Here is a 70,756-nt window from a genome sequence, read left to right as displayed (position 1 = left end):
GTGTACAGCAAAGTGATTTAATTATACATACACATGTGTCTATTCTTTTTCAAATTAAAAGGATTTCTGAACTGGGTGGGGGATGATGTTATGAGAACGTGAGGGCCCCATGCATTCTATTTTCCAGGTGTTCTTGGGCAGTGGAGGAAATGAACATTCTCTTGATTCTGGATAAAAAAATCCAGATATTTTTCTCTTAGACACCTGGGCCTAGTGCAAACTGTCCACCCATCCCACTTCCTGAGGTTCCAGGACTCATTTCTTTTTTTCAGAACATTCTTCCTTGCAGTCCTCTCTGTCTGCATCAAGCTCACTGGATTTGAGAATTTAAAGAGGACGGTAGACATTAGATGAGGCTGGCAGAGGTCATTTCTCCATCCTCCCGTTTTACAGATGGGGAGGTTGAGACCTGCAAGGCCGTCCTCCTTCCCGAGTCACACAGCTGGTCGTCAGACAGGAGATTCAGGGCCTGAATGTGCGTTCTCAGCCCGGCGTTCTCTCTGTGTCCCATCTAACGCCACCTTCTCCTGCAGAGCGGGACCTGAGCTCAGAGGGTTCGTCTGACACGACCCAAGTCCCAGTGCTGCCTGGAGACGGGCCTGGCGGCGGAGCCCCAGTCCGTGGGTACAGCGAGGCGTGCTGGTGTATTTCAGCATCCTTCGTCATCCAGCATGTTACCTTCACTCAGAACTCTTCCTTGGTATGTTTGCTTTTTCTCCAGTAAAAGAACCTTCCATTAAGGAAGAATTCAAAGTATTTAGACTTTAGCCATATTTAGTGACTTACAGAGGAGTGTTTCACCCTGAGTGATACTATCTAAGAACGTGGAGGTATCTTCCGAATGCCTCAAAAGGTGATGGGGAAACAGGAGAGGCCTGAGGACTTAGGAGGAGAGTGGCACTTGCGCAGCCACGTGTCTGGGGAGGAAGGGGAAGAGGATACAGATGGAGGGCCTGGTGCCCTTGCATGGAAAAGCTTTTTAATTAGCATCGAAGCTTCGAAATATCGAAGGCTTTTTTCCCACGTCTTGTCGTGTGTGTGTGTGTGTGTGTGTGCACGCCCCACGCACCCGCTCATACCTATACCCCCCAGTGCACGCACGCGTGCGCGCACACACACACACACACACACACAATGACATTAAAGGAGCTTTTGCACTTGGGAAGGAACGGAGTTCAGTGCGTCTTGCAGGTCTGGAGCGGCGGGGGTGGCGGGCAGTGAAGCAGTTGCTGGGGCAGGTGCGAGGGGTGTATTTGTTACCTGCGCACTTGAGTTTTCTTCCAGAGGGCGATGCAAACTCATTAAAGACTTGGAAGCAAGGAAGTGACATGACTGCATCCATCTTTTAGAAGGATGACTCCAGCAATTATGTAGAACGAGCATTGCATTAAGGGAGAGATTGGAGTAACGGGGGCCTGTTATGACACGCTTTCCAGCGGTGGTGTGCGCCTGAGGGAAGGAAGGGGCGGCGGAGACGCACAGGAACGCCCTGGAGTCTTTGAGTTCATCTGGTGATGCTGCGGGGGGCCGAGGGGAGGGAGGAGGTGGGGCTGACGCACGGCGTGATGAGGTGGACAGAGGTGCCGTTGCCCCAGTTGCGGAAAACGGCACGAGGTGTATGTGTACGTGCAGGATGCTTTGGGAATGTGCGTGGGAGTGATACCTTTGGTTTCAGACCTGTTGAGCGCCCTCTGGGACGGCTGGTGGGGATGGATACACAGCCACGAGGCTCATGCAGGGGTGGGGCCGGGCGTGCGGATGTGGAGCTGGCTGCCAAGATGGGTAGTTGAAGCTGTGAGTGTGCTCTGCTCTACTAATGTGTGCGCAGTTAAGGATCCTCTTTGTTTCCTCCTAAGTTTCTACTCGTCTTCCCAGCATCTCCCCATTCCTTCACTCTCCTCTCTTTTCGCGCCTCTCAGGGTGCAGGTGAGGCCAGCCTGTCTAATCCCCGTTCTGGGGTCTTTCCCGAAGAGTCAGCACCCTTGGTTCTCCTTGATGAGATGCGGTGATTTTCACCCGCCTGGGCTCTGTGGTCTGCAGGTGTCTTCCAGTTGGTCTGTTGGCTGACTCGGATGTGAGGGTGGGCTGCCCTGGTGAAGGAGGAGATTCCTAGCTGGCTGGAGAGAGAAGGGGAGCAGGGAGAAGTCTTTACTTGGAGTGACTCATGTCTGGCGTCTCACCAACCACAGCTGGAAAGTACTGGACGGGTTGCTGGGCTGATCCTGCCAGGTTGGCTAAGGAGTGACATTACTGGATCCCATCACCTCTTGACTCTCGAGAGTGACCAGGGAGACCGCACAGTGGTGCTGGGAGGAGGAGGCGAGGGCGGGCAGAGCGCAAGAGCCTTGACCAAGGAGACGACATCCTGCCTCGCTACAGAGCTTTGGGGTGCCCCGGCTGGGAGCAAGCGGGGATCTGCCGGGCACCCAGGCTCTGCTCTGGGACCCCTGCTCAGGTGGGAGGGGGCCCGGGCCAGGAGAGCCAGAGCAGCTTTCCTTTTCCCGATGGACTGGTCAGGGGCTCGGTCTATGTTCTACTTTAGTTTTTGTTAAATAAATAATTTTATTTATTTACTTATTTTTTGGCTGCGTTGGGTGTTCGTTGTGGTGCACGGGCTTCTCATTATGCAACTTCTCTAGTTGTGGGAGCATGGGCTCTAGGCGCTCGGGCTTCAGTAGTTGTGGCTCGTGGGCTCTAGGCACACAGGCTCAGTGATTGTGGCACATGGGCTTAGTTGCTCCGCGGCATGTGGGATCTTCCCGGACCAGGGATCAAACCCGTGTCCCCTGCATCGGCAGGCGGATTCTTAACCACTGTGCCACCAGGGAAGTCCCGTTCTTTAGTTAAATACCAGGGTTTTCTGCCGTTTAATTTCTTTCTCTCTTTCTTCTTTTTTTTGCCACGCCACGCAGCATGTGGGATCTTAGTTCCCCGACCAGGGATCGAACCCATGCCCCTGCATTGGAAGTGTGGAGTCCTAACCACTGGACCACCAGGGAATTCCCGGTCTGCCCTTTAATTTCTGATGTCCTGTAAGCATGTCCGTGAATGTTGGGTCATGGAGGCTCAGGTGGGAATTGTCTCTGCTGCTCTGGCTCCTGCTCTGACCTTGGCCGTCCATGGCACCTGTTCCCTTTGCCCCCTCGCTTCTCTGCTTCCAGGGTGAAGCAGAGAGGCCTACGTGCATTGACCCCATCAGGGACAGACCAGGGGGAGGCAGTTCACGGAGCATTTCTAAATGAGACGCCAGAGAAAAAACGCAGGGACAGTAGCTTCCTCAGTGGACACCCTCCAGTCCTGGGAGGTTCGGTGAGAACACTTCAGCCTGTCGGGCCCAGGGAACAGAGTGATGGGTGAGAGCAGGGTGCGGACGCGAATCAGATGTGGCACAGGTGGTTTATTTCTCGTTATTTTTGAGACCCGCGCCTCCAGAGCTGGGCTGTGACCCTGCCTGGGAAGGTCTCTGTGCCACCCTCTCGCCCTCCTGCCCTCTCAAAGCACCTCACTTGGTGGCCACTCTCTGAGATCCTACTGTCAGAACTTTGTTTTGGAAAAGGCTTTGATCCTTTTAAGGTGTAAAGATACGTGAATGGGAAACATTTTAAAGCTGTTATCAGTTGCTTGCACCTTAGTGCAAATGAAGCCGGTGGCAGCAGCAGATTTTGAGAAAGCCGAGTGAGGATGCAGAAATTGGAGAGAGGACAGAAAGCCTGGGGGGTGGGGGTGGACGGGGAAGCAGAGGGTGGAGGGGGCAGGGTGGGGTGCGGAAGGGAAGAGTTGGCCCCCGGGGTTTCCACGGGCCACATGCCCCTCCCCCCCATTTTACCCACAGGGAGAGAGCCAGAGCCTGCAGCTCGCCCCAGGTTTTCTTGGCAAACTCCTGAAGCGAGGACGGTATCGTACTTTCTAATGACAAGAGTCCCAAATGATGCTGTTCATTCTGTGGGCTCCATGGGTCCTCACTAATGACAGTAAGAATAGTCCTCCTCTTTCGTAGACAGATAGGGAACTCAAAGCTGCAGGAGACGGGGCCATTTAGCTGACACCCCCAAACAACCCACCGCCAGAGCTGGGGCTGGGCGCTGGCTTGCAGATCTGCAGTTTGGGGCAGTGAGCTACCCTCAGTCACATCAGGGCTGCTTTTTTTCTGCCCAGGTCCTGCTGTGGCCTATCTGATGTTCAAGTATTTTAACAACAGGTGTGAGAGGAGATTTCTCCTCTTGTTTGGGCGCAGGCAGGACTCGCTAAGCCTCCAGGAGCAGAGGGATGGGCTTCTGAGGGTCTACAAATCTCCCAAAGTTACCGGCAAAGTTCTGAGTGTGTGTCTGCGCCTGGGTGATTCCAGGGATCAGGTTTCTCACTGTTTACGACATTCTCTGTGGTCCCTAAGAGGCTCGGGATCGCTACATTGGAGCAAACTGTGATCTATGCTGAGTTCCATTGAGTTGGGTTCCCTTAGTGCCCTAGCTTAGAAGGAAGGAAGTGAAAATGAATACAACAGAAAAAAATGCCCTTTGAATACAGATTAAATAATACTCCTCTGCTATGTTAGGGTGTTCTCTGTGACTTTTTGTAAAAACTCCAAACACAGTAGCTCAGTCACTTTAGGGCCATCAAGTTAATTGTTTTTCTTACCCATAGTGGAGATGTTACTCATTCCTGTCCCACCCCCCCCCCCCCCAGTGTTTTGTGAGGATAAAGTCAGATAATATATATAAATATGAACTCCTTTACAGATCACATGCTATTCTGTACATGTCAAGTATTTTTATTAAGAAGGAGAATGGGTTGATGGAGAAGAACATGGCGCTTGGGAGGCATGATGAAATTATCTTGGGGCCTTTTCTGACATCCTGATGTTTAGAGGCGGTGTTTCCTACTGACCACGCAGGGGGCCTGGGGCTCTGGTCCAAGCCCAATCTTGAAGCTACTATTCTGGATGCTGATGGTGGTGGGAAAGCATATACTGGAGGAGCAGAGCAGCAAGAAGCTTGCTTGGCAGAAAGAACGAGCTGCTTTCTAAATCCCCAGGCAGGAGTTGAGGATTTAGCCTCATTTCATCTCCATTCTAGGTGTTGCTCCTGCACCAGTTCGAAGGCCAGCGATATCCCGAACAGCCAAGAGCTCCACAGTGATTTACATTGGCGTGTGTGTGTGTGTGTGTGTGTGTGTGTAAATCTATGAAATAAGTTACTAAATTGGGGATCCTGAGATATGAGTGTGGTGGCTGTTATTTAAGACGGTTGAAGGGGGCACTCAGGTTGCAAGAAGGAGGAAGCCTGGAACTATTATCTGGTGAGCGTCCCCAGGCCAAGTCAGGACCCTGTGTTCTAACCGCCTAGCATCTAAGAGAAGAGATACAGGACTTAAGTACCAGAGGGATGTCTATTAAATACTGAGCCCCAGAGGAAAAACAGAGTGGGGAAAAATAGAGTTAAATATTTCCTGTGAGCAGAGAAGAATGGACCCAGGCCCAGGGCTATAATTCATGGGGCCTGAGGTGAATCTCCAGCTGCCCCAGCTGTCTCCACATCTGGGGGAAGACTGGCCAAGAGCTCCAGCACTGGTTGGGAGCCCGTGGATGATGCCTTTAACACTTCCTGAGCCTTCCAAAAAGCTTCCCTAATGCCTCTGTGGATGTTATCTGCTTTGCCCGTCTCCATGGCACAGTTTCCATGAAAAGCAGATTAAACACACCTGGGACTTTCAGGGATCTTTGCCGGAGAATGGTTGAGACATACAGCACACATGCAAAAATGGTACGTTCTTAAATCTATTTTCTGATCTAAATGCTAACATGGTAAACCAATGATTTAACAACACCTGATCTGAGGAGCTGAGAGACATCCCTCCCCACTGAAATCTTGCCTCGACTGTAGGGCTTCTTCCTCCTTTCCCTCCCACTCTCTTTTCTCCTTAATTCTTATCTCCTGTTTGGGGAGATACGCCAGGATGCTCGATTTTACAGGAGGCAGAAGTCATCCTTGGTCCTGATGTTGGTGAATAAGCAGAATCTGAAAGAAGTGAGTTCTAAGTCTCCTAACGGAATCCTGTGGCTGTATCCTCTGGCCTCAGTACATCGCCCTTCGGGGCTGATCTTCTACCTGGAAACTTCAGCACCCACCTGGCTCAGCCAAGCCACCCACAGCTGCTCTGGGGACTGTCATGGAGACTCACGTGAAAGAAAAGGAAGCCCCGGTTTTGCTGATTTCAGGTCCAGTGTGGCTGCAGCCCAGTCCCAGGAAAAGGGCTTAACATTTAATTAGCGAAAGGCAAGCAAGTTCGAATTGAATGTTCATTTGCTAGAAATGGAACACACATATGCTAAGGAACTAAGGAAAAAGGCATAATCAAAGCTGTGAGAGTTAAATGAAGTGGTTTCCTATAGGAGGTGGGAGTTATAGAGACAAGCAGAGGTGAGGTTGGGAGGGCATCCCATGTCGGGGAGATGGTGAGCTGAAGCAACAGCTTCGGAGCAGAAGAAGCCAAACTAACTAATTTCGCTAAAGCCAGGTTTTCATGGAAAGGGTAAAGAGCAATGAGTTTATAAGATGAGCAAAGCAGCTCGCTGGCAAGGAACTTTCCCTCTCTGGACCTCAGCGGCCTCAACTATGACATGAGGGTCCTGGGCTGGGTGACTAGGGCGCTGGGCTGAGGTTCCGTCACAGAGGTGTAGGGAATTAATAATTATGGGAGCAGTTGCGGGGCGCTCACAATTCTCCTGGGAGATAGACTCGCCCCCATTTGGGAGCTGAAGTTCCGCGTCCACTGCGAGTGGCCGAGCTGAGATTAGAATCGGGCGAATTCATTCATTCACTCAGTATTTATGGAGAGCTCCCTATTGGCCAAACGCTGGGCCAGGCCCTGGGGAGGTAACAGTGAATGAGACAGAGGAGGTCCCACTCTCATTCTATAGTTGGGGGCGTTCAATAAAGAAGTAAAGATCCAAGTGAACAAAACAGGTTTAGATAGAGGTAAATGCTGTGGAGAAAAATAAAATACGGACTCATAATCACGATTTGGGGCTTGTTAGGTTGGGTGGCCTAGGAAGGCCTCTCTGGGAGGGTGGCACTTGGGCTGAGGCCAGAAGGCCAGGAGGAGGTCAGCCTAGTAGGTGAAGGGCATGAAGGCCAAGCTGAGGTATTCAGATCTGACAGCAGGGCCAGGCCCCGATCTTTCTTTGGGGGAAGCGCTGTTTTTTAACTCCCAAAGATCTTAACATCCTGGAGGACAGGGAGAAGTGAGAGGGTGGCACTTGCAGTGTCCTAGTATGGAAGCAGGGCCACCAGAGCGACACTGGGAGGCCCAGCAGAGCTGGGAGAAGGTGGTCCCACTAGCTTTCCTCCTTTCCCACTAGAAATACCAGAAACTTCAGAAGGTGATGACGCAATCATCTCGGAAGGTCAAGTAAAGCTTGGTGGTAATAATAATTCATAATAATAGCTAATAAGTATATTCACAGCACTACTAGATAACTTTGAGAAAGCTTTTTTATGCACCAGCACTTCCGAGCACTTTTTAAGCATTCACTTATTTAATCCTCATAATAAGTATAGGACATGGGTAGTATTATTGCGCTAATTTTAATAGTGAAGAAGCTGAGGCTTAAGGAGGTACAGTAACTCATCCAAGATGACACAACTAAGATGGGGTGGAGCCAGGATGCACACTGGGTCCTCCGAGCCTGGGCTCCCAATCATTACGCTCTGCCGCCTTCCACAGGCCTGGAACAGTCAGGTGGTATTTGACCTCGAAGTGATCACCTCGAAGACATCACCTAGACCAGAGGTTTCCAATGCAGTCTTCCGACCGAAGACCTCTGATGGAGGAGAATCCCTCTTCCTCTGACACATGAGAAAGTGTAGGGTCAGAGAATCAGATCAGTGATAGCGCTGGAGTGTCCGTGCAGAGTTCTCCTACCTTCTCCTCAAGTGTTCTATGTGGTTTACCTCGGCATCTCCCTAGAGCCTCAATTCCTGCTTAGGAGCCCCTGGTAAAAGTGCCTGGGCAGAATTGCAGCTTCCTAAGCGGGGAGAGACCAGCATTAAATAAGAACGCATCTAAAACTCTTGGTGCAGTGCTTAGCGGTGAGTAAGGGCTCAGTGCATGCTCCTGCCTTTGAGGACGTCCATGTGGCCTGTTGCTGTGCTCAGGGGGTGAGAGCAGCTGGGGTGAGACTGGGGAAGGGGAAGCGAGGCCCACAGCTGGGGAAAGGCTTCCTCTCTTGGGCCTGCCATCGTGAGTGACATGCCACCGCCCCCTACCAAACCCCATGGATCACAGTGAAAGTAACCTTGTAACTCACCATTGAAACTGCTGGGCGTAGGAAAACAATTGCTTGCCCTAAATAAGTGACTTACGATTGCCCTTGGTTGTCTGAGTTTCTCTTTAATTACAGGCCCTCTTTAAACACTCAAACACAGAAGGCCTTTGCAAACGTGAACTCTCTCTCTCACCGGCCTCCATATGCACACCCTCTCTCTCTCATTTACAGAGCATAGACACCGTCTCTTCCTCATTCGCAGAATGAATCTCAGCCCCGTGCATCTCGGTTGAAGAGGGGCCCCAGGGGACTCGCGGGCATCGCAGCACTCTTCCTGTTCCAAGGCCCCAGGGGGCTCTTGCAGACGGGATCCTTTATGGGGAGAAGATAATGGGCAGAAAGCCCTCTCCGCCATGGACCCGTCCCAGCTTTCTCTTCCCTTCAACAACAGGGCTGTTTACTCGCCAGCAGCCACTTTCCTGAGAAAATTCCAAACTTCTTCCGAACACCCCCTTCTCATGCTTCGCGGCGACACATACTGTCCTGCCCCCTCCTCTTGCGAACTCAACCCAGAGCCCTTTGGTTCTGGGAAGATGTTCTCGGTATCAGGAGAGACTAGGAAAGGCTTCCTTCCTCTACTTGACCTCCTTCCTGGTCAGAAGAAAAGACGTGGATTTTCCGGCGGCCTAGGGAGGACCTGGGGCCCAGAGCCTGAAACCGGGCTCCTAGCCTCCCTGCACAGTAAGCGCGAGCTCGCGGCCTGACGGCCATCCCACCCACACACCCTCAGCGTCGCACTCCGGGGTCCTGCGTCTACTTGGTCAAGGATCAAATGAGAGGAAGTCAGGGCGGAAACACTTTTTCTTCATGATTCTCCCACCGTCCACCAGTGCCTCAGCGCCTCCCGGGCGGGAAGAGCACCTCTGACTCTGCCTCCCCCCCTGCACTGGTGCGCTGGTCAGTGCTAAACACGGAGGCTCCCCTCCCTCCCTCAAGCCCTGAGTGGCAGCGTCTGCCCATTTGGGTGGTGTGAACATCCCACAGGACCTGGTCCGAGCCCCCGTCCCCGTCATGACACCCCAGTCTGGGGCCATGCGGAATGGCGCACCACTCAATCCTGCCACCGTACTCCCACCCCTCTGCTCTCCTGCCCCGGGGGCTGGGGGCTGTCCTGGAGGCTCAAGAGCCCAGATAACCCTGCACAAATAATTAGGAAGCGATGGGGCTTGTTATTAAACGTAATTTGTAAGTTCACATAATTAAAATGTTAGGAATGACTGTGTAACAGCCGACTGGCAAAGTTCTTGAAAATTAACCGTCAGTATCATCCCAGCCAGCACACCACCGCCCCCATGGCAGACTGCGGACCTGGGCGGCCCTGGCTTCCAGAAGGTCCCTCCATGTGCCCGGGAGTGTGCACATTTACAGGGGGCAATTCTTGGTCCCGGGACTTTCAGGGGACACTAGGATGAGGAAACACGGATGCTGCAGCGGTAGGGGTGAGGGGGTCAGCGGCGGGTCTTCATGTCCGACTCCTGACCCCAACTGCCTTGAGATAAAGGCTAAGACCCAGAGAGCGGCCGGATGGTGGGTCCGGACCGATGTGTCGGGCACTGGGACTTAGCGCGAGGGCAGGACACGAATCCAGACTCCGGCGCTGGTTTCTCTGGCCAGCCCACGCCTCCCGCCTCAGCTCAACGTCACTCCCTCCCCGCCAAGTGGCTCTCCGCTCGGGAGGCGGGACCGAGTTCTTCGGTGGCCCCAGGAGGCTGCAAGCTTTGGGAGGCTGGGAGGGGAGGGAGGGGAGGGAGGGAGGGCGCTGACTGGGCAGTCCAAAGAGGAGGGGGCCTTTAATAGGCTCGCCCAGCGCCTGGTTTGCGGCGCTGCGAGCGGAGCGGCTGCGGTTCGGAGGAGCGGCCGACACCTCCCTCTAGTTCTCGGCTGCAAATCTTCGTCCTTGCACTTGACAGCGATTGTACTTAAGCTCCCAGGGCGCGCTTTGCTTGGAAAGGCCAGGTAGGAGGCGCGAACTGCCCGGTGCACGCTCGCTACTGGCGGGGAGTCTCCCTCCCCGGGCTCTCCTTTCTGGGAGCTGCGGGCGGTCCCAGGCGTCGGTGGTTCCGGTGTACGGGCTGCGAGGAGACGGTGCCGGCGGCCGGGGAGCCGGCCGAGCCCTTCCCGGAGCGCTGCTGCGCGCCGCCCGGCGCCATGCTTCTGCTGGGCATCTTAACGCTGGCTCTCGCCGGGGCACCCGCTGGCGGCTCAGAGCCAGAGCGAGAGGTGGTGGTCCCCATCCGACTGGACCCGGACATCAACGGCCGCCACTACTACTGGCGGGGTCCCCAGGACTCCGGGGACCAGGGACTCATTTTTCAGATCTCAGCATTTCAGGAGGACTTTTACCTACACCTGACGCCGGATGCTCAGTTCCTGGCGCCCGCCTTCGCCACTGAACATCTGGGCGTCCCCCTCCAGGGACTCATCGGGAGCTCTCCGGACTTGCGACGTTGCTTCTACTCTGGGGACGTGAATGCCGAGCCGGACTCGTTCGCCGCCCTGAGCCTGTGCGGGGGGCTACGCGGAGCCTTTGGCTACCGAGGCGCCGAGTACGTCATTAGCCCGCTGCCCAACGCCAGGGCGCCGGCGGCGCAGCGCAACGGCCAGCGCGCACACCTCCTGCAGCGCCGGGGCACCCCCGGCGGGCCTCCCGCAGGTCCCACGTCTCGCTGCGGGGTGGCCTCAAGCTGGAACCCCTCCATCCTGCGGGCGCTGGACCCTTACAAGCCTCCGCGGATCGGCTTAGGGGAGGGTCGCAGCCCGCGCAGGTCCGGGCGCGCCAAGCGCTTCGTGTCTATCCCGCGGTACGTGGAGACGCTGGTGGTGGCCGACGAGTCGATGGTCAAGTTCCACGGCGCGGACTTGGAGCATTACCTGCTGACGCTGCTGGCCACGGCGGCGCGGCTCTACCGCCATCCCAGTATCCTCAACCCCATCAACATCGTCGTGGTCAAGGTGCTGCTTCTCGGAGACCGCGACACGGGGCCCAAGGTCACGGGCAACGCGGCCTTGACGCTGCGCAACTTCTGCGCGTGGCAGAAGAAGTTGAACAAAGTGAGTGACAAGCACCCTGAGTACTGGGACACCGCCATCCTCTTCACCCGGCAGGTGAGTTGACTTGTCACCTCTTTGGACCCAGATAGCCCCCATTTTTGGGGGGGAGGTCACTGCCCTTAGCTCTCCAAATGCCCTCTGTGGCGCGCAATCACCTCCAATCCCCCACCCCCGAGTTGAAATCTCGTTGATCTCTTCCGACTGCCACTCGGGATCTTCCGGGGAGAGCCGGCTCCTGGGCTCGGTGGAGCTCCGGCTCTAGTGCATCAGGATGCACGTGGGCGGTCAGAGGAACGCCTGCTCCTTCGGAAGGTGTAGGCCCGGCGCGGCCAATGAGCGCCTCCTGGATCCGGCGCCGAGGGGCCGGAACCCAGGAAGTTGCCGCCCCGGAGCCGCAGTTTGTCTCCAAGGCAGACAGGAGGCGCTCTGAGGATGGTGTTGGCGAGGTCCGCCCCTACTGTAAGGGGGCGTCTAAGTCCTTTCGGACATATCCTTCCCAGGCTTCTTTTTTTCTGCTTGTGGAACTGGAAGTTGAGCGCCTGCTGCTTTTCTCGTGGGTAGCATGTCGTTACCCTCTATCTGTCCTGGGCCTGGGAAAGCTGGATTGGGATAGAGGGGCTCGTTTGGGATTTTTCCTGGGTTGCAGTGAAAGGACAGACTCAAGTACGGGCAACATTTCCGTCTTCCTTGCTGCTTCTCCTACACCCGTCTGTGCTGGGCCTGTCTCCTCTTTGAGGAGCTTCTGGTCCATTCAGGGCAGGCAAACGGTTCGAGGCTTGGAGTTTCAAGTGGAGCTTCACTTAGAGCCGAGTTGAGGACATCTCTTTCACTTTTCCCGTGTCCCTGCTGGTGGAGTGTGACCCTGGGCCCTGATGTAGGCTCTGGGCAGAGCGGGCAGGGCTGCTCATGACCCAGACTCACTGACACTTCCTATGACGGTGCTCGACTACGGGGCTCCAGCTTCTGGCCCTGGCAGTGCGGAAGTGGAGTGAGCTCAGGGCAGAGCATCTGGAGATCCCAGCTGCAGGGTTGGAAAGATACTGAGCCTTGGGATTAGAAAGACAGATCAAAAAAGCAGGTCAGAAAAGCAGCTCTGCCTTTTGCTATGGATCTACTGAACATTTAGATTCGTAGATGTTGCAGTGACTGGGTGCTGTGTTTTTGGATTCTTGAAATTTCTCAGATACAGGAGACTGGGAGGAAGGCGAGCATCCATGTGACCTGCTGCTTCCTCTGATCTGGGGGGGCTGTGGTTTGAATCTGTGCCAGGCTCTTGTTTTGTTGACATCATAACCACGGGCTTCTGGGGGTGGCAAGGAATCCTTGGGTACCTACGGGGCCCTGACTCTCCACCGTATCCAGAGGGACTGGCGCGCATGGGGCTGGAACAGGAGCTGAAGACGTCCACACTAACCCATTTGGCACAGCTGGGCCCTTCCTGGAGCTAAGCTTCCTCCTTTCCCAGCCTTCTCCTCCCACCACCTGGTTCCTCTAGGGAGGCCTTTGGCCCGAGGCCGTTTCCTTGCGCTCATTCTTCCAACTGAGGTCTGTGGAGCCGTCACTGCCCAGCCCCTACAAGCACTGCCTGAGTCACGGGGAAGCCGCAAAGGAGGAGGCTTCAGCCTCTGCACACAGCCCAACTCGGCAGTCAGATGGCTGGGGAAAAAGCAAAGGCCAAGAACAGGATCTCTTAATGGGCAAAGCAGCTGTTGCCCCATCTGCTACCTGGGATGCCCCTGTGGAGGCCATTCACTGGTCTAAAGTAACAGACCTCCGTCTCTACTGCCTGGCGGTGAGGCTGACTTTTGGAACCAGCCCTGGGAAGAGCACTCCTGCTGGGGATATGGGCCATGCCGTCAGAAGGATCCGCCTTTTGAAGAAGAAGCAATCAAACAGCGTGACAGCTTCTGTTTGTCAGCGGTGTGTGCCAGACCTCCCCTAGGGGGCTACGTTGACCATGCATAATGGGTACAAGATGTGTGGCCACTTGGGTCGGAAGCAGGGATGTGCATGGTGTGACTCTTAGAAGCTGTCTTTCCCTTAGGCGTGGAGAGGGCAAAGCCAGAGAGTGGGGAGGCTGTGTCGGCAGGCCCATTATGCCGGTATGTGCTTCATGCTTCAGAGCAAACGTCTCTCCTCCACCTCCCTGCCAGTACAGACCTCAGGGCCTGCTGCATTCTCAGAGCCTTAGGAACGGCTCATTCCTGAGCTCCCTGGGGAAGGTACAGTATGAGATGAGAACACCAGCGCGCAGCTGCTCTTACTAGACGGAGGCCGACGTGGTCTCCAGGAACCTGGAGCCTCCTCTGCTCCAACGCAAGAGGGACTTTTGTCTTACTCTGTAAGGGTGGGGAGGAATCCTTTAAATCAGACGTGTGAGCTTCTCTGCTTAAACCCTATTTATTGGAATAGTGGTGTAATCAATGCCTTTTCAAACTAAAATTTGAAAAGAATATATATAATTTGTTTGGATAAGACGTTTTTTAGAAAGGTGCTTATTTTGTAAATTACCTTTTGTCTCTAAAGGACCTTGAGCTGACGGACACCGTTTTTTGTGTTGTTGTTGTTGTTGTTTTTAACATTTATTTATTTATTTGGCTGCGCTGGGTCTTAGTTGCGGCACATGGAATCTTCGTGGCCATGTCCGGGATCTTTACTTGCGGCATGTGGACTCTTAGTTGTGGCATGCAGGATCTAGTTCCCTGACCAGGGATCGAACCCGGGCTGCCTGCATTGGGAGTGTGGAGTCTGGACCACACTCCAGTCTTAACCACTGGTCCAGTCTTAACCACTGGACCTCCAGGGGAGTCCCTTTAGAGTCACCTATTTCTTGGTTGCCCCAGAGAAATTGGAAAAATGGCGATTGCCTCTTTCTGATTGCACTCCGGTTGTGTTTCTCACGGGGAGGAAGAAGTTAGGAAGGGGTCGGGCTTGGCCGGATGGTACCTCCTCCTGTGAGGAAGAGGTGAGAGCAGCTCCAGGGAGCTCCCGGTGCCGGGGTGCCCAGCAGAGAGCAGGAGGAGGGTAGGCCTGGCAGGCGTGGAGTTCCCCTCCGACGTCTCAGAGCTGCAGCGGTGGAAACAAGCCCGGGCCAGGCTGTGGGGAGCCTACTGTCCCCTTGGCAGGAGGATGGAGGGATGTGAGGTATTGAAATCAAAACACTGGGAAGATGAGACCCAGGGAGGATCCTTTACTGTCCACAAAGGGGAAACAATGGATCCTACAGCAAGGATTTTGACAATTGGAGGAGTTTCCTTAAAGATTCGGAGTAAGTCCATTCCCATAGGAAGAGTGCACGCTGGATTCTGCAAAGCGATCAGCCTCCAGCTCATAACAGCAGGGTGAGGTCACATAGGGCTGGAACCAGGATCTGTGGAGAATGAGAGCCAGCCGTTCTGTGTGGACATTTATTTCTGAGAGGAGGAGTTTCTATGGCTTCTGCTGTGCTGGGCAGTGGTCCAGTGGGACCGCACTTCTCCGGGTCTTCTCTCTCTTTAGGTCTAGCGCCTCTGCTGTTTGGGCAACTTTGTGGTCCGCTGGCTTCCATTCATTTATCCATACATTCTCGTAACACTTATTGAGCATCTATTATTTCTGGTACTATCCCGGGCTGTGGAGCAACAGATACTCCTAAGATGTGGCCTCTGGCCTCCAGGAATTCACTGTGTGTCAGGGACCCCTGACAAGAAAGCAACCCATTACAATGCGGTGTATGTGCCCTGGCGAAGGCTCGGACCCTGTCTTCTGGAAGCCCAGAGGGGGGTCATTCTCTTTAACACCGGAGTCTGGAAGCTGAGGACAAGGGACAGACAGATGCTGGACCGAAGGAAAGGCAAGAAGGAAGGAGGTGGTGGTGATGGGACAGGAAGCTTGTTTTCTATCTTGCAGGAGGCCCTTCCTTCAGGCCACCTTCTGGTTTGCTATTTGTGACATTTCCTCCATGGGACTGGCTGTTTTTTAGGATTCATAGTTTGTGGGTTTTTGTTTGCCTGCTTATTCCTTCATTTACTTGTTTTTCCTGTCACGCTGAGTACCGTGCTTGCTGCTGCCTCATCCCCTTCTCGCCCCGATTTCTTCCGCGCTGTCTTCTTCCTCTTGTGGGGTCATCGAGGCAGGCTCTCTGTCATCGTTCTCTTCTCTTCCTCTCCTCACTCATGCTCTCACCTTTCCTCCTCTCACGTCCCAAGGCTGGCGCTTGTCTTCCCGCTCTGGCCTTGGGTTTTGTGGGGATGTATATGTATTCTACACTGTGCAGAAAGGATCAGCATCCTGGACCCTCATTTGAAACAGAGGCCAGTTCTTTCCATAATCAACTAGTTGCAGCATGGCAGTGAAATTTAGTGTTCTGACAAAAGAAATGCTAATGGTAAAATAATAATATGGATTTTACACACATCTCCCAACACAATAAAAAGAATCATAATTTTGTCAGGATCTTTTAATTTTTTAAAAAAATATTTATGTATTTGGTGGCATTGAGTCTTAGTTGTGGCAGGCAACCTACTTAGTTGCAGCTCGTGGGCTCCTTAGTTGTGGCATGTGAACTCTTAGTTGCACCATACATGTGGGATCTAGTTCCCTGACCAGAGATCAAACCCGGGCCCCCTGCATTGGGAGCATGGAATCTTAACCACTGCGCCACCAGGGAAGTTGCCAGGATCTTTTAATTTTTTTGATTTACCATGTTGTTTTAGTTTCAGGTGTACAGCAAAGTGATTCATGTATATATATATGTGTATGTGTGTGTGTATATATATATATATATATATATATATATATATATATATTCTTGTTCAGATAATTTTCCCTTATAGGTTATTACAAAATATTGAGTATCGTTCCCTATGCTATATAGTAGGACCTTGTTGTTTATTTTATATATGTACATATGTGTTATATGTTTATATATATATAAAAAACATATGTAAGTGTATATATATTAATTCCAAACTCCTAATTTATCCCTCCCCCAACCCCTTCCCCCTTTGGTAACTGTAAGTTTGTTTTCTATGTCTGTGAGGTCTATTTCTGTTTTCGTAAATAAGTTCATTTGTATCATTCTGTTACACTCCACATATAAGTGATATCATATGATATTTGTCTTTCTCTGTCTGGCTTACTTCACTTAGTATGATAATCTCTAGATCCATTCATGTTGCTGCAAATGGTATGATTTCATTCTTTTTTATGGCTGAGTAATATACCATTGTATAAATATACCACATCTTCTTTATCCATTCATCTGTCGATAGACATTTAGGTTGCTTCCAGGTCTTGGCTATTGTAAATAGTGTTGCTATAACATTGGGGCGCATGTATCTTTTCGAATTAGAGTTTTTGTCTTTTGTGAGAAGCTTTTTTGAAGTCAGGTCTTGGAGGAAGATGTTAGCAGAGAGAGAGAGACAGCAGTAGATTTGGCATTTCATAGTTTGTAAATCTTTATCACTAAATGGAAACTCAACCCCACTCCTTCTGGGAGGGAGGAGGAGGAGAGGTGATTCTCCCTGGCCTGTAGGGTGATAGTTCTTCTGCCTCGTTTCTTACTTGCAGCAAATAAGCAAGCCGGGAGTGATGGGGGAGGGTGGGGAGGAAATTTGGAGGGAGGAGTGTGCCCTGTAATCTTTTCTTTCTTTTTTTGAACGCTGGTTAGTCAGGAGGGCCAGCGAGGTCGGTTCCTCGGTAGGTCCTGCCCTTCCCCTGCCTTTCAACATCTCTGTAGCTGTTGGCATCACATGGGGCCCTCACGCTCACCTTGCTGTGACACCTTGCCCGGGTCGCAGGGCGCAGTGGAAAGAACACAGGCGTGGAGTCGGGCAGAGCTGAGTTGGGATCCTGGCACTTGCACTTTTAGCAACGACAGTGAGCGAATCAGCTGTTTGAACTACTCTCCCCTCATCTGTGAAACAAGGATAATGAAGATGACGAGGGTACCTGACTGGCAGGGCTCGTGAGGGGACGAGCTACCGAGTGTTCCAGAACTGGTGCCGCTGATACCATCGCTGCCTTAGTCTCGCTCAGTGTGTTTGCTGCTGTCCAGTCATCACCGATGGGTCCCTGGCCAGAGCTTAGGTTTGAGACGGCCCTGCTTCAAAGCATTCTGCCCCATCCCCCTGCAGGTATGCCCACCACTTCCTATTTGTGTGGAAACTCTGGGCTCCACAGTTACCAGTCCCACTGATCTTCCGGGCAGGACCTCTCTACATCTTTGTAGTCCCTCCGATGGGCCCATGTGTGTCGCCGTTGTTCAGTGTGTTCGCAGGAGGGAGGTGCTGATGCAGTGAAAGGACCACAGAGCTCTGAGTACTCAGGTAGTTTCACCTCCCTTCCTGGGGACTGTTCATCCAACTTTTGAGGCTGCAGGGTTGGGAGAGGGAGCCTCGGGTTCTTTGGCATTTCATCTTGGCTCTTTACCATCAGGCTTTGCCCAGGAGGAGCCGGCAGACGGTGCACGGCAGGGCTGGGGTCAGAGTGTCTGTGCAGGTGTGGGGCTGGGAGTCTGGCGCAGACCCCGTTCCCAGAGCACTCGTGGCCTTTAATCCTGCCTTCCCCTCCCCCCGGGCCTCTCCAGCCTCTCCCCACCCATGACCAGCCTGCGCTCTGGGGGCAGGGGGTCCGGAATGGACGACCTTGCCCTCTTGAGACCCCCCAGCCCCTTCGTTCTTTGGGAGCACGTGCCCTGGAAGTAGCATGCAAGGGTAGGGAGGGCCCAGCTCTGCTGATGCACTGCCTGGGTTCAGCCCTCCCTCGGCCCCTCCCTCCTAGTCTAACCTGGGCTTGCTGTTTGACCCTGGGCTGGTTACGCATCTTCTCCGGGTCTCATCTGTAGAACGGGGCCTGGTAATGGCATCTCCTTCATAAAGCTGCTGTGAGGATTCTGTAAGCGAGGAGGTGAAGTGCTCAGAATAGCGTCTGTGCATGAAGGCCAGCTACTGTTGGACGTGGTACACACCCTTCCTTGAAGTGACGGCTTCTGGAGAAAGTTGTTTGGTCTTCCTGCAGTGAGGTTGCTCTGCTTCCTCAGTGATGTAATTCTTGTTTGGTTTCATCCATCTCTTGCTGGGATACCACTTTGTATATCTTGAGGTGTTTATATCCCAGTGGAACAGAATCTGCTGATAGAAGCTGCCTGCGTGAACTAACCTCTTCTTCCAGGCGTCCTGAGTCACACTGCCCAGGCACTGATCTGCTAGATTTTTTTTCTTCTAGCAAAGCCACGCCCTCCCATCCTTGGAGATTACAAACAGAAGTGGATTCTGAGTTGGATGAAGAAATCCAGTGACGCCTGAGAGATTCAGCTGGGTAACAGGCTGTGGGGCAGTGTTAATACAAGTGCAGGGTGGTTTCACCAGTGATTAGGATACCCTAACTCGTGTGGTGCCATCCAGACCAAAGGCCACTGCTGGCCTGGTGTCAAAAGGCACGGATGCGGACCCCATTCTTTACGTCATAGCGGCATGGCCTTGGGGGAGTGATCTTAGCTCACGGAGCCTCAGTTTCCTCACCTGCAGAATGAGAGGGCGGCTCTGAAGTTCTGTGAGTAGAATTCTTGGAAGCTGTGGCGTGGCCGTGAACATGAGTGCTGGCTCGCACGCGTAGGAGTTCAGTGTGAGCAGGAAGTTGGCTCCATCAGAACATGTATCTTCTGCCACATTAAAAAAACGAATGTGCTTGATTTTTGTGAGTCTCCCTCTCTTCCTACTGTTGAACACGCGAGCATCTCAGCAGATGGCGGGGGAAGTGAGAGGAGGTGGAAGGAAGGCCGTAAGGAAGGCAGCTGCCGGGGAGGTTTGGTGCGTGTGTAGCGCACAATCTTGGTAAACATGGGATAGGCCACTGCGAGGTGTTATCCTTATTTATTGATTTGTTTCCAAAATGCTGCTCTAGTCCTAAATTATTTTTATAAAAAGAGACAATTAGAAAAGAATAATCCAGGAGGATTAAGTTCTTGGCCAAGATGATTCTTGGGTCATTTGGAAAGGCAGTTGCAGCTACAAGAAGAAATGGCAAATCACCAGAAATAGTGAGGGGCTGGGCTGGGCGGTGCCTACGTCCTCCAGGTGGAAGGAACCAGAACCATTTCAGTTTCTGGAGACAAGTGCCTGAGCTGAAGAGGTTAAGGCAGCTTGAGTGCATCTGAGTTTGTTCCAGAAGGGTGGAGACACACAGGGCCACAAACGAGGCACCATGGGACCCTGCACAGCCACCTGTGGGAGTTCAAAGCGTGGAGGCCCAGCGAGGCTCCACCTGAGTCCTGACTCGGGGCAAAGGGCCAGGCAGAGGGCCAGGCAGCACCTCTGACCCCACGCAGCTGGTCTTCCCACAGCGATGGGCTGGGTACTGCGGGACGGCTGCTCTCAGCTGCATCCGACCCGCGGGAAGTTTGCCGGCTCTTGCCTTGTTCCTCTTGTTTGATCCAGGGAAACTGGGATTTCTTGATGGAAAGAACAGGTTGCTCCTGGCCAGGAAGGGCCTGCAGCTGCATGTCTGCTTCAGAGAGAATCCACACTCCCCGAGAGGAAGGTGGCTTTTGGCTTTAAGGACCTCCTGACCACAGAGGCAGGCTGCCCCGCGGCCGCGGGACTCCGGCCTGAGCTCTCACTCTGCTCTAGCCTTTTCCGCTGAGCAGGGCAGGGGGTGGGCCTCTGAATCTCCATGTGGGTGACTTCATGTTTCTGTGACTCAGTTTTATCAACTACATAGCATGGGTCAGCAGACCAGATCAGCTTTAGGGTTCTTTCCATTCTACAAGCAGACCGTTCTGGGTGTTCCTTTTATAACCCAGAGGCCGGGGGTGGGGGGCTGAGCACCCTGGGGTCGGGAAGAAGCAGAGGCTTCAGGTGCTGGGACCGTCTGGGTTTTAGCTGGTAACTGGCCCTTCCGCAGAGGAGGAGAACGAGGGGACAGGAGTGACTTGCCCGAAGGGACACACCTGCAGCGTGATGGGCCAGGACCAGACTCTGGGCTTCTTGGTGCTTGTTGCCGTGCCCTCTTGTACACAAGGCCAGTGCTGGGTGCACATGGTGGCCCGGGGACAGTGTGACATGCTCGTCCTGCAGGCTCTCCCTACGGCTGTGACCGCCAGGCTAGAACTTTCAGGGCGACCACCTTTGTGGGCTCCTGTGCTCTCGTGCCCCCCTCCCTCTGCCCCTGCACGAGCCTCCCTGCCTCCCTTCCGTCCTCCGCTCCCGGGCCGCTCCACCGACCCAGCCTGCTCCTCGGCGGCCACGCTCCCTCAACCACTGGTCAGGTGAGCCTCCCCCGCGCCAGCCCCCATGCGTCCTGACAGCAGGTGTTTTCTGGGTTTCAGAACTCTGGCGTAGGGAGAACTTTCTGGGGAGTGAGCCTTTGGAGAGGGAAGGGGACTTGGAAGAGGCCGGAATTCGAGGTCCCCCCGGGGCCTCCCAGAAGGGACAGAGGAGCCGTGAGCAAGTGCGGGACAGCCTTTTACCCGCCAGAGACTCGGGTGCCCTTGGGTTCAGTCTGATCGCCCTGGAAGCTCTCTGGCCAGAATCCCCGTGAACTCCTGCGGAGGTGTGACTATCACCTGACCGTGAGAAGCCAAGTCTGACTGCTCAGGCGGTAAACCTCTGAGCGCTTGGGATTACATTCTGCTGGTTTTCTGTGCTGTGACCACGTTTCCTCCTGTGTGCCCTGGCTCCCCTTACACGCCCTGGCTGCCCACCTTTTCCCCATGTCAGCACACGTGCACACACACATGCACACACAGGCACACACACACCCCTAGGGAGACACACAGCTGAGGACAGCTCTCCGTGCCTGTTGTGTGAGCCCCTGGGCTCCCGGGGGAATCACCCACAGTGCGTGGACTCAGGAGACGCTGGGTAAACAGCTGCGATGAAGTGGACCGAGGGTGAGTGTCCAGCCCTCAGACCCTGACTGGGACTTGAGCTTCTCTGAGCTTCAGGGGACTCTGAAGAGGTGTCTGTGGAGGGTGACGGTGGCAGTCATGACTCTAGGGGATGCTGGAGGATTAACTAGCACTATGTGTGTCAGGTGCAGGCCCGGTGTCAGCATTTACTCAGTCACCACCGTGATTAGCTGTGATCATGAGTCACGGTCTCCACCGTCGCCAGGTGGGTGTAATACTACCTCCGCCTCCTCAGCCTGTGGTGGGGATTACACGAGATGCTGCACGTCAACTTCGTGTAAACTGTCAAATGCCCTCCACGTTAAAGGCAGGGATGTGATGTAGAGAGTACCAGTGTCACCCGTTCAAAGTGTCTTCTCAGGAGGAGCAGAATGTGTACAGGTGTCTCATCCTATTTCCAACTCCGGGCTCCGAAGGCACCTGGGTGTGTTGCTGGCCCATAATGCTCCTGAGTCCTGCGAGATGTGCCCCCAGGAGACCCTTCCACATCCGTGAAGTGTATTCCGTCCGGGCTGCCGGAGGCTCTGGCCCCGCTGCAGGCTGTTTCAGTACAGAAAGAGGGACCTTCCTGCTTAGGTCACGACTCATGTAATGCATCTTCTTCGGAGCGGCCGTGGAGCCCGTGGTCCCCCAAGCCTCTGTGGCCAGTGGAGCTGGGTCTGTATCCGGGCTCATCTCTGCCTCGTTGTGCCTACTCCCAGCCTGCGGAAGCCAGGCCTTGGGCAGGGCGGGCCCTTGGCCAGTGACCCTTTGGCTGAGAAGCTGAGCTTAATTCATGGTGGTCCAAAGGCAGTCCCTCATCAAGGATCGAGGCTCCCAGAGTCGACCCTGGCTGGGGTGGTGCCGGCCTTCCACCCCCTCCTGCCCAGTGAGCCATGACCGGAACCTCAACCGGCTGGGGAGTTGCCGTTTTCAGGGCTGGAAGGCTGTGTCTATAGAAAGCAACGGTCCTTTCAGTGTAATCCTGTACCTCCTAATTTCCTCCCAGGGCCTCCCCGGGTAGGATTTGGATCGCATCTTCTCAGCGAGCCGCCGAGCTTCCCTCCTGAGGCTTTTTCCCTGCGTGCATTCCATGAATGACAGCCCTGCAGCCCCCTGGGCAAAGGGCCTGGCTGGGAAGTGCCGGGCCTGCTGGGGCCCGGAGCGGGGCGAGTGCCCCTCCTTCCCATCTGGTCCTTCTGTCACGTCTCTAACTTCTGGCCGGCTTCTGCTTCTCCCCGACCTGGGCAGGACCTGTGCGGGGCCACCACCTGTGACACGCTGGGCATGGCCGACGTGGGCACCATGTGCGACCCCAAGAGAAGCTGTTCCGTGATCGAGGACGACGGGCTTCCCTCGGCCTTCACCACCGCCCACGAGCTGGGTGAGGCGGGGGGCTCGTGGGGGAGGGAGGAGGGAGTGCCCTTCTGGGTTTGCACGGGGTGTTCTGGGCAGGGGTAGACGTCTATCTGTGCTCCCTTGGGCTCCTTCCTTAGGGTCAGAGTCAGCCTTGATGATGGCTCACTTTCCCGATCGCCCCAGCCCAGGTGGCCGGTGACACTGTGTCGGTCAGCAGTCAGAGTGTCTCATCAACTAGGGGCCAAGGGGAGAGTAGGTTCCCTACCCTGCTGTCTTCACTGAGCCCACAGCCGACGGGCAGGGCAGGACCTGTGAGATCATGCTCTCTCTCTCTCTGTTTTTTTAATATAACAGCAATAAAACCCCAACATGATTTTTAAAAAAAAATATTTATTTATTTATTTGGTTGCGCCGGGCCTTCATTGTGGCAGATGGCTTCCTTAGTCGTGGCTCGTGGGCTCCTTAGTTGTAGCACGCAGGCTCCTTAGGTGCGGCACGCACGTGGGATCTTAGTTCCCTGACCAGGGATTGAACCTGCGCCCCCTGCATTGGGAGCGTGGAGTCTTATCCACTGTGCCGACAGGGAAGTCCCCAGGAACATGATCTTGAGGGCACTTGCAAAGCAATCTACCATTAGGCAGAAGTGACCCTCCTGAAAGCCGTAGACCCAGGTCCTCTAGCTCCCGACCCCCACCCGCCCCTCGGGCTGCTCCACGCTCGCCCGCGTGCCGCCCTCTGAGGCCTCTCGCCTCCCCCGCAGGCCACGTGTTCAACATGCCCCACGACAACGTGAAGGTGTGCGAGGAGGTGTCCGGGAAGCTCCGGGGCAACCACATGATGTCCCCGACGCTCATCCAGATCGACCGCGCCAACCCCTGGTCAGCCTGCAGCGCCGCCATCGTCACCGACTTCCTGGACAGCGGGCACGGTGAGCGGGGCCCCGGGGAGGCGGGCTCGGCCCGTCCTGTCTGTGCCCCGTGGCCCACGGCGTCTGACGGGGCCCATTCCGTTCCCCTGCCTTCATCCCTGCTCCCGTCGAGACCCTGCGCTGGCCACGGCCACCTTTCTGGCTCACCCCTGATGAGCGCCCTCGGCCTCCTGCAGGCGACTGCCTTCTGGACGAGCCCAGCAAGCCCGTGTCCCTGCCCGAGGACCTGCCGGGTGCCAGCTACCCCCTGAGCCAGCAGTGCGAGCTGGCCTTCGGCCTGGGCTCCAAGCCCTGCCCCTACATGCAGCGCTGCAGCAAGCTGTGGTGCACGGGCAAGGCCAAGGGCCAGACGCTGTGCCAGACCCGCCACTTCCCCTGGGCCGACGGCACCAGCTGCGGGGACGGCAGCTTCTGCCTCAAGGGGGCCTGTGTGGAGAGACGCAGCCTCAGCAAGCACAGGGTGAGTGGGCTGGGGGGCGGGGGGTGGACTCCGGGGCCCTGTCCTGGGGACCAGCCCCGGCACACACTGCTGTGTGGCCGTAACTATATCTCACTGCTGCTCTGTGCCTCGATTGCCCTGGCTGCGGTCCTGGCCCCTTCTTGACTGCAAAACCGGAGAGAAAAGATGAGGCCGGTCAGAGAAACTGGTGAGGCCGTAGGCAGGTGGGGTGCTTTCCCAGGGGCAGCGGGCCCGGCCCTGAGCTGCACCCTGGGAGGAGCTCTGGAGCCCAACACCTGGAGCCCAACACCTGGAGCTCGGACTGGCTCACTGCCTGCTCCTTCCTTTCTGCCCTCAGTGGGTGTTTCATGGCCGGGGAGCCATGGGCTCAAGATGAGCCGGGCTCAGAACGAGCCAGGCTCAGAACCCTATTTGTTACATCCCAAACCAAGCTTCAGTTTCTGTTGTGACTGGTCGTTTTTGAAGTTGAAACATAAAAGAACAAAAGTTATTTTTTCCTGATAAATAGGAATAGCACCCAAACCGGAACAAATTCGGAATCCACATATTCTCTGAATATAATAAAAACTTTATTTTCTCCAGATCTTGGGTTGAGATAGCAAAGGGATTTGCGCTTTTCCACCAAAAGGAATGAGAAAGAGGCCCATCTTCTCCCTTGATCCTGGCGGGGATTGTCAAGCCCTCTCCTGCCCCTGCCTTGGCCACGGGAGGGCTTGCCTTGGGGTTTTATGTACTCAGAGGCCATGGATCAATAATAAAAAAGCATTCACCAAGCACTTTATCCATTGCCCTGAGATGGGCATGGTACAGAATCATGTAGAATCTTCTGTGTTCTGGGAATATACGTTTAATTAAAGCTTCATTCATTCATTAGGCAACAACCCACTCTATTCAGGGATCTGGGTAATGTACTGTGGTGGTCAGAAAAACGAATGAAACATGGGCCATGTCAGAGAGGGCTCACAGTCTAGTGGGGAAGCTAGAAATGTAACTGTAATCCAAGACGCAGAGGGGTGTGTGCTGTGTGTTGAGACAGAGTGCGAGAACGTGTCGTGGAGAACAGGGATGAGAGATTAACGATGATTAGAAGGGCCTGAAAAAGCCTTGATGAGGAGGTTGGATTTGAAGAGAGCCTCGAGGGATGAGTAGGGTCTCAACAGGCAGAGCTGGAGCAGAGTCTGGGAGGTGGGCTGAGCTGGAGGCTTGCGTGGATGAGCACTCCACTGGAGGCATCTTTGGGAGGGTGGTTTGCTACTAGCCCCTAGTTGCCTTGACCACCAGCCTGATGCCTTGAGGCTGGAAGGTCCTGAGGACAGGCCAGTCACTGCCAGTTCCTTCTCTTGGGAAGATGAGTCGGAGGATAAAGAGATAGGTCAGGGGGATACTGGATACAGGAAATGTGATGGGAGAAGCTCTCTGGACCTCTCAATCCATCAGGGCCAAATCCACTCTATCCTCAACCTTCTTTCTGAGCGAACTGTCCCTCCTCCACCCTGGCCCTTTAGGGAGGACACTGCCTTCATCAGCCAAGGTCAAAGCACAAAGCTTGTCCTATTAATCCCCCCAGAGATCTCATTTCAGGGGTCCCACTCTGTCCACTGAAGCCCTATTTTCCCAGCTCACTCCCTCCAGTTTTGGGACTCCAGCAATTCTTCAATCCCATCTGACCTACCGTCCCTTGATCCGATATCTTTCCATCGTCCCTGAGGCTTCTCAGGCCCTCACCAGCCTCTTATTGAGCTGAGACACGGTGGTCCATTGTTGGAAGCACTGCTTCACATACACTCCTCTGCCCCCGTCCCCACTCATCGTACTCACTGGGCTAAGCCACCACGCTGGTGGCATCTGACCCCCTCACCTTCTCAGTCGTGCCAGCGTAGGTGAACACGGCTGGAGAAGCACACGCAGCCCTGCTCGCTGGCCTCAGCTTAAATCAATGACCTGGACGCTGCGGTGGGCCTGTCCTGCTGCTCAGGGGTCACGTCACGTTTTATTTCCTGAGTTCTCACTCTCCCAACCACCTAAGCTGTTACTTCACACCTTCACTTCTCTCTTCCATGACCAGCTCTTTCCTCCTCATCTTTCACTTTTGCCAGTGACCTTTCTTCCTCTTTCCCTAAGAAAAACGAAGCATTTAAGTTATCAGACGTGAACTGCCACCAGCTCCCAGCACCGCATCCACTGCCGGACCTGCCTCTGCGCCCATGGCGCTGCCTTTCCTCCTGCACAGCGGACGAGCTGCCCACACGCTCACCTGAGGCCAGGCTTTGTGCTTTGCGCTCCGATGCTCTCCTCTCCTGTCTCTTCAAGGAAAGCACCCTGTCAATCTCCGCTCTCTCTCCTGCAGCATCGGATTGTCCCCTGTTGAGTCGGATCGTTCCTAACAGGATGCACGCTGTAGTTTCTTCCACCTCAAACTAAACTTCTCACGATCCCTCCTGTTCTCATGTATCACAGTGTCTCTCCTTGGCTCCCTTTTACAGCAAAGTTCCTTGAAAGAGTTGTATGAACCGGCTCTCACCAATGCCTGTCTTGCCACTTTTCTCTGGAGTCCTCCTGTTTCTCTGAAATAACTCTTCTTAAGGTCACCAACGACCTGCACGTTGCTGGTCGGTGATTCTTGCCTGACCTGTGAGCAGCATTTGACCCGGCCATGGCTCTCTGCCCTGAGGACACAGCCTCACCCGCCTCGGTTTCCCTCCTCCCCCCCGGCTGCCCCTTCCCCACACTCCTGTTTCCCAGCGTTGGGGTGGGTGCTGCAGAGCTCGGTCCTCGCCCCCATCAAGATCCACGCCACCCTCTGAGGTGGTTCATCTAGATCGCTGGCTGTAGACACCATTTACATTTACATGTTGAAGACTCCCAAGTTTGCTGCCCAGACCTCTCTCCTGGACACTGCCTGTCTCCCTGGATCTCCATCTCCCCGTCTGGATAACTGATGACTGTCCTAAATACGACATCTGTAAAATGCAGCTCCTCGTCACCACCCCGAACCTGCTCTGGCGTCTTCCAGGTGCTCAGGCCAACGCCTCTTTGCCCCAGACTCGTGTCCAGCAATCGCTGTGGACTGTCTTCGAAATCGATGCAGAGCCTAACCATTTCTCACCATCTCCTCTGCTGTCACCCCCTCCCCGCCACCGCCCCCTGCCCCGTGGATTATCACCCCTGCTCCCTAACCGGTCCCCCTACTTCTGACCTTACTCCTTACACACGGTTCCCTCCAGAGCAGCCAGAGGGATCCTTTGAAATGCAAGCCAGGTCCTGCCACTTCTCTGCACGGACCTTTCAGGGCTTTCACTCCTCGCTCAGACCCAGTGAGCCCCGTCTCTGTGTTCAGCCCCTGCCCTTCCCGCTCCCTCCTCGGGGTCTTTGCGCTGGGTCGCTCTTTCCCTAATATCGACATGCTTCACTCCCATACTTCCTTCAGGCCTCTGTACAAATGTCGCCTCAGCGGTGAGGCCTCCATGCCCCCCTGTAACACAGGGCAGCCCACCTCGCCAGGGCCCTCCCCATCTCCCGCTCCCAGCACCTGCTTTAACCCCACCTGACACTATGTGCACAGGCTTATTTTTATGGTCTGTCTTCCCCGCTGGGATGCAGTTGCTTCAAAGGCAGGGGTTTGCTGCACATGGTGCCAGGCTTGTGGTAGGAATTCAACAAATGTTTGGCAAATGAGTGACTGAATGGCACATGGCAGGAGTGTTTCCCGTAGGAATGGGTAGGAAGAAGTGATGCCAGGTAAAAAAAAAACATAGCATCGTCTCAGGAGCCACAGGAGCAAAGTTAAATATTGAAGATTGGGGACCACGGGCCTGGGCACGGACTCTTTCATTCTCTAGGGGGGGGGGGTCACTGCTGACCTTTGAGAGGGGACACTGCTGACCTTCGAGAGGGGTCACTGCTGACCTTTGAGAGAGCAGCTCCCGTGGTGCGATGGGGACAGAGCCCGTACTGCAAGGCACGGAGGAGGGAGCAGGTAGAGCAGGTGCGGCTGCCTCTGGGGAAGGGAAGGCATGAATGAGGTGGGCTATGGTTTGAGGAGAAAGCAGGGTTCAGGGAAAGTGTCCTTCCTCAGGATGAAACTCTGAGCATCTACCTAAGTTAAGGTATCTGTCTTACCTGCAGCCGGTTCCTGACTGGCTCCGTGCAGGTTTGCGGCTTTCGGTGACCTGTGACAGCCTCTCCACCAGCCTCGTACACCTGGGCCCTGTTGCACAACTCGTGTGTATTCAGGGCTGAGAACTAGCTAAGAAAAACATAATGAAGACTATAAATTTTCTCTCCCTTCTCCACCCTCTTGAAAAGTAAAACAACACTGCATAATTCACCCCAAAGCCAAACAGAGTTTCAGGATTGCTCAACAGTCTCCTATCTTTATCTCCTCTTAGCACAAACATTACATCTGCTTGTAGTGAAACTTTCTCAAATTTAACCCCGGATTGAGGTGAAGACCAGTCTGGCTTGGTGAAAAGTCTGAATTATGGAAATCTTACAAATAAAAATATTCAGATATCTATGGCGACACGGTTTACTGGCCACCCTTTAGACTCAGAGACTTTTGTAAGGACAGTAACGGCACAGAAAGAGAAACCCTGAGCTCCCTCACGGTGGTAAGCGCGGAGCTAGGAAATTTCACACACGCTGCATCATTTAAATCTTCCATCTGACCTCACACCCGAGGTCGATGTGCTGGCCCCATTTTTGCACACGAAGCACCTGAAACTTAAGGAAGTTTCTCTGCTTGCTCAAGACCACCCACGTGGCGAGGGCAGAGGCCCGGGTGGAACTTGCCTGCCTGACTCCGCAGCCAGGCCCCTGTCCTGCGCGCGGCCTCGTGTGTAACTGGGAGCAGTGGGCACTCGCTAATCAACGGGCTGAAGTGTTGTGTGCGTCCCAGGTACAGGATCATTTGCTGCTCATTCTCTCCCTCGTGGCACAAAGTGGGTTTCGTTCCGGTGGGATGGCACGGTGGAGGCTGTCCCCAAGGGGCTCCCGTGCAGGCTCAGCGTGTGGGTGCGGTGCCCCGACCCCGCAGGGACATAACAGACCCTTCCTCACAGGTGGACGGCTCCTGGGCCAAGTGGGAGCCCTACGGGCCCTGCTCGCGCACCTGCGGCGGGGGCGTGCAGCTGGCGCGGAGGCAGTGCAGCAGCCCCGCCCCCGCCAACGGCGGCAAGTACTGCGAGGGAGTGAGGGTGAAATACCGCTCCTGCAAACTGGAGTCCTGCCCCAGCTCAGGTGAGCGGGGGCGGCCGCGGCCGGGCTGGGAGGTGGGCCGGAGGCCACAGAGCTCCTGCAGTTGAGATTCTCACTCCCAGGGCACAGTCCGGACGTGCAGATGTGCAGAATCCTTGGGATCATTTCTTGGCCTCGCCACCTTTGCCAGGGCTGTTTTCCTCTGATGCTGAGGCTGGGAGTCTAGATGACCCAAGGGGTCAGGACACTAAAACCCTCTTAGTTAAGCACAGACAAGCCCATCTTCATAAGCAGAAGTTCTTTTTTTTTTTTTTTTTTTAAAATAGGTTAGCTTTTAATTTGTTTTCTGAGAATAATCCTTTGCAATAACAATAGCAGAATGGAAGTAATATAGTTTAGAAAAAAAAGGAACTGTTACATATCCCTTGTTTGACTTTCCTATAGACCACGATCAGCTGTCTGTAATTTGCTGGGATAAAAGTAAATTACATCTTTTCCACATTCTCAGTTTCTTGCTATTTTTAATGAGATTGGAATAGGTACAGCCCAGTTTCAAACTCAGACACCATTCTTACTTGTATACAAGCAGGAATTCTTTCTTTCCTCCCTCCCTCCCTCCCTCTTTTTTTCTTTCTGGCTGCGTTGGGTCTTCATTGCTGTGCCCGGGCTTTCTCTAGTTGCATCGAATGGGGGCTGCTCTTTGTTCCAGTGTGCGGGCTTCTCACTGCAGTGGCTTCTCTTGCTGCAGACTCTAGGCCCACGGGCTTCAGTAGTTGTGGCACGCAGGCTCAGTAGTTGTGGCTCGCGGGCTCTTCAGTGCAGGCTCAGTAGTTGTGGCGCACGGGCTTAGCTGCTCCGCGGCATGTGGGATCTTCCCGGACCAGGGCTTGAACCTGTGTCCCCTGCATTGGCAGGTGGATTCTTAACCACTGAGCCACCAGGGAAGTCCAAGCAGGAATTCTTTATCCAAGCCTCATGAACTTGGGTGGGAGGAAAATGACATCTCTATATTTACTAACCTTTTAATCTAAAATTTAGTATTTCCTTCAGTTAGAAATTTAGTAGTTTGTACTAACCTTTCCACCCAAAATTTAGTATTTCTCTTAATTAGGCAACAAACTACAATGCTAGTCACAGTACGTGTGGCTCTGCCACTAGAAATCACAGGCATTTTCATATGTTGCATATTTTCAGTTGTTGCAGATTTTCCTTCAAATGGCCTTTGTGCTCATCACTACCTCACGATTACAGTGGGTTTTAGACTCATTATTGGATCTTGCTATTTAATAGGTTAACAAGGAAGCACATAGATCACAAATACGTTTCAAAATATATTGATAGTTGTATATAAATGTAATTGGTATTCTTTGTAATCTATCTATGTATTTTATGCATTTAAGAACGTTCTGAAAGCAGTTTCAATAGACTGCTGGGGGGTTCTATTTAGGATTCCGGTTAGAGGGAATTTAAGGGCAGACCACTGGGAGAGGTGGCACATTGCCTGCGGGATGCGTTACCATCTGTATCCTGCATCCTTTTGTCCCCGCCTGCCTTGGGCCTTTGAGGTGGGGTGGCTTCAGTGATGAGGACCACTCGGCGGCGGGTGAGGAGAAGCTGTTTAGAGCCGGGGGAGGCTGAGCGCCCCTGAGGGGCGTCTCTCCTTCGCCCCTCCCTTTAGCTTCCTGCATGTGCTTCCCCCTCCCCAGCCTCTGGCAAGAGCTTCCGGGAGGAGCAGTGCCAGGCCTTCAACGGCTACAACCACAGCACCAACCGACTCACCCTGGCCGTGGCCTGGGTGCCCAAGTACTCGGGCGTCTCCCCACGGGACAAGTGCAAGCTCATCTGCCGAGCCAACGGCACCGGTTACTTCTACGTGCTGGCACCGAAGGTGGGTGAGCCTGGGCAGGGGACCAGGGCAGGGGCAGGGTCTGGGGGAGCATCAGGCAGAGTTGCCCCCGCTCCTCTTCTCCCCTTCCTGGGCCACTGCAGGTGGTGGACGGCACACTGTGTACCCCTGACTCCACCTCGGTCTGCGTCCAAGGCAAGTGCATCAAGGCTGGCTGCGACGGGAACCTGGGCTCCAAGAAGAAGTTCGACAAATGTGGGGTGTGCGGGGGAGACAATAAGAGCTGTAAGAAGGTGTCAGGACTCTTCACCAAGCCCATGTGAGTCCTGGGCCCTGGGGGAGGGGGGGAGGGAAGGAGGGCAATTCCCGTGCAATTGCCCCCAGGCGTCGGAAGCTTGGGTTAGATGGAGTAAGTGTCAAATCCCGGCCAGTACCCTTGCTGCAGAGACCACTCATGCTCGGCTACAAGTATGATGTTCATTCATTCATTCATCCAACAAAGATGAAGGCTTGACTAGGATGCCACTTAGTTGGAGATGATATTCAGGCATTTGGCAGAGTTGTTAGGGTCTGTCTAGAATTCTAGAGTGAGACTGACCTGTGTTCAAGTCCCAGTTCCCCATTTTCTGGATGACGCTGGGCAAGTGACACAATCTCTAGAATTCTAGATTTCCCCACTTGTAAAGTGAGTACGATGCTAATATATTTCATGTCCTGCTATTGTGAGGATTAGGGAGTTAATTCAAGTAACACGCTTAGCATAGTACCTGCTGCATAATAAATGCTCACTAAATGTTCATGATTATGATAACAAAACACAGCTGGGGACAGATGTGACAGCCTCCCCCTTTTCTGAGCCTGAGGCCCTGGCCTTGGGGACAGGATTAAGCCGAGAATGGCACTAAACTGCAGGGAGACGGCGGAGTGAACGGCTGGGACTGAGGGAGCCCGCTCCTGGGAGATGGGTGCCCAGATCAGCTGAGGAAATGTCTCTGCTGAGCCTGGGCTCCTGCCTTTCCGAGGTCCAGCACGTTCCCTTTATTTTCAGGGGGCTGTGCTCCTTGCAAAGTCCCGACCCAAGCTCTGGAAGAAGCAGGGGCAAGCAGAGTCCCTGCTGTCTCCGTTGAGGGGTGTGCTTGGCTCTGAGGACTTGGGGGTCCAGGCGCCGGTGGCAGTAAGGCCTCGACGGCTGTCCAGGAGCCTCGCCCGCCCCCTGGCCACAGTGCCCTCTGCCGAGCCCGGGGTGCAACCCCTCTGGGCACTCGGGTGCTGCAGGCGGATGGTGTTGCAGGCTGGCCCTCAGGGGCCCGCAGGGGAGACCGGGCTGGGAATTAAAGGTAGATCCCCGGACTCTCTTCACAGGCTAAATGGCAGGTGTCCCTTTCATAGACTAGTGGAGTGGGAAGGAGCTGAGGCATCATGTCTTTTAACCTGCTCATTGCGTAGATGAGGCCCCTGGAGCCCAGAGAGGCTGATTTGCTTGAAGTCATCAGGGAGCTGGCGCCCGAGCCAAGGCTTGGTGTAGGTCCCTGCCTCCAGGGTGTGTACCTCCCTGCATCAGCCCCAGCCCTGGCCCCTCCTGTCCTCCTCGCCCTTCCTCTCCGCTCCCTCTGGAGGCGACAGGTGCAGCCAGCGTATCCGGGGTGGGGGTGCTGGCCGATGTGCCGACAGCCTCCCCACCTCTCGGTTTGTGAGACCCGTGGACTGGGCCAGGCCCTGTACTCTGCCACCTGCGTGACCTGCCCGGGGTGTGGGAAGGGGAACCCGTCTCGGCGTCGGAGGGCAGCGAGGTCCTCCTGCAGGCATCGGTCTAACGCCCTCTCTTCTGCCGCCGCAGGCACGGCTACAATTTCGTGGTCGCCATCCCGGCGGGCGCCTCCAGCATCGACATCCGCCAGCGCGGCTACAAAGGGCTGATCGGAGACGACAACTACCTGGCCCTGAAGAACAGCCAAGGCAAGTACCTGCTCAACGGGCACTTCGTGGTGTCGGCCGTGGAGCGGGACCTGGTGGTGAAGGGCAGCCTGCTGCGCTACAGCGGCACGGGCACCGCAGTGGAGAGCCTGCAGGCCTCGCGGCCCATCCTGGAGCCCCTGACCGTGGAGGTGCTCTCCGTGGGGAAGATGACGCCGCCCCGGGTCCGCTACTCCTTCTACCTGCCCAAGGAGCCCCGGGAGGACCGGGCCCCGCCGCCCCCGGGCCCCCGGGCCCCCTCCGTGCTCCACAACAGCGTCCTCAGCCTCTCCAATCAGGTGGAGCAACCGGACGCCCGGCCCCCCGCGCGCTGGGTGGCGGGCAGCTGGGGGCCGTGCTCGGCCAGCTGCGGGGGCGGCCTGCAGCGGCGGCCCGTGGACTGTCGCGGGCCCCCCGGGCAGCGCGGGGCATCCGCCTGCGACGCCGCCCACCGGCCGGCGGATGCGCGCGCCTGTGGGGAGCCCTGCCCGGCCTGGGAGCTGGGCGCCTGGTCCCCCTGCTCCAAGAGCTGCGGCCGGGGCTTCAAGAGGCGTCCGCTCAAGTGCGTGGGCCACGGAGGGCGGCTGCTGGCCCGGGACCGGTGCAACCTGCGCCGGAAGCCCCAGGAGCTGGACTTCTGCGTCCTGAGGCCGTGCTGAGCGGAGCGCTCCGCCTCCTCACTCTCCAGCCCCTCGCGCTGCTGCCTCCGGGGCGGCCACGGGCAGAGGGCAGTGGCCGGGGCCCAAGCCACGAGGTCACCCACATCCAGGGACAAGGACCTGGGCGGGGAAGCTAAGTCACTAAGGCACAGTCTACCTCACGCCCGGCTCCTCCGGGGCCAGCCTCGGGGTGAGGCTGAGAGGTGCTTGGAGCTGGGCAGGAGGCACCGGGCCCCGTCTCCCAGGGACCTGGAGGATGGGCGCCTCCCCGCAGAACTTCAGGGACCTTGGCCCCCGTCAGGGAGGCCGCAGGCTGCTGGAAGAGCCAAGGCCCGGCAGCTTGGCAACTTCAGGGGGCCCCAGGGCTCTGAGCCGTCTCTGAACGAGGCAGGTTTTTATGGTGCTTTCAGCCACTTTCTTTTCTGACCGATGTGGACTGAACAGTGAAAACTGGCTGGGGGTGGGCAGAGCTGAGGGGCAGGGGGCAGGTATAACTGGAGCCTGGGCCGCTCCATTTGGGATGAGGCATGTGGGGGACAGTCCCAAGTTCCTCATCTTCCTTCCACCCTCGGCCGTCCCTTAAAGGGTCACCTCCTCTCCCTGTGTCGTCCAGTCTTCAGACTAGTGGGAGGGCTTCCGCATAGGTGTCCTCTGAGGCTTTGCAGGTGGAGGTAGGCGGTCAGTAGGGAGACTGTTGTCTTCTTCAAGAGGGATCCGACCATCAGAAAAAAAGATGCTGGGGTGATGGATTCTGTGCCCGAAGCAGGGAGTTTGAGGAGAGATCTAGAGGGTTCTGCTGTCACTTGGGCTGGGGCTGAGCTTTGCAGGAATGTCGCCCTAGGATGGGGAGGAGGGGGCCCCAGTTCTGATGGCTTCTTCCTCCAGGGAGCCAGATATAAATAAGGCTGTTACCTTAACCCAGCATTGCCACAGTCCTGACCCCACGAGGGGGACGTGGGACATGCCCAGAAGGGCCAGGTGCTGAACAAACAAGCGGCCATCATCCAGACAGCTACGTGCGGTCTTGCCCAGGGTCTGTCACGTTGCATCGCAGGCTGTAGTTCCTGCAGTTGGACAACGGGGTTCACTGTTTGCTACCTCAGGCTCTGCTCTCTGGGAACCCACCCTTGTCCCTCCCTGGGGCAGTGGGGACCCTGGTGCTTCCAGCAACCCCGGCTGTCATCCCCTGTAGACTGAGCTGCCCACACACAGAGATGAGCTTGGGTGCATGCTTCCTGCTCCCCACAGCCCGGCCACCCCCCGGGCCTCCAAATGCGATGACAGGGTCTCTCTCTTCAGGTGCCATGGGGACAGGTTTCAGGAGACACCAGGAATCACTTAGCTGACCCAGGGGCCCTTGGCAGCCACCAGTAGGAACTGCCGGAGACTTGTCTGTCTCGGAGACACGGTAGCGGAGCGGAAACCGGATGTTTCCTACAGCTCCAAGGGGGATGATGTTTTGGAGTTAGGGATTCTTTGGCCACGCAGGGTATTTCTTGAGGGTGCAGCTGCCCTAGCACGAAGACGGGAGAGTCTGCCTCTGAGAGCAGGTAGTGAGTCCTGGACCTCGGTGAGGTGACAGCACAGCACTGCCTTCCCTGGGAAAGGCAGTCAGCCCTTTTACTTGGTTTCCCCTGATAGAATCCACAAACCAGCCGACCAGCCAGGTGAGCCTGGGATGGTGTTCTAATCCCAGTCTGACCCTGGCTGAGCCCTGAACAAGTTCCCGCGGGGGGCGAAGGGCAGGAGGGTCTCGGAGGCTGGGCTGCAGCCACCCTTGAAGAAGGGAGCGAGGAGGAACCCCCCTCCCTGCGCGAGCGAACAGTGGGGCTGCAGGGCACAGGTGGACCCCCGCTGGCTGACGACAGCACCGCACCCTGTGCTGGGTGCAGCCCTCCTCGTTGGGGAGAGGGTGGCGCGGGGGCGTGCGGAAGGGGCGGGGACCGGGTGGGTGGGAAGGGGGGTGCCGTCACTGGGGGCGCCTGGCCCCCAGGAGAGCGGCCCGACGGATCGTTTCCAGGAGGGACAGCTAACCTTGTTCCTGACGTAAGCTGGGTCTCAGCGCTCTTTTCTGTCGTGATGTTTTCCTTTTACCTTTTTTTTTTCCTTTTTAAAAGAAGTACGAGCAAGACAACTTGGGAGGTGTGTCTTGTCTGTGACCATTTCACTAATCCAACCATACTCTCCAAGGCTGAGCAGAGACAAGCCTCAAGGCACAGGTTTCTGGTGATGGAGAAAAAGTTAAGGTGGTCTCTCATGTCTGTGGAAGAAGAGGAACATTCTGGGGCTGCAGCAACCTCTTCCGAGGGGTGTGGACCAGTAAGGGTCTGGGCTCAGGAGCCCCTGCCTCCTCTGCCCGTTGTGTGCACTGATTGGAGGATCTCAACCTCGTGGGCCTCGCCATGCTGGAGCAGGGGCAGGGGAGCCGAGGACGGGAGGAGGGACCCGAGTGCCCCCAGCCTGGGCACTGGCTCCCGAAGGCACTAGACACTGTCGTTTACCGAGACCCCCTTGTGTTTGGTTCTTTTGCATTCCGCGTGTGTACTGCAGAAGGATGGAAGGACCTGGGTACTGGCTGGGCTCTGTATACTGTGTATACGTGGGAGCTGGCCGCTGCGGGGACAACGGCCTGCTCCCAATAAAGTTGTATTTAAGACCCATGTCCTGCCTCTGTGACTTCATCTCATCCACGCACACCTTCCCCAGATCTACTGAGCACCCACCATCCGCCAGCCTGTGGGTCCCTGTCTCGCGCAGCACCCAGGCTAGCAAAGACGCAGATGGTGACAGGTGTGGTGAGTGTGAAGAGGGGTCGGACTGGGGCTGAGAAGGAGCACTTGGGTCTGGGGGTGTGGGGAGAGGGACCAGGGGATGGCTCAGGGGAGGGGCACACCCTGCTGAGTGGCAGAGGGGATCCAGAGGAGCCGGTGTGCAGGTGGCCTGAGGGGCGGCCTCTGGGGCTGGACCGAGGTCAGGGGGCCCAGCACGCTCCTGGGCACCTGCCTCAGGAGAGAGCCCAAGTTTTCAGAGGGAAGTTTCATTCTGTTTGGAGAATATTCCTTTCTTCCTTGTTTTGTTTTGGTCGGACCACGTTAGCAGACGTACGGCAGGGGTGTGACACATTTTAAAGAACATCCAACGAAGAGTCCAGAAGCTTGCCTTGGTCTCAGATCTGAGATTGTCTCTGGAATCCCATTTCCTAATCTGCAGAGTGAGGAAGGTAGATTTCCTGTTCCCTTAGGGCGTTTCCAACATTCACAGTCTGGGTTTCTAGGCACAGTTATGCTTTACACTTTGGTGGATGATTATTTTGTTTCAATTTGGGATTCAGAGATGAGTGAGGGGTCTAAAGGAGGGGCTGGGACAAAGCTTTGGCACTTGATAGAAAGTCGTCGTGGAAGGAGCGGGGAGCCAGAAGAGCCTGCATGACTCTCCGAGCTAGTTGGAGGCCTGGACGGGATCTGGAGGGGCTTAGGGTTGATGTCTAAGCTGGCAGTCAGCAACTGTAAGATCTCTGTAAAATTACCCAAAACATTGTCACATTTCTGGGGTTGTTATTTTTGGTATCCCTTCTGTTTTCCATTGTGGCAATTGCCAGCAAAAGCTTTGTGAGGAAAAGTTCCCATGGGTTGGTTTGGGGGTAAAGGAAAAACTGTTTCTCTGCCTACAACACTTTTGATACCAAATTCATGTGGTTTTTTTTTTTTTTTTTTCCTCTCGCCAACCAATTTTCCAACTCTCCGGGCACCAACTGGGTGTCGTATAGTTTCATTCATTTCTGGAATTAGCACCAGCCTCCGCAGGTTAAGAGCTCAGTCCCACAAGACTGCCTGCACTTCAGACACATCGCAAGTAATGGGTCCCCAGGGTCCGCACACTTCTGACCTACTTGGCTACAAAGTTGAGGGTTCCCACAGTTCCCTCTCAGGCTTGATAATTTGCTGGAATGGCTCACAGAACTCAGGGCAACACTTGCTTGTGTTTACTCGTTTATCATAAGGGACATGATCAAGGACACAGATAAGAGTCAGACGAGGAGGTACATAGGGCGAGGTCCAGGAGGGTCCCGACGCAGGAGCTTCTGTCCCTGTGGACTTGGGGTGCGTCACCCTCAGCATGTGGATGTGTTGACCAACCCAGAAGCTTCCCAGCCACATAGTGTAGGGATTTGTATGGAGGTTGCCTCGCACTGGAAACTGCAAGGGATTGAAAAGGAGCTCTGTACCAGGAACCAGCATCAAAGACCAAATATCAAAACAAAAAGATACTTCTAGCACTTCTGTCACTAAGGAAGTTACAAGTGCTTTAGGAGTTGTGTGTCAGGAACCAGGGGACAAAGACCAATATACATTTCTTATTGTGTTGCAGCAAATAACAGAGGAAGGGGAGAAGGCTGGGTCCCACCCCGCAGCGAGTCTGGGGGCTCAGGAGCGCCCCAGGCAAAGTAATAGGGGCAGCGACTTAACACTGAAACGTCGAAAGCAGACAAACCTGCCTGTGTTTTCAAGCTTTCTGGAGAAGGAAGGAGCAGTTTCCTAACCTCACTGGCCTTTAAAGAGAGGCAGGAACAATTTGCTTTGTAATGCCTCCTCGGGAGAGGAATGTCTTCTTGCCCCAGTAGAGAAAAAGCCTCTATGATTGCATAAAGGTCTTGATTCCCTGGGCCATGCTCCCTGTGCCCAGCGAGCCCTGGCTGGTCCCCAGCAGGCTGAGCTGGCACAGCCCACGGCCGCGTGTGTAACCCCACAGTCTTTCCATGGCCCTTGGCTTGTGCCCAGCCCTACTGGGTGAGTCAGGCCTGAAGCTGGCAGTCCTAGCAGCAAGTCCCAGAAGAGCCCAACGTCTCCTTCAAGCTCCCCAGACGCCACCCTCACTTGCCAGCCCACGTGGCCCGGAGGGGATTGCGGTGGCACCCTCACTGCACCCACTGTGAGGCCCAAGTGGGAGGAGACCCCTTACCGCCTCCATCCTGGGGCCCTGGAAGGGGAGGCTCCTCCCTGCCTGCATCACGGGGGCTCCGGCGGGAGGAGACCCCAAGCTGCGTGGGAAGCTCAGCTCCCCGTCACCTCCCACCCGGCAGCACCGCTCAGCCCGTGCGTGCAGCTGGGAGGGCCTCGCATTGTTTTATTCTGCGCTTGTGGTCAGTAATGTAAATCACATTCCAAGCACTGGCCGGAATGTTGTTGAGGGAGATAACAGTCCCCTGGCTTCCAGCGGCACTCCAAGGACGAAGCAGAGCTATTGGTTTCCAAAGGAGAGCGATCTTGGCAGAAAGGGCAAAGATAGAGGGAGAGGGTGAGAGAAGGGAATCTCCTCCTGAAAAGTGGGATTTGGGAAAATGGTGAAAGTACTGTGATGGCAAATGCTCGGAGGTTGATGAGGTTTCAGCCGCATCCCTGAGCTGTCACGAACAGTCCCCTTCTACCCACCCCTCTCCCCTGTCCCCACGCGGGCCACAGTCCCAGACAGTATATGCAGGGGTTTAGGCCACCGCTCCCTGGGACTTCTGACCCCGCGGGACTGGGATTCTAGACTCATCAGAGAGGACCTGTCACCACCACAGGTCATCAAGCAGAGACTCCTGATGTGGGGCTGCTGGTGGTGAGGATTTTGAGGAAAGAGTCTTTGGGAGGCCTAAGGACATGTATCTGGGGGATGCCATGACCCCGTCAAGGACCCTCCTGGGCCTGGGTCTGCAGAGCGTGGGGATCTGGCCCAGGCAGCAGGTACACACACACAGAGAGCAGGGCCCGGGGCCGGTCAAACACCAGGGAGCGATTCCCAGATGGAGGCTTCCCTGGGAACATGCGTCAGACCAGGAGGGATGGTGGAGCTTGTCTTCTCCGGAACTATGAGGACCCTGCTCTGTGCAGGCAGCGTGTAACCTACAAACACGCTCCCACTTGCTCTTCACAGCCACCCTCTGTGGGTTGATCCATCCAGCCTTCTAGATGCTGAAACTGGTCTTTCAGAATATGACGTGACTTGTACAGTTACCCTGGCGAGTGGCGGAGCCAGGATTCAAGCCCAAGTTTGCTTCTTTCCAGAACTAGGCTCTTCTCTACTCCGCTGTGCTTTAGGAGGCCTTGTCAGCCTCTTGGTACGGCAGGGAGACAATGACTTTTCTTCAGTGACCAGTGTTCCGTTCTTCCGCCCTGAAAGATTTCTTGGGATGAGTGAGAGCATGTTCTTGAGGCAATGTTTTGTGGTTTCTAAAGGACTTCTTAACACAACCCAAACATGCCCTGATTCCTGTACAGGCAGACCTGGGAGATATTGCAGGTTCTGTTCCGGATCACCGCAATAAGGCAAATATCGCAATAAATCGAGTTGCATGAATTTTTTGGTGTCCTGGTGCATATAAAAGTTATATTTACACTATTCTGTAGTCTATTAAGGGTGCAATAGTATTATGACCAAAAAATGTACATACTTAGATTAAAAAATACTTTATTGCTAAAAAATGCAAACCATTGGGACTTCCCTGGTGGTCTAGTGGGTAAGACTCTGCGCTCCCAGTGGGGGGCAGTGGGGCCTGGGTTCGATCCCTGGTCGGGGAACTAGATCCCACATGCCACAACTAAGGAGTCCATATGCCGCAACAAAGAGTCTGCATGCTGCAACTGAAAAGATCCCGCGTGCTGCAATGAAGATCCCGCGTGCCACAACTATGACCCGGCACAGCAAAAGAAAAAGAGAGAGAGAGAGAGAGAGAGAGAGAGAAAGAAAGAAAGGAAGAAAGAAAAAAACTAAAAAACATTTACTAAAAAAAAAAAGCTAACCATTATCTGTGCGAGTCGTAATCTTTGCAATACTAACATCAAAGATTACTGTCACAGATCACCATACCAAATATCAAAATAGTTATGAAAAAACTCGATATACTGTGAGAATTACTGAAATGTGACACAGAGACATGAAGTGAGCAAATGCTGTCGGAAAAATTGTGCTGATAGACTTGCTCGACACAGGGTTACCACAAACCTTCAATTTACAAAAATGCAATATCCGCGAAGCATAATAGAGAGAGGTGCAATGAAAAGAGTCTGCCTGTAACCTCTCCTAACAGGAAACCCATGCACCTGACTGCTTTCTTGGTATGTTTCCCAGGGGAGCGTTTTCTGAGGTTTTTTAGGGCTGGCATTTGACTCTTGGAAACATTCTGCCACCAAATGAACCTAGAGTTCAGAGAAGCCCCAGAAGTCTCAGATGGTTTGAGCTACTTTGAGTCAAAGGAGCAGAAAAGAATGATGAGATGTGAGTAAAACTGGCAAGGGAGTCCAGCAGCCCCCATGACTCTTTATTTTCCCTGAAAACCTGGCAGGGGAAAAAAAAACAAACCCAGAATTTTTTTTTCAGTTTTTTCCTTAAAATAATTATTAAATATAAGGAACAAAGAATAATAAAATAAAACCTAGGTGCTAATCACCCAGTGTAAGAAATAACACATCACCAGCAGAGTCGAGGCCCCCTGGGGATGCCTGCCCTTTCGTGCCCCTCCCCACCTCTGCCCAGGGTAGGGGTGGAGCAAACATTACCTTGAATTTGGTGTTTATCACCCCCAGCCATTCCTTCATTCTCTCACTACATGTGTCTGTATCCCCAGACAATGCCTAGTTTGCTTGGCGTGCTTTTCAACCGTCCATGCAGGGTAGCATGTGCATTTACCTGCAGGGACCTGTGTTCTTCAACCTCTTACCTTCTTTGCTTAACGTTCTGCCTGTAGGCGTCATTCACGTGGGTACATGTAGTTCTAGTTTGCTTGCTTTTCAGTCTGGTATATTATTTCATTATTTAGATAGGAATGATGGACATTTAGGTAGTTTCCAGAATCCTGCTAATACAAACAATTCTGCTGTGAAGATTCCTGTACGTGTTTTCCGGAGCACGTATTACGTGAGAGATTTTAAGGGTGGAATTTCTGGGCCATAGAGTATTTGCATCTTCAACTTCATTATGAGCTATTTCCAAATTGTTCTCCAATGTGATTTTACCATGCCCAGTTTTCCCAATTTGCCTTACTATTTTTTAGGGGCTGCCTTACCCACCAACCAGGGTTGCTTCTTGACCCACTAACCTGTTGGGTAATGATTCACCTGTCTCCAATTTCTTTCTCTTTTTCTCACCCTCTGGCTCCCAGGATTCCAGCAGGAAATAGGCACACTCAACTTAGGATAATTTGAGGAGAGAGTTAAATAAGGAGCAGGTTACAAAGGTGTGGGCCGGGGTAGGGAAAACCCAAGGGCTCGTGCAGCACCCCAGGTAGTAACTGTTGGGCTTAGTTTCCACACTCCCTGAAAGGTGAGGGGAGAAACGTGGTGAGGACCAGAGTTAGGGAGCTCTGTGTAGACAGGGCAGCCAGACACGTGCTGAGACTTTTGATTGGGGGACACAGCTTCAATTGCTTTAACTATAAAAGAGGGAATAACAGTACTTACCTCTGCAGCTTCTGTGTGAATCAATGGACCGATGTGTCCAGCAGAGTGCCTGGGCTGTAGCAAGCACTCAGTAAATGCCATTAGTTATTACTCTAAACCTGGAGTAAGTTACGCTGCCTCCAGAATTCTCAAAGAATTTTCATAGCTGTTATTTCCCAATCTGTGTTGAAATATAAGTGGCTTAAGGTTATTCCTTTCATAGCTGTGTCCCCGACATTTAAAAAACTAGGAAATGTGTCACCTCCACTTTCTGTACTTTTCTGGGACTCTGCCTACTGCCTTTTCTCTAGGACCTCAGGAGTCAACATGGTTCCTGCTTCTTGGATATTGCAGAACTATTTCTGGGGGATGACTCTCCAAGGTTGTGAAGAATGAGTTTCTCAATCTCTCCCCCAATTTTTATAATGAAACATATCAGACATACAAAACTGGAAAGAGTAGAGTTACCCTCTGCTTAGAATCTGTGATTATTATTTTACTGTATTTTCTTCATCTCTTTCATCGAGAGACCTTTTTGTCAAACCATTTGGGAGTTGCACCCTGACACTTCACCCTTAAATACTTCAGCTGCATTTCCTGAGAATAAAGATTGTCTTCTACAGTCTACTATAAACATGATACCGTTATCACACCTAAGAAAACGAACAGTTCCGTGTCAGCATCTGATATGCAGTCCATATTCGCATTTCCCCAGTTGTTCCAAGGATGTCATTTATAGGATTCAGTCAAGCTTCTCACCTGGAATTTCGTTCTCTGGTTGTTTCCTCACAGTGCCCTTTGACTTGTCCCATTTCCCCCTGTCTTCCCCGCGTGGCTCTCATGCTGTCCCTGGCGTCCGGGGGCTCGTAGTGCCTGGTGTTCCACTGCTGGTGAAGCTGCTGGGTGACTTGGTCTCCTTGACTCTTTTTTAGGTGTCTTGAGGCCATTCACGCCCTCTGTCCTCCGTGGAGTGGAGCTCAGCCAGCCCTCTCCCCTTCGGTTCCCCTACTCTTCCATGAAGTCCAAGGTCCCTCTCTCCTTTTAACATGTGCATTTTTTTTTTTTTTTTTTTGGCCCCACCGAGTGGCTTGTGGGATCTTAGTTCCCCGACCAGGGATCGAAGCCGTGCCCCCTGCAGTGGAAGCACGGAGTCCTAACCACCGGACCGCCAGGGAAGTGCCATCTCCTTGATCTTCAATACCCCAAGACGCTGTTAGGGTAAAATAATAGGCGTGCACCTACTCCTATGAAAGGCCTTTCATATGTCTTCAGTTTTAAGTGGGTCATTTAAATTCAGTGATTCACTCATTTACTCCACAAATATCTGTATACCTGCCAGGTATCGGGCACCGGCACTAAGACTATCCAGAATATTCTTTTCTCTGCTTCCTTGCTGCTTCTGTGCTGGGTTCCTCCGCTCTGTCTGGTTGTGGCCCTCATGAGCTCGTCTTCCTCCTTTGGCCCTTAAATGCTGCTCTGTGCAGCCCTCTGCGCAGCTCATTTCACACGCTCCCCTCCCTCCCCCTGCATCACCCGCTCTCCGGTTGCTTCCGTGAAAACCAGCACAGGGATGGCTCCTGAGTCTGCATTCTAAACCTCCCCCGGGCCGGTGCTCGCCAGACTCTCCCTGGCAGGGACCCCACATCTCATCACTCACTAGTCACATGACTTAATTCCACCTCCCAGATGTCTTGAAAGCTGTCCCCTCCGTTCCTGTCCACGGCTGCTGCCTTAGCGCAGGCCAGCATCACGTCTCATCCGGGAAATGTCAGGAGGCTGCTCCCCGTCCTCTGTGGTTTCAGATTCATCCCCTTTCAGTCCTTCCTCCAGGAATGACTTTCAGCCTCGATAGTAGATGGCCCATTTTGCGCTCTCCCGGCACCTCCGTGTCCTTCTGACACTGCACTAATGGTTTGTCTGTCTCTTCAGTTATACTCTGAGGACCTCGCGGGTGGGCCCTAATTGACCTTGCACTTGTGCTTGGCACACAGCCATAATATAACAGTAATAGCCATCCCTCAGCACTAACCATATACGAGGATTGTGTTAGGAGCTTTGCTTGTATTATTGTATTTATTCATCATACTAACATTATGCATGATGTTAAATTACTGTGCCCGTTTGCATATGAAGAAGCTGAGGGCCTAAGACGTAAAGGACCTAGTATGTGTTCTCCCAACTTCTAAGTGGCAGTCAGGTCTCCATACTCCATATTTACTGAATGAGTTATAGAATGAAACCTCTTGTCCTGGCTCTCAGGAGGCTCACATTTCACTGGGGGGGACAGGCGGATGACCGTGATGTGGCGTGGGAAGGTATGTGTTAGGTCTCAAGGTCTCGAGGTATGTGTTAGGTCTATGGGATCGTAGGAGAAGAAGTTGCAGTGATAATTTTCAGAGGATCTGGGAAGACCTCACAGAGGAAATGATGCCGGAGCTGGGTCTCAAAGAGTGAATAGAATTTGCTAGTAGCTAAGGAGGGAAGGCGTTCCTCACAGTGGGGCCAGCATGGACAATGGCACGAGAGTGTCAGGAATGGAAGTACTTGCTATGGTAGGACTACAGGGTGCTTGGGGTGGAGTGGTGGGAGATGAGGCTTGAAGGCTGGGCTGGGGTCTCATCATGAAGGCCCTTCATGCCACCTTAAGGAGTTTGTGCTTTGTTTGGTGGGCAATAGAGAGCCATGGAAAGATTTAAAATCAGATATTTAACTCAGATCAGATTTTAATCAGCTCACAACTCCGGTGAGCTTGAGCAAGCATGGATTAGGATAGGAAAAGACTTTTGGCAGAAACACCAAGTAAGAGGCTCCGGCAATAATCCAGATTCAAGACCATGAAACCTAGACCAGGGCAGTGTAAGTGGATTGGAGAAGATGACATAAATTCTAGAAATGTATACGGTTAAGGGTGAGCTGGTCTTGACAACGAACTGTGTACAGAGTATGACAATGAAAGAAGTGTCAGAGGAAACTGCAGATCAATGTTTTCCCTGTCAGTGACTTCCGTGCTTTACAAAGGAAGTGTAAAATGAGGTCATTCTTTGACACATGGATATGACCATGGAACAAGGGGAGAGGAAAGTGGAAATTCTTGATCTCCTGTCTGGATTAAGTTTCGAAAATATAGTACTGCCAGGGTTCAGAGGGATGTGATGACTGATAGTTTTCTTTTCTCCTGTTGCTCCTAACTGCCAACCACACCTTCTTACTAACTGCCTTAGTTCCTGGAATCACATCCCCCTCCCTCTAATCTTACTATTCTGTGGTTAGCTTGGCACCAAGAAAACATACAAGGAGACATGGGAGGTTGAAAGGAAAAGGAAAGAGCAATCAGAGGAAAAGACAGTGAGATAGTTCACTATCTTTTCCTCCACATACAGTTGAAAGCAACTGTATGGTATTTCAAATGTATTTCAGCATAGGTCATATAAACAGATTTATTTTTTAATATACCCCCTGTATCTTTCCATTAACCATGCACTGTGCATAATATATTTCAATACACATCTCTCAGGATGGGAATAGCAGGAACATATGTTAACAGAGTTATATTAACTCTAGGGACAATACCACTGGGTTACGAGATATTATGCCTCCATGTGGTACCCATAAAGGATCCTGTGGCTTTATGTGTAACACATTCTGCTTTGGATTGGCAAATGGATTGGAGTCAGGCTGAGAAAAATGAGGATCTTCCGGATGAGAAGGTTTATGTACTGTTCTGGGCAAGAAAACCTTCTTAAAAGCAAACTGGGTAAATCTCCTTGCTGCCCAATCTCTATCTAAATGAAGATTCCAATGGTTAGGCCACTGCTATTTTCTCCCCACCATGCTGGGAAAGTCTGACGCATACATATTGCCTTTGAGATAATTAGATCAATACCTAACTGCTTAATGGGAAAGTCTCTCCATGAGTCTAGGGCACTATGTCTGAGTCACTTTGCTCTTATTTCTTCAAAAGTCACCTATCTACACATGGCTCTGGTAGCCTGGACAGTCATGGCCTGAGAGTCAGGAGACCCAACCTTCTTAATAGGCTATGCTACCACCAGGTGACTTTCTGCAGGTGACTTGTCTTTTCTCGGTGTCCATTTCCTTTTTAGATGAGGCATTCAACTTGATCAGTAATTTCATGGTCCCTTTCAAGCTTTAAGACTCATCAATTCCATAAATTGGAAATCTCAGCTCCAAGGGGATTTTCAAAAGCTTTTGTCTGTCACTTTTTCTGAAACAAAAGAAGATGTATTTTTTGGCTTTATACTTAGGAAATTTCCATGCTTCCCCACTTTTTTGGGAAGTGTCCCATCCGAAGCATGCCTACCTACTCTTCCATCTGCAGGCAGCCCTTGGAAGGAGAATAAATATTTAAGAAATCTCACTGCAACATAGGTTTGCTACTGCCTCTGGGGTTTCCTTAGTCCTTCTTGACTTCTAAAGTAGTTTTGGATGTCATGGGCCAGGAAAGTGATATTAAATATTTCCATTTCTTCCCTCTACTTATCAAACCCATACCTAGACACCAAAATCTGTTTTAAACTCTGCACTGCTGCCCAGTGGGTAGCTCTCATCATTGCATTCTCTTTATACTGGGCCTTGGGGAGAGAAAGCTGGACGCCGTTTGGAAAGTGGGATAATAATAAGGCCGCTGCTGCTAATAATGGCGGGTTTTCTACATCCCACCCAGGCACTGTTAAGTCTTTATATGTTGTGTATGTTGTGTGTGTTTATAGCTTATGATTATTTATATGTTACATGCGGTCTATCCTCACAGCAGCTTGATAGATAATAGAACAATAAAGTTCAACTATTATTCCCATTCTGCAGATTAGAAAACTGACATTGGTTAAGTGACAACTAGGTTGGTAGGATTTAGGGCTAGAAACAGTGAGAATCGTTCCTCCTGGGTCTCTGATCTCACAGAAGTTCTCAACAGCCGAGTTTCTGTCTCAGCTGTTGTCTCAGGCATCAGAAGAGAAGGGATTTATTCTTGGACAGTGTCTTCAGTTTAGTCCGATAATTGTCTATTGTAGTGTGTGCTTGGAGCTTTATAAGAAAGAAGCCCAAGAAATGGTCCTTGCCCTCAAAGGGCCTATAGTCCAGTTCAGAGGGTTGTGCAGAGTCTTAGGAAATAAATAAGTAGTGCAGAGTAGTCCAGAAAGTTTCCTAGAGGAGGAGGAGCTGGGGTGGGTGAGGACAGCCCAGCTTGAGTCTGGAGGCTGGAGAGGGATGGGAGGTGGCAGAGTGTGCATGGAGTGGAAGGTCGTCATCTCCTCGAGGCAGGCACTGCGTCCTTCCTTATTCTTTTTCTCCTCTTTCCCCCTTTTCCGTATTTATCATTTTCTCACCAGAATCCAGGAATGTGGAATATGAGACATATAGACTCTGCACTCAGAGGGCTCACAGTCGAAGGGAGCGACTGTATGATTAGCCTGAGCAAGGGCAGCAGCAGGGGTAGTGAGGCCTCTGCACAGGCAGAGGTGCTGTGCCGGAGAGGGGCGGTGGGAGAGGGCAGATAAGAACCGGGCCTTGAGCCCTCACCCGGAAAGCTGGGGCTTTATGCTGAGCCACAGACATGGCGAGTCTGGTTTCCGAACAGGGACTAGCATTCTGAAATCACATGGTATCGACTGTTTTTAAGAAAGAGAAATGAGGAGAGGAGAGAAGACTATGGACATATGCTTTGTGCCAGAAATGAGTCTCTGTGTTAATGCGTTGAACTCTTTGAAGCCAACTGCAGGGAATTCTCCAACATGGCTGTGCCGCTGCCTCTCTCCACCGGCAGCTGCTTCTGGAGGGATTTGGCAATGACAACTGAATTGACTTCTAGTGTCACATGGCTTCCTAGGTCTTCGTGTGGCCTCTGTGAGTTTAAGGAATTGTGTAGGAACTCGAGAGACGAAGAGCTGGAGCTGGAGACAGAGCAGCCTCCTTGACTTCGGTGAGGCTGAGGGCTACTGTCGTCCTCCTGGAGTTAAGCCTGTGCCTGACTCTTTTCCTTTTTAGCTCCTTCTCTATGAAAAAGGTCCAGTGCAATCCGAAAAATGAAACGGGCAACATAAAAGGGGGAGCAGGAAGCCAAGTGAGTGCAGAAAAAGAACAGTAATGAATTACTTAATAAACTACATGCATGCAAAACTCAAAGCTCCCAGGCAATAGGTACTGACTTACAAAACATGCTTCTTAGTTGACATGAGAACTGTTCTTTGATGAATGTAACCTATGGAAACACTCACTCATAAACGTGCAAGAATATTCCTAGGGATATCCATTATAGCACTGTGTGTAATTGAAAAGGAAGAAAGAAGAAAGAAAGAAAGAAAGAAAGAAAGAAAGAAAGAAAGAAAGAAAGAGGGGAAGGAAGAAAGAGGGGAAGGAAGGAAGGAAGAAAGGAAGAAAAGAAGGAAGGGAGGCCTTAGATTCCTACAAAAAGAGAACTATTTAAATCAATCGTGGTACATTTATCAAAAAGAATTCCATGTGGCAGATGAAAAGAACTGTGATAAAGCTGTGTATTAGTTTTCTGGGGCTGCCATAGCAAGTACCACAGACTGGGTGCCTTAAGCAATTTTCTCATAGTTCCGGAGGCTGGAAGTCCAAGATCAAGGTGTCAACAGGGTTGCTTTCTTCTCAGGCTTCTCTCCTTGGCTTTCAGCTACCTTCTCCTTGTGTCCTCACAGGGTCTTCCCTCTGTACCTGTCTGTGTCCTTTACTCTTCTTATAAGGGCACCAGTCATATTGAATAGGGACCCTAATGACCTCATTTTACCTTAATTACATCTTTAAATGCCCCATCTCCAAATACAGTCATATTTTGACGTACTGGGGGTTGGGACCCCACCATACGAATTTTGGGGGAACACAATGTAGCCCATAACAAGCTACACATACTCATATGGAAAGGTGTCTAGAATTGTTAAAAATAAATAAATTGAAGATCAGTATAATAAGTATGATACCATTGTGAAAAAACTAGTATGTATGTAACAAATATGAATGTATGGGGACTTCCCTGAGAGTCCAGCGGTTAAGACTCCGTGCTTCCAATGCAGGGGGCGCGGGTTCCATCCCTGGTTAGGGAACTATGATCCCACGTTCCGCGAGGTGCGGCCAAAAACAATTGAAAAATATATGCATGTATGTACACCAAAAAACATTTGGAAGGATGTGTGTCAAACACTTAGCAGTGGAAATCTGTGTGAAAGAGGTGGGCATCGTGGTGAAGGGGAGATGGCTGTGTAACAATGGATTATGGGGATCTTTTTCCCATTTATTTATTGTATGAATTTCATTTTTAATATGTTTATTTTGGGGATTAGCTTAGTGATAAAGAGCACAAATCCCTAGACTGGGGTTGTTTGACTCATGATTTGAGCACAGACTCAAATCCCAGCTTTGCCTCTTTGTAACTGCTTCTCTAAACCTCTGGGGCTTTCTTCGTAATGGGGAAAATACTAATAAGATTTTTATGACAGTTACATTAGATAATGAATGTGAAACATTAGGCACAGTACTTGGCACTAAGTACTAAGACCAATGAATGTTAGCTATTTTTATTACTGTGTTAATAAAGAAAAAAAGCTCTCACTTGCAACTTGGGGTAAAGAGGTGTGTCCTTAACCCCTGAGTGTTGTTAATTGAATCTGGTTCAATGGAACACATAATTGAAAGTCTGCCATGTATGCAAGGCGCTGTGATAAAAATCTGCAGAGGAGCAACTCAGGTCAATGCCTGCCTGTGAATAGCGAACAACAGGCAGACACAGCTTCGTCTACAAAATAACCCTAACTCACAGGAGTCTTGTGACTGTCTGAGGGAGAAACACCTATAAAGCACTTAGTAAGAATTCAGTATAAGACAACCATCGTTACTGTTATTATTGTCCTCTCTTTTGTAGTAAAATCTACTTGGAAAATTAAATTTAGAAGGCAGCTCAGGAAGGACAGATTCAGGGAGATTACTTAAGGGAAGTGAAATCAAGCCATGCACATTCTGGTCTATTCCAGCCATCTCTAGAAGCAGATAGGAATACCTGTGATGGCTGGTCACTGTGTGTGGTCTACTCGGGTGAGGGGGATGGCGGTGGGGTGGGGAGTGCTGACAGATTTCCTTTTTTTCTTTTTCTTTTTTTCTTTATTAACTTTTAATTTTATATTGGAGTAGAGCCAATTAACAATGTTGTGATAGTTTCAGGTGCACAGCAAAGCGACTCAGCCGTTTGTATACATGTGTCCATTCTCCCCTAGACTCCCCTCCCATCCAGGCTGCCGCATAACACTGAGCGGAGTTCCCTGTGCTGTACAGCAGGCCCTTGTTGGTTATCCTTTTTAAATATAGCAGTGTGGACATGTCAGTCCCAGACTCCCAATATTCCTCTTTGGTCACCAAGAGCGTCTTTGTATATAGCTGCAAGTTATAGCTACTTCGACCACTGTCCCACCCTGAGAGACTGGTCTTTTCCTGGCACTTCCTCCACGTGAATGGACGCGTTCCTGCAGATTCTCGTTCCTCGCCCTGTGCCTTGGAGCACACTTTGGTTCGCGGCCACCTGCTAGCCAGTCCTTGGTCAGGTGCACTGTGCTGGTCACCGCTCAGAAGTGACGGCGACGTCCCGGCACTGGGGCTTTTCCCTCTTGGGCTCATTAACAGGCCGGGGCTCGTCATCTCCGAGTGGGGCGCGTGCCCTTCCGGTCCCCTCTGCTCCCTGTGCGCCCCCTCCTCCTCCGCATCTGCGCCTTCGGACTCCTCCGTGTAACCCTAAGGGGCTGGCTTATCAAGACCCACTTGACTGAAAAATAAAAAGACTATTTGGGATAGAAAAGGGGAGCAGTCCACTCCTCCTTTCCTTTGAAGGAAGTCCTGTGGAATTGGCCTGTGAGTGAAAGCGAACGTATATGTACGTATACGTACCCGTATGCGTGAACGCGTACATACGCGTAGGCTTTGGGCCCGACGCCGGCGGCTGGGAGGGGTCCGGCCAAGGGGCCGCAGGAAGAGGCCCAGGGAGCCAGCGGAGGGAGAGGGACGGAAGGCGGCGCCTGCAGGTGGAACCCTGGTCTCCAAGGCCACAAGCGACGGGGAAGCTCAGGTGAGTGGCCGGCGGTCGGGCTCACACCCGCACCTGGAGCAGGTGCGGGGCCTTGGGGAAGCCGGGCCGCGGAGCCGCCTTTCCGCTCAGGCTCCAGAGCCAAGCTGCAGGTTCAAGGCGGGTCTGCTGTGAACACGTGTGACCTTGGCTCCTTATCTGTACCTGGAGGTGATAGCAGTACCTGCCTGGCAGGTTCGCCGAGTGGACTAGGTGAGATAACCTGTGAGAAGGAATACCGAGCGCCTGGCGCTCTTCGTGTCGCCCGGTGCGCGCGGAGCGTGAGTGACGCAGGGCGCAGATGGGGGCGCGCGGCCGGCGGGGAGGGGTGGCGGCGACGGGTCACCCCCGCGGCTCCCGAGCCCCGCCGTCGCTTCCGGCGTCTCACAGCGGGTGTGACTCAGGCAGATTCTTAGGGGAAACGTCCCCCTCCCCACAAGGTCACTCTTCCAAGCCCCCAGGGTCGGGAGGGGCACCTCCTGAGCTTCAGGCCTCAAGGGCCCTCTTTCCTTGTTGGATCCTGGGGGCCCGGCCGGCGGAGAAAAGTGCCTCGGCTGCTGCTGTCGCCGGATCAGAGCAGACCCCACCCCCTTCGCCGGACAGGCGTCTCCCGAGAGGAGAAGGGGCCGCGGCTGGCTCCCCGGGGCCTGCGTGGTGGAAATATGAAGTGAGACTTCCCTTGCACAGGGGAGCCTGAGCCAACCCCGGCCCCGCCTATCGCTTTGCTCAGCGCAGTGTTTGTTTTAAGAAAATCAAAGCACGTTCCTCTTCTGCGTCGAAGGGAGCAGGAGCGCGCTGGCCGCTGCCTGGGGAGGAGGGCTGCCGGGTGCCGAGGGGTCAGCTCACAGCTTCCCTCTTCTCGGTCCCCCTCGGGTCGTCCCCGTGCCCCTTCCTTGCGCAGCTAAGCGTTGTGGCATCAGATTGCATCAGAGGCCCCAGACTTAAGGCTGTGCATCCTGCAGTCTCTCAGAATTTGGCTCTGGGAGGCGAGGCTGCCTGGAGTTCACCCACCTCTGAGGACCTCGGGGCTCCCCGGTCGCAGCCCTTCCCCTCCGCTCAGCTGTAGCCCTTCCTCCGCTCCAGGCTCTGCAAACCCAGGCTTCTCCTTGCTGGACCATCCCTCGTGACTCCAGCTTCTAACTCACGAGTCTGCAGGCAGGGAGGCCTTGGCTGGGCAGGAAAGTTATCCCTGCCGTCCTCCGATTTCTGCTCCTTCTCTTTCCTTCCTCCCATCCCAGACCCACTAGTGGTGGAGCCAAGGCCATGTTCTCCCTCCCCGGCTCCTGGGAGGGTCAGAGCCCCCGGTTTCCCCCCCACCTCCACTGAGGGTCAAAGTTTCTTATTGGCAGCCATTGAAGGGGCTGAGACCAGCTCTCCAAGGCCCACCACTGGATTGGGAACAAACAGCTCATTGTTTGAGGTGCTTTTAGGACCCCTCAGAGTCCACTGGGTCACCGGGTGCCCTGGGCCAGGACTCGGACGAGGCCTGCGTGTGAACTCTGGAAGGCCGCTTGGGGCTTCGTGGAGCCGGGTCACAGCAGCAGCAGTGAATAGTGGGTAACCCGGGGAGTGCTTTACAGGGTTCAGATCGCTTTTCATGGCCAGAATCTTGCAGTATAAATTGCAGTGCGCCTAGGTTTAAACTTTTTTTTTTTTTTTTTAAATATGGGTATTTTCAAACATACAAAAGCGGAGAGAATAGGACAGTGAAAGCCCAGGTACCTGGTCACCCAGATTCAGGAAGCCCTGACTTTCTGCTGCTGCTGTTTCCTCAGCGCTGGCACCCCCATGCCCAGTTCTCACCTCTCTCTTTGCAGCACTCTCTTCTTTAACTTGCAAACAATTGATGACTTTTAAGATGAATTTGTCACATGCCCTTCTGCCACAGTAATTATGGTTTATTATCGTAGCTTTTTTTTTCTACTCAGGAGACATGATCTGTTTTAATAGAGAGCTGAATCCAATGGCAATTTATTGTCAGAAAGAGCAACCCAACCTCACGCCAAATGGAAAATAGTTGTTTGAGGCGAGCATTTTCCGACACCCAGTCAGACAGCATTAAATAATGATGTGACTGGCCGATTTCACAGCTGCTTGGAGCTGGTGGGTCGGCTGGGGGCTGGCTCGTACTGGAGCCCTTTCTGATCCTCCCCCAGAAGCAGGGCCTCCCTGGGTTAGAGGCCTGTCCTAACTGGTTTGGGGAGGGGGCAGCTGAGGATGCTGCTCTCAATGTTATTCATCAGCCTTTTAAAAGGACCGACACCCTAATTCCTGCAAAAGGCAGCTCCTAGAAAGGGTTTATCTTTCCCAGTGTCGGTGTGGTCTTTTTTTCTGACAATGAGAGCTAAGAACGTTATCACATTTTGCTTTTTGCCTTGGCTACCAGGAAGCTTAGCACTCAATTTAGAGCCCACTTGCAGTGACTGTTTCACCTCTGGTTGCAGTTAACTTATCTCCCCCAATTCCTCTCTCCATTTCCGATTTCTCAGTTTTGCCTTATGTGCCGGGGCTTAGGGGTTTTATTGTACCCAACCTTCAATTTCATTCCGTTGAAATTAGGAGTGGTAGAAATTAAAAACAAAAGCAAACAATGCAACCTCACCTTCCCTGTGATCCTTGCCCACAGAGCCTTGTTTGTGAGAAGCCAAAGAGGTTAAAGTACTAGGCCCAGTTCACGTAGTAGGTGGTGCATACACACACACACGCACACATACGTGTATATATATATATAAAATGCCTTTATATACACACACACACACACACATACATACACACATATAAATGTATATACAATGCCTTTACACTTTGTAATTTATGGTTTATACTTTTAAAAGGGCCTCCTCATCGGGAGCAAATTGTCTCAGTTTGTCCTTGATTTATTCTTTCAACAAAGAACTCACTGCCCACTTTATCTGTGTCCTACTAGGCAGTATGGGTGGACAAATAAACGTAAAACAAACACGTGTCCTCAGGGAATTTACACTTTAGTAGGGAATATCAGACATGTTCATCTAATTATAACACAAGATAAGAAGTGTGGGAGTGTTTTAAATAAAGTTTTTAGGGGTTGAGAGGAGGGAGAAGTTATTTGAAGATGAACGAGGGCAGACTTTGTGTAGATGGTTGGCATTTAAGTTGATTTTTTTTTGATGTGGACCATTTTTAAAGTCTTTATGGAATTTGTTACAATATTGCTTCTGTTTTATGTTTTGGTTTTTTGGCCCCGAGGCAAGTGGGATCTTACTTAGTTCCCTGACCAGGAATCGAACCCACACCCCCTGCATTGGAAGGTGAAGCCTTAACCACTGGACCACCCCAGAAGTCCCTAAGTTGATTTTTGAAGGTGAGGGAAGGCGTAGATGTAGACCCTCCTATCTTGCTATGACCTCCATGTTACAGAGGATGAAATCGGTGCAGAGAGAGGAAGGAAGTTTTCCCACATCACCCAGTTAGAAGATATTACTGTTGTAACCACCCCATCTGCCTCTCCGTGTTGAAGCTGGTCCTGTGGCTTTAGGGCAACTGTAGGCTGGATTGAATTTGTCCGTAGGTGACAATTATTTAATTCATGCTATTTAAATTGTCAGAGCCCAAGCCTTGGTTTTGGGGGCAGTGCGTTTTTTTATTTGCAAGGGACAAAACATTATCTTGAGCTAACTTAGGGTAAAAAGTGGGAATGCATGGAGGCCACCAGAGTATCTCAGATCATTTAAGGAAGTGTTGAAGAACCAACTGGGGCTCAGGGACAGCTGGGACCGGGCAGGACATGTCACAAGGAGCCACTCTTTGTATCTGTGGTTCTATCAGAGTGTCAGCCTACCTCCCCCCAACCTTCCTGCCCTCCCCAGCCTGTGCCCAACCTTCAGGGCTGAGCTTGAATTAGGAACTTGGGACATGGATGTCTTTTTCCCACGGATGTCTGCCCTTGCTCTGGTCTGATATAGAACTTATTCTTTGTCTGGCTCCTTTGAAAGCAATTGTATGTACCCCCTTCCTTCTGCCTGACCTCCAGTACCCCTCACAGTCCTGAAGGAGAACTGGCTTCACGTGGTTCTTAGGACAGGGCAAGGCAAGGCGGCCCCGACAGCTGGTGTTTTGCATCCCCTGCTGCCATGACTTTAGGATCTGCCGTGTTCCATTTCTGGATCTCTTCAGCTCTCCTTTTGTCATTTTTTTAAATAAAAATTTTTATTTTGAGATAGCTGCAGATTTCAGGCAGTTATAAGAAATCAGAGAGAGCCCATGTGCCCTTTACCCAGTTTCCCCAATGATAACATCTTGCAAAACTGTACTGTAATATCACAACCAGGATACTAATGGTGATACAGAGCATTTCCAGCATGACTGGGTGTCTTCATGCTGCCCTTTTATAGTGATTTTCCTCTCACTCTCATCCCCTCCTTAGCCCCTGGTGACTGCTAATCAATAGTTTGTTCCTCTTTGTTGTGAGCCGTATTCCATGGTATGGCTGTACTGCAGTGGGTTTCAGCATCTGGGCTGTTTTAAGTTTTTGGCTAACATGAAAAACCCTGCTATAAACATTTGTGTAAGGTTTTTGTGTGAAATGTCTTTATTTCTCTGGGATAAATGCTTAGAAGTTCAACTGCTAGATTTATGGTAGTGGCATTTAAAAAAAATTAGACATACTTAAAGAATTAGACATTTTAAAGTGCAGTATTAGGTTCACAGCAAAATTGAGCAGACAGTGCAGAGATTTCCCATATATTCCTGGCCCTCTTGCACACGCAATCTCCCCACTATCAATGAGCCTACTTGACACAGCATTATTGCCCAAAGTCCACAGTTTATGAGTTTACTCTTGGTTTTGTACATTCTATGAGTTTTGACAAATGTATATGGATCCACCATTAAATTATCACACAGAATATTTTCAGTGCCCTAAAAATCCTCTGTGCTCTACCTATTCATCCCTCCTTCCCTCCCCGCCAGGCCCTGGCAACCGTTGATCTTTTCATTACCTCCATAGTTTTGCCTTTTGAGAATGTCATATACAGTAGTTGGAGTCATACAATATGTAGACTTTTCAGATTGAATTTTTTCACTTAGTAATATGCATTTAAGTTCCCTCCATGCATTTTCATGGCTTGATAGCTCATTTATTTTCAGTGCTGAATAATATTCCAGTGTCTGGTTGTACCACAGTTTATGTGGCCATTCACCTACTAAACGATATCTTAGTTGCTTCCAAGTTTTAGCAATTATGAATAAAGCTGCTATAAACAATCATATGCAGGTTTTTGTGTATACACAAGTTTTCAACTTATTTCGTAAATACCAAGGAGTGTAATTGCTAGATCATATGGTAAAGTATGTTTAGTTTTGTGAGAAACTGCCAAATTGTCTTCTAAAGTGACTGGCTGTACCATTTTGCATTCCTACCAGCAGTGAATTAGAGTTTCTGTTGCTCTACATCCTCACCAGAATTTGCTGTTGTCAGTGTTTTGGATTTGGGTCATTCTAATAGGTATGTAGTAATACGTTACTGTTTTAATTTGCAGTTTCTTAATGACATGTGATGTTGAGCATCTTTTAATATGCTAATTTTCCTTCTGTATATCTTCTTTGGTGAGGTGTCTGTTCAGGTCTTTTGCCCATTTAAAATCAGGTTGTTCAGTTTCTTATTGTTGAGTTTTAAGAGTTCTTTGCATATGTTGGGTATTAGTCTTTTATCAGATATATCTGTTGATATGATGAATTATATTAATTGATTTTCAAACGTTGAACCAGCCTTGCATATCAGGGATAAATTCCACTTAATCGTGGCGTATAATTCTTTTTATACATTGTTGGATTATACTTGCTAATATTTTGTTCCTCATGAGCTTGAGAAGCATCTGTGTTCTTCTGTTGTTGAGTGACATAGTCTATAGATGTCAATTATATCCGGTTTATTGATGCTGTTGAGTTCAACATGGAGTTCAACTATGTCCCTACGATTTTCTGTCTTCTGGATCTGTTTCTGATAGAAGGGTATTGAGTCTCCAACTATAATGGTGGGTTTATCTATTTCTCCTTGAAGTTTTATCACTTTTTGCCACACATTTTTGATGCTCTGTTGTTAGGTTCATTCACATTAAGGATTGTTATGTCTTCTAGGAAAATTGATCCCTATGTCACTATGTAACGCTCCTCTTTATCCCTGATTACTTTCTTTGCTCTAAAGTCTGGTCTGTCTGAAATTAGTATAGCTATGCCCTTTCTTTTGATTAGTATTAGCATGATGTATCTTTTTTTTTTTTTAACGTCTTTATTGGAGTATAATTGCTTTACAGTGGTGTGTTAGTTTCTGCTTTATAACAAAGTGAATCAGCTATACATATACATATATCCACATATCTCCTCCCTCTTGCATCTCCCTCCCACCCTCCCTATCCCACCACTCTAGGTGGTCACAAAGCACCGAGCTGATCTCCCTGTGTGATGCGGCTGCTTCCCACTAGCTGTCTATTTTACATTTGGTAGTGTGTATATGTCCATGCCACTCTCTCACTTCGTCCCAGCTTACCCTTTTCCCTCCCCGTGTGCTCAAGTCCATTCTCCGTGTCTTTATTCCTGTCCTGCCCCTAGGTTCTTCAGAACCATTTAAAAAAAAATTTTAGATTCCATATATATGTGTTAGCATATGGTGTTTGTTTTTCTCTTTCTGACTTACTTCACTCTGTATGACAGACTCTAGGTCCATCCACCTCACTATAAATAACTCAATTTCGTTTCTTTTTATGGCTGAGTAATATTCCATTGTATATATGTGCCACATCTTCTTTATCCATTCATCTGTCGATGGACACTTAGGTTGCTTCCATGTCCTGGCTATTGTAAATACAGCTGCAATGAACACTGTGGTCCATGACTCTTTTTGAGTTATGGTTTTCTCAGGGTATATGCCCAGTAGTGGGATTGCTGGGTTGTATGGTAGTTCTATTTTTAGTTTTTAAGGAACCTCCATACTGTTCTCCATAGTGGCTGTATCAGTTTACATTCCCACCAACAGTGCAAGAAGGTTCCCTTTTCTTCACACCCTCTCCAGCATTTATTGTTTGTAGATTTTTTGATGATGGCCATTCTGACCAGTGTGAGGTGATACCTCATTGTACTTTTGATTTGCATTTCTCTCATGATGAACGATGTTGAGCATCCTTTCATGTGTTTGTGGGCAATCTGTATATCTTCTTTGGCGAAATGCCTATTTAGGTCTTCTGCCCATTTTGGGATTGGGTTGTTTGTTTTTTTGATATTGAGCTGCATGAGCTGCTTGTAAATTTTGGAGATTAATCCTTTGTCAGTTGCTTTGTTTGAAAATATTTTCTCCCATTCTGAGGGTTGTCTTTTCATCTTGTTTATGTTTTCCTTTGCTGTGCAAAAGTTTTTAAGTTTCATTAGGTCCCATTTGTTTATTTTTGTTTTGATTTCCATTTCTCTAGGAGGTGGGTCAAAAAGGATCTTGCTGTGATTTACGTCATAGAGTGTTCTGCCTATGTTTTCCTCTAACAGTTTTATAGTGTCTGGCCTTACATTTAGGTCTCTAATCCATTTTGAGTTTATTTTTGTGTATGGTGTTAGGGAGTGTTCTAATTTCATTCTTTTACATGTAGCTGTCCAGTTTTCCCAGCACCACTATTGAAGAAGCTGTCTTTTCTCCACTGTATATTCTTGCCTCCTTTATCAAAAATAAGGTGACCATATGTGCGTGGGTTTATCTCTGGGCTTTCTATCCTGTTCCATTTACCTATATTTCTGTTTTTGTGCCAGTACCAAACTGTCTTGATTACTGTAGCTTTGTAGTATAGTCTGAAGTCCAGGAGCTTGATTCCTCCAGCTCCGTTTTTCTTTCTCAAGATTGCTTTGGCTATTCAGGGTCTTTTGTGTTTCCATACAAATTGTGAAATTTTTTATTCTAGTTCTGTGAAAAATGCCATTGGTGGTTTGATCGGGATTGCATTGAATCTGTAGATTGCTTTGGGTAGTATAGTCATTTTCACAAAGTTGATTCTTCCAATCCAAGAACATGGTATATCTCTCCATCTGTTTGTATCATCTCAAATTTCTTTCATTGGTGTCTTAAGAGTTTTCTGCATACAGGTCTTTTGTCTTCTTAGGTAGGTTTATTCCTAGGTATTTTATTCTTTTTGTTGAAATGGTAAATGGGATTGTTTCCTTAATTTCTCTTTCAGATTTTTCATCATTAGTGTATAGGAATGCAAGAGATTTCTGTGCATTAATTTTGTATCCTGCTACTTTACCAAATTCATTGATTAGCTCTAGTAGTTTTCTGGTAGCATCTTTAGGATTCTCTATGTATAATATCATGTCAAGCATGATATATCTTTATTCATTTACTTTTAACCTATATGTGTCTTTATACTGAAAGTGGGTTTCTTATAGACAATGTATAGCTGGGTCCTTTTTTTTTTTTTAAATCCACAGTGACAATCTCTGTCTTTTAATTGATATATTTTAACCGTTGACATTTAGCATGATTACTGACATAGTTGGATTAATCTCTGCCATATTTGTTACTGTTTTCTATTTGTTGCCCTTGTCTTTGTTCCTAGTTTTGTCTTCCCCTCCTTTCTTGTCTTTTGTGGTTCTAATTGAGTATTTTATGATTCCATTTTCTCTCCTTTCTTAGCATATCAGTTATACTTTTTTTTTTAACTTCTTTTAGTGGTTGCCTTAAATTTTGAAATATACATTTACAACTAATCCAAGGCCACTTCCAAATAACATTATACTGATTCACAGGTACTGCATATACCTTATAATAACAAAGTTATCCTAGTTCTTCCCTTTCATCCCTTGTATCTTTGCTGCCATTCATTTCACTTATACATATGCATAAATACATACACACACACACAAGCATACACAATTGAATACATTGTTGCTATTATTATTTTGAACCAACTGTTATCTGTTAGATCAATTAAGAATAAGAAACTAAAAGTTTTATTTTACCTTTACTAATTTTTTCTCTGATGTGCTTGCTTCCTTTCTTTATGTAGGCCCAAGTTTCTGACCTATATCACTTTCCTTTTCTCTGAAGAACTTCTTTTAACATCTATTTCAAGGCAGGTCTAGCAACAAATTCCCTCAATTTCTGTTTGTCTGAGGAAGACTTTATTCCTCTTTACTTTTGAAGGATAATTTCACAGAGTACAGAATTTTAGGCTGGTCATTTTTTCTTTTCAATACTTTAAATATTTTACTTCATTTTCTTCTTGCTTTATGGTTTCTGCTGAGGAGAATTCAGATGTAATTCTTATCTTTGCTCCTCTAAAGGTAAGGTGTTTTTTTTTTTTTTTTCCCCTGGCTGCACTGTACTGCATGTGGGATCTTAGTTCCCCGACCAGGGATCGAACCGTGCCCTCTGCAGTGGAAGCGCAGATTCTTAGCCACTGGACTGCCAGGGAAGTCCATAAAGGTAAGGTATTTTTAAACCTTACTTCTGTCTTCTTGAGAGGTATTTTTTTTTAATCTTTGATTTTCTGCACTTTGACTGTGACATGCCTAGGTGTCTTTGTTTGTTTGCTTGTTTTTGCATTTATCCTGCTTGGTGTTCTCTGAGTTTTTTGGTTTTGTGGTTTGGTGTCATTAATTTTGGGGCAAAAAAAAATCTCAGTCATTATTGCTTCAAGTATTTCTTCTGTTTCTTTCTCTTTTTCTTTTCCTTTTGGTATTTTCATTATATGTATGTTATACTTTTTGTAGTTGTCCCAAAGTTCTTGGATATTCTGTTCTTTTTTTTTTTTTTTTTCCCCCAGTTCTTTTTCTTTTTGCTTTTCAGTTTTGGAAGTTTCTATTGAAATATCCTCAAGCAAAGAGATTTTTTCCTTAGCCATGTCCAGTCTACTGCTGAGCCCTTCAAAGGCATTCTTCATTTCTTTTACAGTGTTTTTGATCTCTAGCATTACTTTTTCTTTCTTCCTTAGAATTTCCATCTCTCTACTTACATTGCTCATTTGTTCTTGCATGCTGTCTACTTTATCCATTAGCGCTTTTAGCAAATTAATCATAGCTGTTTTAAATTCCTGGTCTGATAATTCCAATATTCTTGCCATATTCAAGTCTGGTTCTGATGCTTGCTCTGTCTCTTCATACTGTGTTTTTTGCCTTTTAGCATGTCTTACAATTTTTTTCTTGATGGCTGTATATGATGTAAAAGAAACTGGTAAATAGACCTTTAGTAATGTGCCAGATATTGGAGGGGGGAGGGAGGCTTTCTATAGTCCTGTGATTAGATCTCAGTCTTTTAGTGAGACTGTGTCTCTGGAATGTGAACCTTACACATGCTGCTCAGTTTTTTTCACCTCTGTAATATCAAAATTTGTTACTCTTCATTTCTTAGTAATATCCCATGGTATGAATGTGCCACATTGGTTTCAGCGTTCACCTACTGAAGGGCATTTGGGCTGTTTCAAATTTTTGGCTATAATGAGAAAAGCTACTATAAATATTTGTGCATAGGTTTTTGTGTGAAAATGTCTTCATTTATCTGGGATAATTCCCAGGAGTGCAAATTGCTGGGTCATACGGTTGTTGCATGTTTAGTTTTTTAAGAAACTGCCAAACTGTTTTCCAGAGTGGCTGTACCATTTTATATTCCCATCCGCCATGTGTGAGTGATCTTGTTTCTCCCATCACTATTTTTTATTTTAGCCATTCTGATAGGTATGCAGTGATAGTTCAGGGGGTTTTAATTTGTATTTCCATAATGGCAAATAAAGTTGAACATCTTTTCATGTGCTGATTTGCCATCTTTAGATCCTCTTTGAATATGGCTCTTCATGTCTTTTGCTCATTTTCTAATTGGATTATTTATTTTTCTACTGAGTTTTGAGTGTTCTATATATATTCTAGATACTAGTCCTTTGTGAGATATGCGTTTTGAAAATATTTTCTCCCCGTTTGTAGACTTCTTGATAGGGTCTTCTGCAGAGCAAATGTTTTGAATTTTGATGAAGTCCAGTTTATCATTTTTCCTTTTGTGGATTATGATTTTGGTCCCATGTCTAGGAACTCTTTGCCCAGCCCTATATCCCAAAGATTTTCTCCTATTTAAAAAAAAAGTTTTACAGTTTTATGTTTTATATTTAAGTCCATGATCCATTCTGAGTGAAAGTTTTAATGAGGTGTGAGACTTGGATTGAAGTTCATTTTGTTGCCTCTGGGTGTCTAGTTCTTCCAGCACCGTTTGTTGAAAGGCTATATTTGCCTCCATGAATTGCTTTTGCACCTTTATCAGTAAACAATTTGGCATATTTTTGTGGGTCTATGTCTGGGTTCTCTATTCTGTTGCATTGATCTGTGTAGTTTTCCTTCTGCCAGTACACACAGTCTTCATTACTATAGCTATATAATGTCTTGAAATTGGGTAGATGATTTTCTCTTATTCTTCTTTCTCAAAATTTCTTTTAGCTATTCTAGTTTGTTTGCTGTTCCATCTAAATTTTAGAGTAACTTTGTATACAGCTACAAAAATCCTTGATGGCATTTTGATAAGAATTATGTTAAATCTGTATATAAATTTGGGGAGAATTGACATCTTTACTATGTTGAGTCTTACAATCCATGAACATGATATGTCTCTCCATTTATTTAGGAATTCTTTCTTTCATTAGCATTTGGTAGTTTTTAACATAAAAATTCTGTACATGTTTTGTTAGATTTATACTTAAGTGTTTAATTTTTTTCAGTTATTGTAGGTGGTATAGTATTTGTACCTTTGGTATCTATGTGTTCATTGCTAGTATGTAGAAATGCAGTTAACTTTAAAATGTTTATCTTGTACCTTGGAAGCTTTCTGAACTCACTCAATTCCAGGACCTTTAAAAACATAGATTCCTTGAGATTTTCCACATATATAATAATGTTATCTGAAAATAGGGATAGTTTTATTTCTTCATTTTGGATATGTATGCCTTTTATTTCCTTTCCTTCCCCTATTACACTGGCTAGAACTTTCAGCATTATGTAAATGAGAGTAGTGAGGGCAGACGCCCTTGTTTTGATCCCAGACTTGGAGGGGCGAAAACATTCATTTTTTCACCATTAAGTACATTGGCTGCAGGTTTTTGTAGATGCTTTTTATCAGTTTAAGGAAGATCTTTCTATTGCTAGTTATCTGAGTGTTTTTATCATATGTAGGTGTTGAATTTTGTCAAATGCTTTTTCCATATTGACTGATATCATCATGAGCTGTTTCTTCTTTAGCCTGTTATATGGGGGTGACACTGATTGTGAATTGAGTCACCCTTGCATACCTGGAAGACACCCTATTAAATTACACACTTAGTCAAGTCAAATTCTTTTCTGTATTGCTAAATTCTATTTGCTAATGTTTTATTAAAGATTTTGGTATTATATTTATGAGGGATACTGGTGTGTTTTCTTTTTCTGTGTTGTCTTTAGTATCAGGATAATGCTTACTTCATTAAATAAATTGAGAAGTGTTTTCTTCTCTTCCGTTTTCTGGAAGAGATTGTATAGAATTGGTGCTAAATCTTCTTTGGGTAGAATTCTCTATGAAACCATTTGGGCCCAGAGATTTCTTTTTGGGGCATTTAAAAAATTACAAATTTAATTTTCTTAGTAGTTAAGGACTATTCTAATTGTCTATTTCATTTTGGATGAGTTGTGATAGTTTGTGTTTTTCAAGAAATTAGTGTATTTCATTTAAGTTGATGTATGCAGAGTTGTTCATAGTATTCTCTTCATGTTTATGAAGTATGCAATGTTAGCCTCTATTTCATTCCTAATATTATTAATTTATATCTTGTCTTTTTTTTCTTTTTTAATCTTCTTAGAGTTTTGTCAATTTTATCGATCTTTTCAAAGAAGAAGTTTTTTGTTTCATTGATTTTTTTCCCTATTGTATTTTAGTTTTCAACTTCATTGATTTCTGCTTTTCTCTTTGTTTTCTTCCTTCTACTTTTTTGGGTTTATTTGTTCTTTTTCTAGGTTATTGAGGTGGGAGCTTAGGTCCTAGATTGGAGACTTACACTGTTTTCTAATGTATCATTTAGGCCTATAAATTGCCCTCAAAGCACTGCTTTATCTGTGTCCCACAAATTTTGATATGCTGTTATTATTGTTTTCATTCAGTTCAATTTTTTTAAAAAAAACTTTCCTTGACCTATGTATTATTTAGAAGTGTGTTGTTTATTTCCCTGTTATCTTTCTGTTATTGATTTCTAGTTTGGTTCCACTGTCGTCAGAGAACACACTATGTGATTTCAGTTCTTTTAACTTTGCTGAGGTTGGTTTTGTGGTCCAGGATATGGTTTATCTTGGTATATGTTTTGAGGGAACTTGAAAAGAGTATGTATTCTGCTGTTATTGGGTGGAGTGTTCTGTAAATGTCCATGAGATCCTGCTGGTTGATGATGGTGTTGAGATCTTTCATACTCTTGGTGATTTTCTGTCTAATTTTTCTATTAATTTTTGGATAGTGGTATTAAAGTCCCCAAATATAATTGTGGGTTTGTCTATTTTTTCCTCTCAGTTCTATCAGTTTTTGCCTCACATATTTTGAAGTTTTGTTGTTTGGTACATACACATTTAGGATTGCAGGGGAAGGTCACCTTCTACTGCCAGGTGAAAGTAGAATTCTGAATTCCTCCCTGGATCTGTCTAATGACACCTGAGGAGGCTCCTCATTACTGCTGGGCATGGGGGGGGATTTCTGGCTCCTTGCTAGGCCTCCACTGAAACTTCCTGGCTGGCAGGGGGAGGAGTGCCTTGTTCTGCTTCCCACGTGGCCTCCACGGACTCTAGGGGAGGGAGGGTGTGGTGGTTTCATTACTGCTGGGTGACAGTGAGTCCTGTCTCCTCTGACACAAACTCTGCAGGTTGGGGGTCACCTCATTATTTCCATGTGGACTTGAAGTCCAGGACTCCATTGGTCTCCACTTGGACCCCAAGGGAAGGTGCCATCACTGCCCAGTGGGGATGAAGCTCCCAGCGCCCTTCTTGACCTTCTAAGTGACAGTACCATGCAGGGGTGTTGAGGGTGTCTTGTTGCACCCTGATGGAGCAGGTGAGGGGTAGCTCCCCACCCAGCTTTCCCGGATCACAGCCTTCTTCCGTGGCATTTGGCTGGAGTAGAGCGGTGATCGACTACAAGTTTTCTGTCTTTCTAGGCTCCCTTTTCCGGGTTCTTTGGCCAAAGAGAGAAGAGTTTTTCTGGGAGTTTGTCTGTTTTTTGGTCTGTTTGCTGTCTTCTTCAGCGCCAAGTCTGGTACATACGAGGCAAAAAATAAGCTCAGAAAACTGACTGCTGTGTTGTCATCAGATTCTGAGGTCCCTCGCCAGTCTGCCTTTTTCTTTCCACTTTTCAGAGTCTTCTTGTATTTGATTTGTATATTCTATCCAGGACTTTTAGTTGTATATGGTGGAAGGAATAGGAAAAATATGTCTACTCCATCTTCCCAGAAATGGAAGTTCAGCTCTCTCTTTGAACCCTCACAAAAGTTATCACAATAGTCTAAATTGGGGACTGGGATCCTGGGGAAGGGCAGCTTTTACAATTTTTAAATTTAATTTTTTTATACTTTAAATGTTTTAAAACATATATTAAAAATATATTTAACACTTAATATTAACAGCCAGGAACTGTGCAAGCTGCTTTACAAATATCATCTCATTTAACCCTCACAATTACCCTTTGTATGGGCATTGCCTGTATGCTCAGTTTACAGATCAGGAAACTGGGGCCTGGTAAGCAGTTTACCATGAGTTGCTCAGATGGTGAGTTTAGAGTTGGGCTCTGAACCTGTACCTGATTTCAAAGATTCTCTTGAGAGGCTAACCTCTGTGTTGTCTGGGAGGCCTGGCAGGCTGCTGGCTTGTTGATGGTTGTCGACTGAAGGAGTTATGTCTATTATTTGGCCAGAATCTTACTTGCTGTGGTCATTGGTGTCTTTCAGGACTCTCACTGACCCAGGAGGGTACTGGGGACAATTCTTAGAGTGTCAGAGGTTGAGCTCAGGATCTCAGGGACGATTCTCCCTTTTTTACAGTCTCCAAACCAAAACAAGTCCTTTCCTTGTAAAGGGTCTATTCTATCTGACTGCCTCATAGAAACTTGGATTTGTTTAAAAGTTTGGCCAGGTTCTTTAACCTGTACCTAACTTTATTTGTACCCCTGAGTCTCTAAATTAGAAAAGAAAGTCTTCCTCAGCCTACGGAGGCCTCTGGCTGTGCCTGTGAATGCCTGTAAAAGGAGATTTTTCCCTGTCATATGCTTGATGGGTTTTTTACTCAGGAGGCCTGGTTTAAAACCAAACATATAACATTTGTCTTGGAGCTTAACTAATTCCACCAACCTGATGTTCTCTTTAAAGTGCAGTCGTGACTGCAAAGGATGTGGTGAAGAAAAAAAGGAACACTCTTCACATGTCATATCCCTGTCTCTGGCTGGAGCTGAAAGCCCACTTTTAACACTCTTTCCTGCATGGGACCTGCTTCTATTGGGGAAGCAGCTGGGGGAAGGTGAAGGTTGAGCATTAAAGCGATAGAATTTGTAGGTTCCTGGGAAATGTAGCCACATGCAAACAAACGTGTGGGTGTTCCTTGATTTTCACCCTCACATTTTAGAAACTGTGATGAACCTGTAGGCAGAAAGAATGTGTCTAACTTGATACAAAGGCTTTGGAATCAGAGACACATTAGTTCCACCTTGGCTTCTCCACTTGTGTATCATTGGAAAGGGTCCTTAACCTCTCTGAGTGTCCGCTTCCTCAGCTGTGAAGTGAGGATGACAACACCTGACCCAGTGTTGCTGTTGGGAGGATTACAGTAGACAATGCAGGGAAAATGCCCTGTACAGAGTAAGTGCCCTGTGAACATTCACAATACATGACACGATCAAAATGCAACTTAATATTTTGTGTGTCTCATCATCCCTGTAAAATTACTCAGCAGGTGCAATCTTCTCTTGCCCTAGAAGGATACTCCAGCAGGTACATCTTACCAACACATTAATTCTCCAACAGCCTCAGTTCAGAAACTGCAATGTCCAGTTGAAGACAATAATAAAAATGCTGAACTAGATTTAATGTTAAACTTCCTCCCCTCCCTTGGCTCAGGTGAGCCTCAGGTGGGGTCCCTCTGGAGCCTGCAGTAGGAGCGAAGTGAGGGATGTGCTTGGTTCTCTATTTTTCAGCCCTTTCTTCTCATCTTCCTCTCTTACCTCCTGATTGGTTTCTTTTCCCTCCATGGATGGGAAGGTGGATGAGGAGTGGTGAGAAAAGGTAGGGGGCAGAGAACATAGAAAAGGTTCATTCTTGACTGGAGATTTCCCAAAGTGGCTTTGTGCTTTGGGTGTGAAGAGCACTCTCTTGTGTGGGCACTTTGGTGGGTTCTCCCAGCACACTCCCTTCTGCAGACCCCTCGACCCAGAAGCTGTATTTTAAATCTACAGAACTGTATAAAAGGAAACCTGAACAATATTATTTACTTAAAAAAAATTGAACCTTTCTGATTATTTCTTTGGGGATGTGCTAAAATTACAAGTTTATTCAGTGAAAATCAAAACCAAAAATAGTTTGAGGCAAAACATCACTCTGAAGTGATGGGTGAAAATAGAAAATGCTGTGTTAAGAAAGCCATGCTCACTAATATTTTGCACAGTGCATTACAAATGAGGAACAGCATACTGAAGGTATGTAAGATGTTTTACGTAAGTCTCATGGTAACTACAAAACAAAAACCTATGGTAGATAAAGACAAGGAGAAAGGAATCAAAGCACACCACCACAGAAAATATCAAACCACAAAGGAAGAGAGCAAGAGAGGAAGATAGGAACAAAGGAACTACAAAACAGCCAGAAAACAATGAAGAAAATGGCAATATTAAGCCCATACTTACCAATAATTACTTTAAATGTAAAGGGACTAAATTCTACAATAAAAAGACACAGAGTGGGTGAATGGAATAAAAAAACAAGCCCCAATTAAATGCTGCCTACAAGAGACTCACTTCATCTTTAGGGACACACGTAGACTGAAAGTGAAGAGGTGGAAAAAGGTATTCCATATAAATAGAAACCAAAGTATAGTATATAGCTATACTTATATCAGATAATGTAGACTTCAACTAAAAAACTGTCAAAAGAGTCAAAGAAGGTCATTATATAATGATAAAGGGGTCAGTTCATCAAGTGGGTATAACAATCGTAAATATTTATACACCCATCATAGGAGCACCTAAATATATAAAGCAAACACCAACATATCTGAAGGGAGAAATATAAAGCAATACAATAATAGGAGGGGACTTCAATAATCCACTTTCAACGATGGATAGATCACCCAGACATAAAATCAGTGTGGAAACACTGGATTTAAACTATATGTTAGAGGGACTTCCCTGGTGGCACAGTGGTTAAGAATCCACCCGCTAATGCAGGGCACACGGGTTAGATCCCTGGTCTGGGAAGATCCCACATGCCATGGAACAACTAAGCCCGTGTGCCACAACTACTGAACCCACGGGCCACAACTACTGAAGCCCGTGCACCTAGAGCCCATGCTCCGCAACAAGAGAAGCCACCGCAATGAGAAGTCCGAGCACTGCATCAAAGAGTAGCCCCCACTCGCCACAACTAGAGAAAGCCTGCGCGCAGCAATGAAGACCCGACACAGCCAAAATTAAAAATAAATAAATAAATTTATTTATTAAAAAAAATAAACTATATGTTAGAGCAGGTGGACCCAAAGGACATATAGAACATCCCATCCAATAGCAGCAGAAGACACATTCTTCTCAAGCACACGTGGTTCCAGGATAAGTCATGCAGCCACATCCACCTGGGCCATGTGCATCTTTACTTTCTCAGGAGTGACCCCACACCAGGTCGCTTTATCTTCTTCCGTTGGCAAGAAACACAGTGCAGGTTTTCTGAGGAATCTCGTAGCAGCCCCTTCTCACTAGCCTTGGGGTGAGACGGTCACCCCAAGTGGGGGAGGGGTGGGACTCGCAGCTCAGCCACAGCTCTCCCCACAGAACTTTCTTCCTGCACCTTTTCCCACAACTCTTGGTTCCCTTCCTGTATTACTGATTTGCCCAAGCATCCCAGAGTGGTGCAGTTTGTCCTGGAACATTTACTGCGTGAGGTCCACACATAGGAATTGGTCTCATACTTCTGGTGGTACCAATCTTTATGATATGAATTCTTCTGCTGAAACTTTAATTTTAGCATCCTTTCACACATTTAATAGGCCCAGAATCTAAATCTTTTTAATTTTAGTTACACTCCCTTTCCTGCCAAATCCAGGCTGATTTCTTCCCTTTCTGCCCTCCTGACAAAGGGCTCTGCGTGGTTACCCCGACCAGGTGTACCTTGTTCCCCACCATTTTGGAGAACTGGTCCCAAATGATGGCACTGGTCTTCAGTGCTGAACTCCAGGTTCAGTAGCGGTCCTCACAGGTGGACACTCAGATTCAAGTGCACATCCGCCATGGGCATGGGTGCGGGTGGGAGGAGGCAGAGGGACATGAAGACAGGAGAAGCTGAGCTTGGGTGATCAGAGTAGCTTGCACCCTGCAGTGGGATCAACGGACAGTGGCTCAGCACTGGCACCTCTGCCCCGGGGGAGCCTCAGCACAGAGGTCAGCAAGGTATCCGGCATCAGGCTCAGCTCAGAACTGTGGGGAGGTTGCAGTTGGGAGGACAGAATGGGTGGTGGTGGAGAAGGCTCCCCTCCAGGCTGCTGGTGCCCGGGGCTTCCCCAAGCGTCCTGGAGCTTTCCAGGCTCATTTCCTGTCTGTGCTCCCTTCCTCGCCCACCTCTCTTACTAACTCAAGCCCTCCTGGGGAAGAACCTCAGTGAGGACCATGCAGGGAGAGGAGGGAAGGGGGGCACAAGGACTGGGCATGGTGCCCTTCCAGACCGCCCCCTGAAGCAGCTGGTAGGACCTTGGCCAGTTGGGTTGTCCGCTCCTCACTCAGGATCTCCCCAGTAGCGCGAGCGGCTGCGGTCTGCGCTCCAAGCAGGCACGAGGACCAGCCCTGCCCAGCCTTCCCCCGTTTGGCTGACGTCCTGCATGCTGGCCCCAGTGGCGCACACACCTAGTTCTCATGCTGGAGCTCAGGCCAAGTGGCCTCATCTCCCCCGCAGCCTCCGCGTGTCTCCAGCTGATGATTTACGGCTGCCCATTAACTCTATTCAAACGGCTCAGCTCTTGGGAACATCTGCTGTGCGGTAGAGCAAGCTGTGTTTGCAGTGACACATGGTCAGACTCTTCTGGGGACAGATTAGGCTCACAGAGTGACAGACGCCTGAACTTCTGCTGCCCGGGGAAAGCCAGCCTCCCTCTTAGCTCATCAGAGAGCAAGCAGACCTTCTCCTTACCTTCATCCATGGCCCCAGACCTCAGCAGGGTCCCAGGCCTCTGCCTGGTCCTCTTGCCTCCAGTACCTTCCCTCCTATTCTGGCTCTGATGGCAGAGAGGAGATCGTAAGTCTAGACCAGTGATTCTTAAAGCACAGAGTGCTGGGCCCACCCCCAGAATTTCTGATTCAGTAGGTCTGGGGTGGGGGCCAATAGCTTGCCTTTCTAACAGGTTCCCAGGTGCTGTGATGCTGATGATCTG

General features: G+C 50.0%; 1 protein-coding gene across 1 annotated transcript; it reads left to right on the top strand.

The window, feature by feature from the left end:
* Positions 1-10,471: 10,471 nt before the first annotated feature.
* Positions 10,472-33,643, top strand: ADAMTS15 (ADAM metallopeptidase with thrombospondin type 1 motif 15). The gene is made up of 8 exons (XM_068555926.1): positions 10,472-11,428; positions 22,494-22,626; positions 23,362-23,529; positions 23,706-23,989; positions 29,050-29,227; positions 30,892-31,073; positions 31,175-31,350; positions 32,869-33,643. Exons 1-8 carry the CDS (start codon positions 10,472-10,474, stop codon positions 33,641-33,643), a joined length of 2,853 nt encoding a protein of 950 aa, XP_068412027.1.
* The last annotated feature ends 37,113 nt before the right edge of the window (positions 33,644-70,756 follow it).

The sequence above is a fragment of the Eschrichtius robustus genome, chromosome 11 (genome assembly GCF_028021215.1).
Source record: "Eschrichtius robustus isolate mEscRob2 chromosome 11, mEscRob2.pri, whole genome shotgun sequence".
Lineage (NCBI taxonomy): Eukaryota > Metazoa > Chordata > Mammalia > Artiodactyla > Eschrichtiidae > Eschrichtius > Eschrichtius robustus.
Note: the sequence above shows the minus strand (reverse complement) of the source record. Positions and strands in the feature narration are given on the sequence as shown.

Coding starts and splice junctions, on each gene's coding strand:
- ADAMTS15 (XM_068555926.1), top strand. CDS start 10,472: ATGCTTCTGCTGGGCATCTTAACGCTGGCTCTCGCCGGGGCACCCGCT. Junction 22,627..23,361: donor CACCACCGCCCACGAGCTGG/GTGAGGCGGGGG, acceptor CCTCCCCCGCAG/GCCACGTGTTCAACATGCCC. Junction 23,990..29,049: donor GCAGCCTCAGCAAGCACAGG/GTGAGTGGGCTG, acceptor CCTTCCTCACAG/GTGGACGGCTCCTGGGCCAA.